The sequence below is a fragment of the Phyllostomus discolor genome, chromosome 5, assembly GCF_004126475.2.
Source record: "Phyllostomus discolor isolate MPI-MPIP mPhyDis1 chromosome 5, mPhyDis1.pri.v3, whole genome shotgun sequence".
In the NCBI taxonomy this organism is placed as follows: Eukaryota; Metazoa; Chordata; class Mammalia; order Chiroptera; family Phyllostomidae; genus Phyllostomus; species Phyllostomus discolor.
The window spans coordinates 15,761,455-15,832,611 of NC_040907.2; the positions used below are offsets into that span (position 1 = coordinate 15,761,455).

The window sequence follows — 71,157 nt, forward strand, 5'->3', positions numbered from 1 at the left end:
ACACAGGTAGGAGCCTGTTTCCACCCAAGGGGCTGATGGCGAGGGCGCAGCCCCGCACAGCCAGCCGGAGCTTTGGCCTTGAGGTCAGGCTGCTGGCCTCTCCCCCAACAACGGTCCATAAAGGAGACAGCCCCGTGAAACCTCCCAGTCCTCCTCCCGTGGTGTCTCCCCAGCCTCATCTCCCTCCTCTCTCACCTCCGCTTCTTGGAGTTCACTGCACTTCCCCTCCTCCTCCTCAGCCTCCACAGCGGTCGCTCCCTCTGCCTGGAACACCAGCCCCTCGCTCCTCTTTCCTCCACTGACCCTGGCTCATCAACCCTTCCTGGAGGTCTGGGCATGGTCATGGGAAGCCATCTACCCCCCAAAAGCATGGGGTCCTGCTGCCCAGCGCCTGGGAGCTAGCTCCCTGCCACCCCAGCGCAGGGCATGTCACTGCTGCCCCCCACAAAGCGAGAGGATCCCAGCATGCCAGGTTGTGGCCACAATGGCACAACTGCATCCCCCAGACTGAGCCCCGAGCAGTTGACACTTCACAAACACTTAGTGGGCACAAGAAGACGTGAACGCTAATTTCCAATAGCATGGACCACTGCTTCCATTTTTGAGGCTGAAAATAATGAGAAGTGGGCACCTTAAAGGTCTCTGAATAATAATAAAATATTTGTTAAACGCTTCCACGTGCTAAGCCCTACGCTAGGTGCTCTGCACGCGCCGCCTCAGTGAAGCGCAGATGACCCCGTGAGCCGGGGATTGCTGTCGTTACCCCATCCCCGGGGTGGACAAAGGACCATCAGAGGGGTTGGGTAACTTGCTGGGATCACAGAACCTTGACTTGACGACGGGCCTGGCTGGTCCTAAAACCCAAGCAGTTGCTAAGGTGCCAGCCTCTGCCTCTGAAACCCACCGCAGGGAAACCTGAACCGTGCCTGCAGCCGAGTCAGCCCATTTCCTCTCCTCACGTCTCCAGCCCAGATGGGGTCTCAGTCACACGTGTCTCATCCCGGTCACAGAGCCCTGGGAACTGGAACTCCGGGTAGACAAAGCACAGGAGGAAGTGACCGCTGGCCCAAAGGGGCCTGGTCCCCTGGGTCTGCAGGTGCTCTCTGGCCCCGGCCGCCACACACTTCATGTCAGCAAAGCAAAAGTCTCAGAGACAGGGAAGGAAGCAATGGCAAGGGGAGCGTCATCACAGTTTAGGTCTTCTCCTGTCCACGGACAAGAACTAGTCAAGGCTGCCTCCTCCAGGCAGCCTTTCCTGATTCCACACTTGTCAGTGAGTGTTGCTTGAGCCCCCATAGCCTCCTGCCAGCACCTGAGCTATGGCCCTGCCCTGACCTTGTGTGTACCTTGCAGCCCAGCTACGAGCAGCTCCGCCACCTACCTCACCTCTCAAGCGCTCACTTACCTCATCTGTAAAATGGGGGTGTCAACAGCATCTACCCCATGAGGCTGTGGGAAGGAGTATGTGTGTGTAAATACTCACAGGTGAGTATAGATGATCTGCGTGTGAGTGTGCAAATGCTTAGAACAATACTTAACATAGGGTAAGTGCTTAATAAACATCACCTGTTCTTATTATTATCCATATCAGAATGGTAATCTGCCGTGGAGGGACGTCACTGGTAGTGACAAGGGATGACGCATTTCATAAAATCAATCTGGAGCTCCCAAATAGCTTCAAGGGTTCTCTTCTCCCTGGGGCATTTGTTAGAGGCAAATTCCCGGGTCTCACCTCCGGACCTACTGACCAAGTCGCTGAGATGCAGCTCCGGAACTGATATTCTTACACCCTGTCCAGACAACTACAGTGACCGGCCAGGTTTGGGACCCCTGGGCCAGACCAGCTGTTTCTTGCACAAACGAAGGAATGGGCAGTGCTGTGATTCCAAAGTGGGGAGAGGTCTCTCCCTCCCTCCCTCTCTCCCTTTCTCATTGGTACCTTGAACTTCTCTCTGCAGCAGTTTCTCCAGAAGAACTCACGGCCAACTCCTCCTGACCACGTGAACCCTGAGCACACTAGGTCTTGCTTTCCACACACCAAGTGTTCATTTTCCATCCCTTGTGCAAATGAAGGTTTGCTACAAACTTATGTGCATTGCAGTGCAGGGCTGTGTCCGACCTACCAGAAAGATGCCTTGGAGCATGAGACCTCTCTCTTTACAGCTGAAAAAGCCGAGGCATCCATGGCCGGGGGAGTGTAAAATGGTACAGCCACTGTGGAAACCAGTTGGGCAGTTTCTTTAAAAGCTGCACATGCAATTAGCATGTGACCCAGCAATTGCACTCCTGGCTATTTACCCAAAGAGAAATGAAAAATCACAATCACACACACACAGAAAGTTGTACATGATGTTTAGTCATTTTGTAACAACCCACAAACTGGAAACAATCCAGATATCCTTTGATGAGTAAAAGGTTAAAAGACAGTATATCCATACCATGGAATACTATATAGCAATTAAAAGGGAGCTACTGAGATGCACAGCCTCCTGGATCAGATTCCAGATAATTATGCTGAATAAAACAAGTCGATCTCAAAAGGTTAAATACTGCATGATTTTATGTACATAATGTTCTTGAAATGACAAGGGTCACTGACAAGGATTAAGAAGGTCAGAGCGGGGACAAGAGGAAAGTGCCTGTGGCTTGAGAAGGGCAGGAGGAGGCGTCCTTGTGGCCATGGAGACATTCTGTGTCCTACCTGTGTCAGTGTCAGCGTCCCGGCCGTGACACTGCACCGTGGTTTTACAGGATGTTACCGGTGGGGGAAACTGGGTGAAGGGTGCAGGGATCTCCCTGTGTTATTTCCACATGTAAATCTGTGTTACAACTACATGTAAATCCACAACTCAAAATGAAAAGTCTAATTTGAAAAAAAACCAGCCATGAGCTCTTTGCAAAGCACCCACCTGAGTTAAAAGACTAATTTAAGGTCTAGGGAAGTCTCACAAGAGTTGAAAAACACACAATTAAATGATTTCTAAAGTCCCTTCACCTAAAACTTTAACGGGGGGGTCCAACCTTGTGGCATCTCTGGGCCACACTGGAAGAAGAAGAGTTTGCTCGGGCCACACATTAAACACACAAACACTAATGAAAACAAAACAAAAAAAATCTCCTGTTTTAAGTAAATTTACTCTTTTGTGTTAGGCCGCATTCATAGCCATCCTGGGCTTCGTGTGGCCCTTGGGACATAACATTGTCATATGAAAATGTATCATAATCTAAAGGTCTTTTGGATTCAGGCTGGAACTGCTCCCTCCAACACACATGCCACCCCCCCCCCCCCAGCCTCCCTGGCGAAAGGGGAGCTCGTGCCCAGAAGCACAGAGTCAGGACATGAGGGGGTGAGCGGAGAGGGGACTCTCTCCCTTTCACGGGCCCAGGATTCCCAGTCTGAGCCTCCCCGCAGGGCACAGCTAACAGCCCAGTGGCCTGGGCGGGATTAGAACCCGGCTTTCTGGCTCTGCCCTGGGCCACTCGCTGTGCTCTGGGCAGCCCCCTGCGCCTGTCAGATCAGCTGGAAATGGTTCTAATTATAACCAGGAAGTTTTTAAGCCTGTGGGTGGAAAGGAATGCCAATTCATGCAATGGCCATTACTACACACAAGCACCCCCCACCCAGTGTTCTCGGCCGGTTTTTGAGGGTGACAAATGGTGTCCACACCACCGCAGATGGGAGCCTTTATCACACCAGCAAGAAACCCCAAGTCTCTGGAGAAGAACAATAGCGGGAAAGGTCTCGGGGAGGACAGCAGTTCCCTGTGTCCCGGGGAGCCACTGGAGAGCTGGGGGAGCAGTGGGTGGGGGGGAGGGTCCTTCCCCCTTCGTAATTACTCAACTAATTGTTTTCTTCTCGGTGCTAATGAATTGCTGAAGACTCAGGGAGGGGAGTAATCGGAGGCATTTCACTGCTTGGGGCCCCACCGCCTCCCTGTCCTTTCCCCCCTCGCTGCCACCCGAGCGCAGAAGCACTGTGAGCTTGTGATCCCGTGCCAGCTGCCTTCACAGCTCCCTGTGGAGCAACAGCGGGGCGCGAGGCTCCAGAGTTCTTGGGCAGGAAGCTGAAGCACCACGCTGAGCGAGTTTCCAAGTCTCCCTCCCAGGGCAGCCCAACCGCAGGATACTGCTTCACGCGTTACTGGTCCCTTCTCCCCGAGGCCTGGACATGAGCATCTTCAACCACCCCTGGCCAGCTGTGTGACTCTCAGTAAGTCACTGCGCCTCTCTGAGACTTCCAGAGTTTCTGTCTCCGGAGAACCTGCCCCCCAGAGCTCCTGGGGAATTAGAAGAGGGGCTGCCCAGTGCCTGGGCAGAGAGGGGCTATTCCACGAATAGCAGCCACGAGGGGGTGGAGACGGTCTGTAGCCAACCTCCACAGGCCTCTCGGTAGGTAGGTCCTCTCTGCAGCTCAGCCCTTTGTACCCTGGACCTCTGTGGGTCTGAAACGTCCGACAGTCATTCCCTATCATGTTCTCAAAGAACATGTAAGGAGTATGGAGAAAGCCTCCCAAAGACCCCTGAGTGATCAGCAGAGCAGCAAACTACACGTGTAGCAGGATGCCTGTATTGTCACAGGTAGAAGACGGGCTGGAATAAAATCCACCCAAGCATCAGCAACGCTTCCCCTGGGTGAAGGGACGAGGGGGGTTGGAGGCGGATATGGGAAGAGGACCGCTGGTTGGTCCCATCGTTATACTTCTAACATTTATGAAATTTCTACCACGAACACTTAAAACCCTTAAAAATACTACTTTTGTTTATATGCTATAAAAATGTTTTTGTATTATGTATAATATAGAAAAGCTACCTAACTGTAAAATCTTTCAATAGAATGGTTTAGGAAAAAAAGAGATCCCCGTGATGCGTGCACGCCTCTGGAATTGCTCTGCAAACTAGGGCGGCGGGGGGGAGGAGGGGGGGCGGGGAAGGGGTGGGTGTGTGTGGCCGGGGGAGCACGTACAGGGTGCAAGAGACTTACCCTGGCCCCAAGGAAGCTGGAGCAAGGAAACACAGGCACTGTGGAAGGAGTCCAAGCAAGATGTTCTGGGACTCTCCCAGCAGGAAGGTCAAGGGCAGCCACTTAGAAGAGCTGCTCTCCAGGCTGGTCTGGGAAGGATGGCATTGTGGGGTTGGGACACGTGGTGCTAGTTCACCTGAGTGTACCCTAAACTGGGACCCTGGTCCGGGCAGGAAGATAGGCCTCCCGTTCCCTAACGTTCTACCACCGGCTCCTCCCCGGACACAGCGCTGAGAAGGGCCCCGCTCTGGGCGCCTCGCAGGACCGCACTGTGCTGGAGGTGGGGTCAGGGAATCGAGTGTCCTTGCTGTACACAGGAGGAGACTGAGGCCCAGGGAGGAGAAGGGTCTCCCCCCACACACGGGGTCTCCCGATTTCCCATCCAGGGAACCAGGTGGCCTCACCTCAAGGGAAGACCAGGCTTCTGACACCATGGTTATGCAGGGCGTATTTTCTGGAAGGAAGTGACAACAGCAGCACCCCAGCCCCACAACGTGGTCTGGATGCCACCAACTTGTCCTTCCTGGTCGTCTCCCACATCCAGCAACCGAAGTGACACTGTGAGACAAACGGCCGGCGGCGTCCTCGCAATGCACCTTCCCGCGCCTCCGCCCTGCGCCTCGGAACTCCAGTCTCTGGCTGTGGGTTGGCCTGACCTACTATCCAGATTCTTCCTGAGGAGACGAACAATGGCGTCTGCCTCTCTTCCTGGCACATCCAGCAATGCCCTCTCCGGGTGCACTAAGAGCATCACGGCTAACGACATTGGAGGTAAGGACATAATGGTTAAGGACTCTGTAGCCAGACAGATCTGGGCACAAGCCCCTGATCTACTTCTTAGTAGTTGTCTGACCTTGGGTGGATGGCATCATTTTTCTGTGCCTGCTTTCCCCAATGTGTAAAATGGTCGTACACAACCCACAGGCTGTTACGGGGATTAGATTAAATGGTGCACATAAGTCACTGGACCGTGGGCCTCAGGAGGGCGGGCAGGGCTGAGTGTGCCTGCTCGCCCTGCATCTCCGGGATCTAACAGAAAGCCCGGCCTTTCACAGAGGCTCAGTAAAATTTGATGAATAAATTCTGAGTGAGTGAATAAATGAATATGCTAGCCCAAATCAAAGATTCAGTGCTATGACGAGTACATCCGACAGTGTCCTCTGCTTGCACACCCCAAAACAGTGACATTGAGGAGGGGACTGCACGGCTTTCACTGAAGAGTGGCTAGCAGAGGGAAGCAGGGCCGTGCGATTCCAGCAGGATGCTGTGCCGACCACTCTTTACACCCTCCAACCAAAGAACAACCAAATACGCCAACTAGAAAAAATAGTAATTTAATTGCATTGATGACCTCTCGACAGGTAAGGCACACTTACACCAAAAACCAACCGGATACTCGTCAGTCGTGCTCTGAAGCCGCATGAGGTGCAGATCGAAGACAAAATCCAGGGCCCACCCGAGGTGAGGGTTCTAACAGAAAACCCCCTGCACATAAAGCCAAGACCCCAAAAAGTTATACATCGGTGTCAAGGTGAGCCAGAACAAAACTACCCCACGCCCTGCTCCCTGGGGACTCCAAGGCAAATGCTTGTCCTCAACGTTGACAATGAGTGGAAGGTGGAAAAAACCCTCTCTTAGAATCTGTAGCTATAAGCCAACCCTAATAAGAGGACACGCAGCCTGCATTCACTCTACTTGGGTGGTCCACAAATACCAAGCCAAGAATTTAGTGTAAAGTGGTCCCAAGCCAGTAATGACCGCAGGCTCCTGGCGGAAGCCGGTGCAAATCCCCTCTGCAGGAACGCACCTTCAACAGCCTCGGAGATTACCCAAAGGTAAAACTCTGATGTGTGGGTTCGCAGTCACAATCACGTAGCACACAGGGAAACCAGGCATCGTAAGAGTCGGCAGAAACAGCGGGGGTATGTTTAGACCCACAAAGACCCCAGACCCTTGAATGATCGGACTTAGAATTTTAAATAATTTAAACATAGTTAAATGACATTTTTAAAGGGTGTTGAAAATTATAAGAGTGAGCGCCTATAAAAGTGACTTCATGGGTCTAAAAAAGAACTCCTAGAAATGAATAATATAGTGACTGAAATTGAAAGCTCAGTAGATGAGTTTAACAGCAAATTAAACACAGTTGGAAAACAATGAAACAAATCAGAGAGGTGGAAAATAGCAGAGAGAGTTTGAGATACGTGGAGATTAGTGTGAAAAGTTGTAACATGCCCAACCATGGTTCCAGGAGGTGAAGGAAGAAAGGAGAAGGCAAAAGAATATCTGAAGAGACAGTGGTCATGGGGTCCGTCATTATAGCTGAGAAATTTCCATAAACAACGAAAATTACTAGCCACAGGCCTAAAAACCTAAAGTAGCCCAAGAGGGGTAAATAAAAAGAAATTAACACCTGCTGGTGTTACTAGATGTATCAAATAAAAATAGAAAACCCCTCCTACTTAAGTTTGAATTTCAGATAAGTGATGAAGAATTTTTTCTTTTTAGTGTATGTCCCATGAAATATTTGGATGATACTTATATCAAAAACGTATTTGTTATTTATCTCTAAATTTAACTGGGCATCTTGTTTTTTTTTTCTTTCTGGCAATCCTAACATCTAGATACATTTTGATGAAACTACAAAACACCAAAGGAAAAAGGAGACGCGTAAAAGCAGCCCGAGAGGAGAGAGGGCCGCGAGGTCGGCGGCGCTGGGCTGCAGCTGACTTCCCAGCAGCAGCAAGAGACGCAGAAATCCGTGGAGTAACGTCTTCCATGTGTCAGAAAAATATAACTATATGCAGAATCTACATATAAAGAAAATATCCTTTAAAATGAAAACAAAATAAAGACAGCTTCAAACAAAAAGTGAACACGTTTGCCATAAACAGATCCCCCTTTTCTTTTCTTTTTTTTTTTTATGCTAAAGGAGTCCTTCAGGCAGGAGAAAAGTCGTCCCAGATGGAGGGTCACTGAAGCAAGGAAGATGGTGAAGATGTGGTGAATCTAGCAACAGAGACTGGCCAGCCCATTGACACCAGATGGGGCTTAAACACCAGAGTAGGTGAAACACACGACCGCAGACAGAATGAGAGGGATGCTGGGGTCTGGGCCTGTGTTGGGGGAAGAGGAAAATGGCGATCAATTTTAAAATTTGGCTAAGTAAGTGGTATGTTGACATTTCTAATTAACGACTAAAATGATAGCAATAAAGTATATAACTTTCACACAGATGATAAAGAAAAAAAATGAGAAAAGTTACCAACCTCCAAAGTGAAAGCTAGAAAAAACGAGGAAAAAAACAGAAAAGGCAAAACAAATAGAAAGCAAAAACAAACCAACAAATCACTGGTTATCTAAAATCCCAGTTTTCAGGGAGGATATTTTTAAACGCAGGTAAGGAGCGTTTATGGGAGTTATGTAACATAAGTACCCAGGAGGGTTTAAAGCAAAAGAATGAAAAAAAGATATTCTAGGCAAACACTAACTAAATGAAAAAAGATAGGATAATTCTATTAACAACACAAAATGCAGAATTTATTATTAAAAATAAAAAAGCTTGCTAAATAATGACCATCTTATCTACCCCCGACTTGGCCAGTAAAGGTTCCCCACTTTTAGGGACCTGTGTGATTAGGTTGTCCCCCTGGACAGTCTAGGGTTCTCTCACCTTCTCAATGTCCCTTGATCACACCTCCAAAGTCTCTTTTGCCATGCAAGGTAATATGTTCCCAGGTCCCGAAAATTAGGGCACGGACATCTTTGGGAGACTGTTATTTGGCCTATATATAGAGGACATTGTATAATTGTTCTGAACCCTTCACAACTACCAATGTCACAAAAGATTTTTTAATGCTTTTATTTATTTTATGTTTTTAATATATTTTATTGATTATGCTATTACAGTTGTCCCATTTCCCCTCCTTTATTCCCCTCCACCGTACATGCCTCCTCTCACCCGCATTTCCCCCCTTTAGTTCACATCCATGGGTTATAAGTTCTTTGGCTTCTACATTTCCTATACTATTCCTAACCTCCCTCTGTCTATTTTCTACCTACCATCTATGCTACTCATTCTCTGTACCTACAAAGGGTTTTTTAAAGGCTGGTGAACTGTTGTAGATTAGAGAGCAGTAAAGAGACAGAACAACTAAGAACAATGTAGCTTAGCAATGCAATGCGTGGATTGCTCGATTGAATGCTGGATTTAAAAGAGATCAAAACAGCTATATAACTCATTATTACTGACAATGGGGAAATTTGAATATGGCCTATATATTGGATAACGATATTTTATCAATGTTAAATTTCCCAGGTGTGGTCAGTGTGCTGGGGTGATGTGGGAGAATGTCCTTGTTCTTAAGAAACAGGCGCTTAATGGTCTCAGGGTAAAGTGCCACGACATCTCTAACTTACACTAAAGTCGTTCTGAAGAGAAAACAGTGAGACAGAGGGAACGTACATGCGGTAAAATGCTACTATTCAGTGAACCGAGGTGAAGGATAAATAAGCATTGGCTGCCTTATTCTTGCAACTTTTGGCAGGCTTGAAATTTTTCAAAATAAAAAGTTGTGATCAAATAAATGCTAAGAGGGAAATAAGATGAACAAAGCAAAAACAATTCTGGCAAAACTTGATTTTAAGAAAATCAACAATAACAAATAACACTGAAAAATAGGGCATAACTAGAGATGCTGTGGAGATTTAAAAGGATAATAAGCAGGTATTATAAACTTATGTGCCAAGAAATTTGAAAGCTTAAATGAATAGGAAAAATTCCAAGAAAAAGTATAGATTACCAAAACTGACTCAGGAAGAAATAGAAACTCTGAATAATCTTAAAATTATTAAAGAATTTTGCTTCAGTAAAAACCTTCCCACATGCAAAAGATCAACAGAGATGGTTTTATCAGCAAAATGTTTGGAATAAATATTTTCAAATCTATGCATATTACTCCAGAGTAATGAAAGAGAAGGAACACTCCCCAACTCATTTTGTTATTCATAACTTTAATTCTGAAACCTATTAAGGACAGTACAAGAAAGAAAAATTACACTTGTGAACATAGATGAAAATTTCTAAATAAAACACTAACAAACCAAACTCAGCAACTGGTAATAAAAAGGGTAATAAATACATCAGAACCAAGTAGTATTTATTTCAGGAATCCAAGATTGGCTTAACATTTTAACAATCACTTCATATACTCCACTATATTAACAGACTTAAAGAGAAAAATAATCTGGCTATTTCAGGAATTCAGAAAAATCATTTAATACAATTCAACCTTCATTCATGACTTCTTTTCAAAAAACAGAAAACTGTAAGTAAAGCAAGTCTGTCAAGTTGTTAAAGGGAATCTGGGAGGGAGAGAAAATGAGAAAAAGAACACAGAAACCCCCCTCGCATCAGACACGATACTCAAGGGTAAAACACTGTAATCATCTTAAGACCACGAACTGGATGTGGTCTCTTTACACCCTTCTAATCATCCCTCTGCTAGAGTTCCTGGCCAATGCATGTATGCAGCAAGGACGAACAAAGCTATCCAAACTAGAAAGGAAGAAAAAGAATGCCATTATCATGTATAGAAATAAAAAATTAGTACACAAATTATTAGAATTAATAAAAGAATGCTAAGAATGGTTGTTGAATACATAGTTAATCTACAGGATCTACTTGTATTTCCAAACACCAGCAACAAAATTTAGAAATTTAAGTTTAATAATGCAATACAATCAAAATTTATAATTAAAATTTTTTATTTTTAATTATTTTAGTATCAAAAGAACCCAGGACTAAATTGAACAGAAATTGTGCAGAAAAAATTAAGAATATCTAAATAAATGGAGAATGTTACCATGGATAGAAAGACACAATTAGAAATACGAGGTCTGTCCAGAAGGTATCCAGCCATGTAATATGAAAAATAGAGACATTTATGGAAGAAGATACAAGATACAAGAAACACTGTACATAGGACAATGACAACTTAGTCCCCATCAAAGTAGGCACCTGGGAACTTCACACAGTTCTCCCAATTGCTGTCAGCAGCCCTGTTGTATTTTCCTGAATTTCATCAAGGGTCTGAAATCTCTCCCCCTTCAAAGGTGATTTTAGTCTTGGGAAAAACCAGATGTCACAGGGCACCAAATCTGGGCTGCAGTGGGGCTGAGTCACCTGGGTGATTTGATGTTTCACCAAAACACTCTGCATGAGATGTGGTGCTCAAGCAGGCACATTGTCGTGATGAAGCTGCCAATCACCAGTTGCCCATAGCTGTGGCCTTCTGAAGCATCCGAAGAGTTTCTGTGGAGGCATGTTCAAGCTTAACACAAAATCTGGTGCAGATTCATTGTGCTGCTCGCTCCGTCATTTTGAATGTGAGGGCCACACAGTGCACATGCTCATCAGTGGCATCTACCGCCCCCACTGACTAGTACAGTGAAGTCGTCATTGCTCAGGCACGCACATGCCAGTCCACCTCCCTGGCTGCCAGGTTACATCAATGTCATGAAAACCATTCTCATTATACTAACAATAGCTGGACTTTTTCTGGACAGACTTCATATAGGTGTCCCCTCAATTGGGTCCCCTCAAACCCACAGTAGAATTCTTTCTGTGGAACATAAAGGCTGATTCTAAAATACATGTGAAAATACAAAACACCAAGACACTTCAAAAGAAGAACAAGGAAGAGAGGGGGGTGTGAGGGGGATAAATGGTCATGGAAAAAAAAACAATAAAAAAGAACAAAATAGGGGCATGACTTTAAAAATATCAAAAATTATTTTAAAGCTATTCAGTAGTAAGATAATGAAGTATTGACATGAGAATAGACTAAACGACCAATGGAAAGAACAGAAAGCCTAGATACAGCCCCACACGCATATCAATGTGTCATGACCGACCTGGCATTGCGGGTCAGTGAGAGAAGGACGGGCTCCTCGACACCTGCTGCTGGAACACTTGGCCACACATATCGGAGGGAGGAAATGAACTTGAACCCTTTCCTCACACCGCACACTGAAATCAGTTCCAGGTAGATTAAAACCTTATAAAGCTTTTTAGTAGACAAAGGGAATAGGTTTTATGCCTTTGGGATAGGACGACTTCTTACACAAGTCATAAAAGAACTTACCATAAAGGAGAAGCATGGTAAGCTTAATTACATTAAAATAAGAACTTTTTTCATCAATGGACATCATGAAGAGAGCGAAAACAAGTCACGAACTAGGAAAAGGCATCTGCTACCCGTAGTCGGGATAACCTAAAGAACTCCTACAAGCCAAGACAAAGCAATCCCTTTCAAAAAATTTAAAGCAAGCCCTTCACAGAGAAGAAAATCAAATGACTAATAAACATGTAAAGACATCCAACTTCACTGGTATTCAAGAAACACAAATTAAAACTGTAATGCGTTGCCATTGCAAAACCAAAAAGTCTAATCACAAGTGTAATCAGAGATTGTGGGACAGCACCACATCGAACAGTGGTGGTCATAGGGGACTTTTTGCTGGATTCCTGATCTCGAAGAGAACACATTTGCTGCCAGCAGGAGCCCAGACTGGTGCAAGCACTCTGAAATCAATGTTGCCTCATAGAGAATAGTCAACGATGTGCATTCTCCACGAAGCGGACATCCTGTCCATCCCAGGTACCTACTCTACGCAACTCTTGTGTCTGCTCCACAGAAGACAGATGAATGGCTCATAGCAGCTCTGTTTGTAATAGCAAAATCTGGAAACAACCAGAAAGTCAATCAACTGTAGAATGCATAAATAAACTGTAGCACATCCATATGGCAGAGAAAATAAATGAATTACAACGGCATGCAGTGACACAGCTGTATCTCAGGAACAAAAGCTGAATACGAAGAGCAAGTCACAGAAGAGTATGAGGTTCCATTTTCACAAAGTTCAAAAACGTGAAAAGCAGGCACTAGTTATTTTTAGAAACATATCCATCTGGCTGAACTACCTCTGAGGAGTGAGGTTAGCAGATAAGATGGAGAGAGTGGTACCAAAGGACTTCAAAAACAGTGGTAAACTTATTGTTCTTAACCTAGATGACAGGAAGGAAGGGAGGAGGCGACATTAATTCATTGATGGGAATTCTGCACGTGAGCCCTCATTGAAAGGAGGGAAGAGAGGGCACGTGGCCGTTTCACTGAGAGTGCTGTGGGGTGGGGAGCAGGAAAACTGGGACAGGAATGCAAAAGGAGTAAGAGACATGGGAGAGGCCGGGACCATGGAAAGTGGGAAAGGCAAAATGGCAGGGATCAGGGAATGGGAAGGTCAACATTAATTACCCGGTAGGTCTTTAACTTGTATCAACTCAGTCCTTAACGGTCCCACCAGAGAGGTTTTACACCCGTTCTACAGACGAGGCAGCTGACATCTAGGCTGCTTAGTTGACTCGTCCTCCAAGTCTCAAATGCACCGAGGCTATGAGACCCCTCAGATCTCTTCCCCATCTGCGCTCATTTCTGGATGATCTCACCCAGCCCACAGCTCTGACCTTCACCTTGAGAGCTCCAGCCAGGCCTCTCCTGGACGCCACGGACTGGGAGCCCCAGCAGCTGCTCAGCTTCTACCCTTGGATGTCTCATCGGCATCTCAAAATTTAATGTGTCTGAACGGGAACGAGTGATTTCCCCCAGGATACGGGATAGCTTCTCTGAGTCTTCCCCATCTCAACGACAAAGGCAGCATCCATTCACCCAGGTCTCAGGGCAAAATCCTTGATTCCTCTCTTCCTTCAAACTCCGAGTTCAATCCAGGGGCGAATTCTGCGAGCTCCCCCCGCCACCACATAAACCTTGAATCCCGGCCCCTCGCAGCCCTCACCACGCCCTCCCTGCTCCGAGACCCCATGGCCTCTCTCCTGGACACGACCACTCTCCTACTCCCACTCTCTGTCCCTTCCCACATGCTCTCCGCCCTGCAGCCGAACGACCCCTCAGAACACAGTGCACTGGGTGGCGGGTACCAGGCTGTGTCCATTTCATAAAGACGCACTGAACTTCACTCAGGCTTATTGTTTGTGTGCTATTTTGTATGGATTTTATGCTTCAGTAAAGTAAAAAATGCACTTTAACTTCCTCCTCTTTTTTTTTGGCACTCCTCCCATATAACGATGAGTGGATGCCCTTGCTCAGGCGCTAGAAAGCCCGACCTTGGTGCTCCAGAAGTGATCATTCCCTCCTCTTCCTCTTCTTCCTCTTCTTCTTCTTCTCTTTCCTTCCCTTTCCTTTCTGAGCACTTTAGGCCGGAGCCTCTGGGTGGGGTGAGGCCACGCAAGCGCAGAGGTGGACGGCGGCAACAGGTGAGGAGTGGCCTGGAGTGGGTGTCGGAGCCTGAGAGGGGTGAGGAGGACATCCACGCAAGGAGGTGACCTGGACAGATGTTGAAGCCCCAGCAAAGGTAGGGAGCCTGTCCCACGGGGGCCGGGGTGGCCAGGGCCAGAGCGACACGGTGGGGCAGACCCCTGCGCAGCGCAGCAGGCCCGGCCAGGGTGATACAGACGGAGATGTAACGAGAGGCCTGGCAGCACCTGCCGCCACCCCACCCAAAGCGGCAGTGAGCACTCTGAGGGCCCAAACCCTGTTCCCACATCTGCCCCCACTGAAAGGAGCCAGAGCTCCTGGGGGAAGGGGCCGGTCCCAGGGCTGGGGCAGGGCAGGCACGAGGTGGCCTGGGACTCTGTGTCGTGCCAGCACGTGAGAAACACGCAAACACAGATGAGGACGTGTCGTGAGGACGGAAACAGCCCGAGAGGGCTCCCACTGGCTAAGTCAGGGACAAGCTGATTACCAAAATAAACAGTAACATTAACATCACATCAACAGGCTAAAGAAGAAAAGTCCCATGATCTTATCAACAGATGCAGAGAAAACATTTGATAAAATCCAACATCCAATCACGATTAAAACTCTCCACAAACTAGGCATAGAGGGGAACTTCTTCAACCTAATAAAGAACATCTACCAAAAAATAACAACCTACACAGCCAAGAACACACCTCATGGTAAGAAACTTGACCACTGGGATCAGGCGCAAGTGAGGGTGTCCCCCACAATAGTTTTCAGCATCGCACCGGAAGTCCTAATCAGCACAATCAGACAAGCAGAGGAGATGAGAGGCATGCGGGAAGAAATAAAACTGTCTTTCTTCCCAAGTGGCATGATTGTCTATGTAGAAAGTCCAAATGAATTTAAAAATTTTTTTGGAGCAGCAGCTTTATTCATAACGGCCGAGCCGCGGAAGCAGCCGCGGTGGATGCTGAGCGGGTGAGCGGACCTCGGCACCTGCAGACAGCGGGACGTCACTCCGCACTGACAGGACCTGAGCTCTCCAGCCACGACCCCCTCCCCACGCCTCGAGCATCTCACTCCTTGCAGAGGCCTCTGAGGTGCTCGGCTCCTAGAACATGCTTTCCAAGCTATTCTGTGCCTACAAGGCTGTAAGTGTATTACACACACACACACACACACACAATCGCATTAATATTTACTCTTCTGCCCCTTGCCTTTACAAAAACTTTTATTTTGGACAGTTTCACATCTACAGTAGAGTTGCAAGGACAGTACACCGAGTCCCTGAACACCCTTCTCCGGTCTCCCAGACGGTTAATGTCTCCCACGAGTACAGCCCACTTTTCATGACCACGGCATCGGCACTGGTACACGACTGCTCACTAGACTCCACAGTTTCCTCTGACTTCACTGGTTTTCCCTTAGCATCCGAGTTCTGTTCTGGCGCGCCCTCCTGGACGCCGCACGACATAGAGCTGTCCCGTCACCCTCACCTCCTCCAGTCGGTGGCATAGTCGCAGCCTTTCCTTGTTTCGGATGACCTTGGCAGACTTGAGGAGTGCCAGGTGGGTCCTCCTGGGAGGAACAAGGTGCTCGAAGGACAGGGAGGGGAGGACACTGCCTGGCCTGTTCCACCTTCCGAATTCTCAGTACAAACGGTGAACTATGATCGAGGGTTCGGTGCCAGTTGCGCAGCACACGCGCTGAAGCCAGAACACAGATTAGCACAGCTCCAGGGACAGGATGGCGTGCAAACTTGTAAGGCATTCTCCATCTGTCGTGTTGAACGGGTGCAGAGCTTCAGTTTTACAGGATGAAAATGTTCTAGAGATCTAGTGTACACATAGGTAAATAACTTAGCACTACTTAACGCTATGCGTAAAATGGTTGACAAAGTTAATGTTAAGGATTTTTTACCACAATAAAAGGGAGTTCTGAAGCAAGAGTAACAAAATGTTAGTATCTGCTCAGAGACCTTATCTGAATTATTATGTTCTGTAAGTGTCTGCATATTCGAAAAACTAAAATCGCAGGCAAAGGATTTTGCGTGTGCAAAGGCCCTGAGGCAGGATGAGGCACCGCCAGTACGGGCTGGGGGGCAGAAAGCAGAGGACAAGGTGGCACAGGATGAGAGAATTGGGTGGGGACCCGATCGTAAGGCCACAGAAGACAACACCCTTCCCACACATTCCACAGACTTCCACCCTGCCAGCCTACACACATTCCTCCCTCAGGCACTAACAGGGCTCCTGACTTGGCCTCCCAGCCCAGCAGTGCCAGCTTCCGCCCAGGCCCTGCTCTGTCCTGAGCATGACAAGCTCATTGTTCCCTTCCCCTGAAGGCTGCTTCCCCTCCCAGAGGCAGTTCTCAGCCAGCAGGTTTCTGTGGGCAGATGCCCCAGGGGAGGGTTCACATTCACAAAGACACACTGTCTGGGGCGGCTCCTGGCCCGGCTGAGCAGGATCCTCACCTGATCCTCCAGTCTCCACATCAAAGAGGAGAGTTCAAAGCTCCCAGCAGCCACCCACAGCACAGGGCCCAGCCCTGGTGTTGTGGCGCACTTCACCCCTCGGAGGTGAGGAGTGTGGCTGGGGCAGGACACTGGCAGTGGCTGGTAGACGCTAGCGGGATGGATGGTCATCAGGGAAGCGCCAAGCCACGGGGCACCAGCATCTCCGGTGTGCACAGCACACAGTGAGGAAGGCAGGGTCGGTACTGATGTGCTGGAGATAAGTCCAGTATGTCGAGGGCACACAGCTGGCCGAGGTCACACAGCAAGCCCAGACCCTCAGACTCCCTGTCCAGGCCCCTCCCAGAAGCGCAAGTGGCAGCCTCACTAATGCAGACACAGGGCCAGGCCTCCCGACTACACTGCGTAGTAGCTAGGCTCTTTGGGCAGACAATGGCCTCCTGACCTTGACCTCCCAAGGGTACAAAGTATAGTGTCGGGCACATTCAACAGATGGTAGCTGTTTTTACTGTGACACCCTAGAAAAAACCCTCCAGAGAGTAGTTACTTAACAAGCAACACCTCCACCAGGGAGCATTGCTCAGAATGACGCAGGAGGCGGGTGAGGGCAGCAGAGGGGCAGAGCGACCCCCGGGCAGGCCCAGCTGTGGTGGGCTGCCCTGGGCCTCCCAGAGAACCCTCGGGGGGAGACAGCCAGCCCCAGCCACAGGCTCACTGGTTTTGCTGTGATTCAATGCAATCAGGGCCACAGAAGAGCTGGTGGGAGCCAGAAGGGCTGAGTCCATTCCCCACCCTGATCATGATGCCCCATGTTATTCTGGGTGGGTCACGTTCTTTCTGAGGCTCGTGGGGTGTTTAGTTGTTGTTGTTGGTGGTGGTGGTGGCGGCAGGTTGTTTTTTTTTTATTCAGCAAAATGAAGAGTTTGGACTTCATGAAATTAAAGGTCCCTTCAAAACTCAGGTCCTATGAATATATTTTATCCCTCCTGAGTCCCTCCTAAAATAGATAGACAGGCAGATACAGGTGGACGGATGGGACCTGAGTAACAACGGGCATCTCAGACTTCTCTGAAATTTCCTTCCCATAGCCTTCCCACCTCCGGAGGCAGCTTCTCCCAGATGGCAGGGCTAACACCTAGGAAGCCTCTGTGGCCTTTTTTAATCCCCCCGATTAGTGAGTGTAGCGGTCAGTTTTGTGTGCCCTCTTGACCAGCCGCAGGGCGCTCTGATTAAACGTCACTTCTGGATGTTTCTGTGAAAGTGTCTCCTCCCCCTGTGGGTGAGCGTCCAGTGGATTGGGGGCCTGAAGAACAAAAGGCGGAGGAAGGAGGACTTTGCCCCTTTTTCCTGCCTCACTCTTGGAGCTGGGACATCTCCTGCCCGCAGACGGATCCACACCCCCACTCCCAGTTCTGGGCACCCAGACTTGGACTCGGTCACAGCACCGACAACTTCCCTGTGTGGGCAGCTTGCAGGCGGCGGACCGTGGGAATTCTCAGCCTGTTCCTCATAATAAATAAATCTGTGTGTGTGTGTGTGTGTGTGTGTGTGTGTCCTATTACTGCTTCTTCCCTGGAGAATCCCGACCAATACGGCAAGTCCGGCAGGCTTACCTTTGCACGACAGGTAACATGATTCAGACGTGCTGCCTGCCAGGCCCTGTCCTAAACAATTCCCATACGAGGGCATTTAATCCTCACGACGACTCTGTGAAGTGGGTACTCTCATCTCCATCCTACAGATGAGGTAACTAAGGCACGGGGAGGTTAAGTGACCCTGACAGGATGGCACTGAGGTTCAGAGGCGGCCACAAGGCCCCAGGGCTGAGCGTGGGCTTCAGGACTTCAGCACACTGCCTTCCAGGGCCTTCTTCCAGGGCCTCTCGGTCGCCTCGTCACCACTCGGCCCGAGGCACCACTCTCTCCCATCAACCCCCTACTTGGACACCCTGCTGCCCCCTCCCCCGACCCCTCACCAGCACCCCTTATAGTTATTCCCAACAGAGCAGCAGAGAGCCCTTTAAAAGGTAAGTCAGGTCCCATCACACCTTTGTTCAAAGCCTGCAGGGATCCCCACGCCATCACTCAGAGAGGAAGCCGACTCGCCATGACCGGAGAGCTCTCCGAGACCCGCCCTCCACTCCCCACATCTCTCCCCCACGTCAGCCACACTGCCCTCCTGCTCAGCACACCCAGAGGGCTCTGCACTTGCCTGTCCATTCCCTCTGCCTGGAACAGCCCTCCTCAGCTCCCACCCAGCTCAGGCCATCCCTTACTGATGAAGTCTTCCCTGAGAACCCTACTTAAAATGTCAGCCGGCCCCAGCACCCCCACCCTTCCTACCCCTTTCTATCCTATCGTCTCATCACAGCACACTCATCGCCTGTGACCTGTCTGCTCCCCACTAGACAAAACCCTCCATGAAGGCAGGACCTGCGCTGGTTTGTTTGCTGCTGCATCCCTTGGGCTCAGAATAGCCCCTTACAGTAGGTGCTTAATAAATACGTGCTGAATAAATGAACAAACACAGGACTAAATGAAGTTCCTCCAGGTACGACTGCAGTCCTGTGGGAGCTCAGAGGCGGCATCAGTCATGGCGGGGGATGGGAGCATCATGCGATCGGAGGGGAGGTCTGGAAGGGCCTTCCTGGAGAAGTTTCGGTCTGAGCTGGGCCAGCCGGCTTCGCTGAGAGAACTAAGCACAACTACACAAAATGCCTGCCCCCCCCCCTCAGCAGTTGGGGTCAAGCCCAGCTGGGTGGCCAAGGCGGGTGTCCCCGGGATGCTCCCCCTGGCTGACTGACGGACCCAGGCAGCTCAGCCCTGCAGAGTGGGTCCAGGTTTTCCTCCAGCCACGTTGCAAATGACCACGTGCGGGAGTCCTTCTCGGAAGCCCACGAATATTCAAACCAGAATGTGACATCTGCAAAGCCCCAGCTCTGTTGTTCTGGGTCCTGTGGGCAGTCCCGGCATTCTCTAGTGGGAACACCGGAAAACTGGGGCCGGAAGTGGGGCGGGCACCGCAAGAGAACACGTGATCAACGGCGAGCGTCCGGAACCGGAAGAGGAACCGGAAGAGGCCGAGGCGGAGGGAGAGGTGACTGGGCTGTGGCCCTGGAAGAAGGTGCCGCTCGGACCGGCGGAACTCAGACATGGAGTCTGGCTTCTCCATCGGTTTGGTTGCGCGTCGCAGAAAACCTGAGTAGAAGTGGCTGGGGCCACGAGGACACAGATGTCGGCTTACGTTGGATTCCAAGAAAGGCAGTCCCGGAGTTGGTTTAATGGCTCCAAAAGCACCTTTGCTCCTTTCCCCTTCCTTCCGTCACCCTCCGCTGACCGGCCATCAGCTTTTAACTGAATTCTAAGTGCTTCGCAGGGGTGATACGGCCGCCACCGCTCCGGCATCACCTCCTCCCACCACGCTGTCCAGGGCAGGAATGGAGGCCCACGTCCATCATGGGTAAAAAAATGATGATGCCCGCATAGCATGGAAATCCCACGGGAATGTATAAAACAAAAGAATGAACGATCGCCCCAAGTAACAGCCTGGATAAAAAGAAGCCCGACATGGGGGCACTAGAACTGGGAGGCCATTTGTGAGTTGGGTAGGGGGCACGTGAGGCACCTCTGCACCTTCCTCTCCATTTTGCTGTGAACTGGCAACTGGTCTTTAAAAACAGAAGCCAAACACGAACGAAGTGCCCTGGGTGACCCCGCTCACGCAAGCGGACAGAGCGGATCTGCGGCGATGGGCGTCCGGGCAGCGGCCGCCTCCGACCCACAGGAGCTGCTCCCCGGGAGGGGCGGTGGGAGCCTCCTGGGGCACTAGAGATGTCTCATAGTTTGATCTGAGTAGCCGTGATGCGGATCTATATGTGAAACCTCATCGAGATGTGTGTTCACATCTCGAGTTTTTAAAAATCAAAGCAGTGAAAAAGGGGGCCCTGGGGCGCCATCACCCGCTGAACGGGCCCACTCCTCAGGGGTAATTGTTCCAAAGGCTCTGGCAGCTTTCCCCGGTTCCGGCCTCTGGGGCCGGAACTGGGTCACGTGGACACCCTGTGGCTACCCATCGCCAGCCAAGGGCGGTGGAAGTGCCATGACTGGACAAGATCAGTCACGATCCAGTCCCTGGAGCTGGGCACTCTGTGGCCGGAACCCAGCCAGGGGTCCGTTACAAAAGAAGACGGGTGAGGGCTATTGGGTGGGCAGCCAATAGCGTCGGCCACGTGTGCCGGGTCAGCCCCAGGAAGCAGTGAAAGCGGATGACCCAGGCCGGGATCGGCAAAGGGAAACCAGCTGCTGCTCCCTGGGCACCCCTGCGGGGCACGTGCAAAGCTTCGAGAGGGGCTCTGCTGCCTCTGCGGCATGGCGGTGAGAGAGGGAGACGCACAGAAACAAAGAGGGGGGAAGGCCCGGGAATCATGGCCAGAAACCAGTTACGTTCAGGGCTATAGGGTGGACGGATGGGTGGATGAATTAATCTTAAAGACTTGGCTCACGCAACTATGGGGACAGGCAAATCCAAAATCTATAGGGCAACAGTCTAGAATCTTCAAACAGACTGGAAACTCAGGCAGGAGTGGATGCTACAGCCTGGGGAAAGAATTTCTCCTCACTTCTGCTGTTACGGCTTTCAATTGATTGAAGAGGCCTGCCCACACACGATCGAGGGTAACCTCCTTCACTTCAAGGCAGCGGATCGACCACATCTGTCAACCACATTTACAAACCCCTTCACAGCCAGACTGGTGCTTGATTAAATAATTGGGTAACAACTAGAGCCCAGCCACACCGACACCTAACACTGACCTTCAGGCTTACCTGTGCTTCCCTCAGCTCCCTCCCTGCTCCCCAGTCTGCCCCGCCCCAACCCCCATCCTTGTCTGAGTTCACAGGGCCCCGGAGTTACTCTCCAAACAGTGGCATTTCCATGGTCAAGATCTCCAGGGGCCTCACCCTGTAGGGTTCCACACTGGGGTAGCGGCAGGATGGAACTAGAAAGGTGTTTCTATCCGGAACCTGGAAGAAGAGACCCCCGACTGGGCCAAATCAGCCATGAAAACCTGAAAAGAAAAGTAAAACCTGGCCCCCAGATCAGCGGACCTTTCTCTGGGTTCTTGGTGTTTTCTGCTCCATGGATTCCTTGGTATTCGCTGTCTCTCATAAACGTATTTCTGTGATGCATACTGTAAATCTGCTTCATTTGAAATTCACAGTTAATGACCTATTCCCTCGTATTCAGGAAACGGAGTGAGGTTCCGGCTTTTAGAGCCAGGAGTTTACTAGCCAGAATATGACAAGTATTACAAAGTATAGGCCTGCTCTAAAAGCACTTAAGAAACAGTCTCTGTCAGAAATTTCAAGAATACCTTCAAATAACATCATTTATCTGTCAAGAGGCCGAGGTGGTGGGGAGTGAGGGTGGGTGGAGAGTAAATGCGTATTTGATCAAATCCATACTTTCAGCTCCCCAAGTGGGGGATATTTTCTAACCCTGCTCGCTCTGGAAAGGTTTGTGTGCACACTCGTGTGAGCCAGGGGGGTGTGCATGGGTGCAAGTGCGTGCAAGCACACATGGGCACCACAACCCTGTCCACTCCGTCCGCCAGCCCCCATGGCTGACACAAAACCAACTCCACCATAATCTGAACTCTGCCATCAAGGAGTAATTTAATAAAACGAGTATCGTCATTTCAGGTCGGCCCACTTAACTGAAATCCAAAGCCAGCTCTGGGGTAGATTGGGCTGTGGATGAATCGATTAGGCCCATCCACACTTTCTCATTTTCAATAGAGTCAGGGCTTAACCAGGTTAACTTCTGTTAAGCACATTACCCAGGTACTCTCCTCTTACCAGCCCAGTGATTTTGTGTCAGGCCTGAAGGATTGTAATTGCAATCCAGCGAGACGCCACACGAACAGGGTGATTTACCGAGGGCCGCGGAGCAGGCTGCCTCCTACCTGCTGCCGGCCGTGGGGGCAGGAGCCCTTCCCCATGGCTCTTGTCCTGACTTACAGTCCCAGAGTCCGGAACAAGGCCCCGGGCGAGAGGACGCTCTGGGGACAACAGGACACTGCTGCCCTTAGACCCCCATTCTGTGGTCCTGTCCAAGCCTGGGGTGGGGGAAGGAGGGCCTCTTTGTTCCCAGGAACAGACTGAGGCGGGCAGGGCTTCCGGGAACCAGCGTGGGTGCTGCTGGTCCTTCCGAGTCCTGCCCAGGCCTTCCTAACTGCTGTGCAGGGAACCTTCTGGCCCAACACTCCAGTGTCCTCTGGACCTCAAGACTCAAGGGCACAGGCCCAGCGCTCCCACCTCAGACCTCACCTCATTCCCCCAGCCTGCTCCCTGCTCTGCTCTCTTTGGGCCTGACCCCCACACACCCTGAGGCTGCCTCACCTGTGGCCTGAGCAGCTACCTCACCTGCACACAGCCCAGCGCCTCATCCGCTGGCTGAGTGTGACCAGGGCTCCTGCTCACATGGTTCTAAAGACCTGGGAGAGCTCACACGGCTCCCTCATGGGGAGCAGCCCACCCACCCAGTGCCCGGCATGTGGTGAGCCTTCTACGAATGTCAACTGTGGTCATTTTTCTTAAGAAGAGAAGCTGGAAAGGACAGACGGTAATTAATGCTGATGAGGATGGGGAGAAGTTAGAGCCCTCGTCCATTGCTGGTGGGCATGTAGGATGGCACAGCCACTTTGGAAACCAGTGTCTTAAAAGGGTTAAAGGTGCATTTGTCACATGACCCAGCAATTCTCACTGGTAGGCGATTGCCCAAGAGTAATGTCATGTCCACACAAAGACGTGTACACATTCACAGAAGCTTTGTTCATAATATCACAGAACTGGAAGCGATCCAGAAGTCGACAAGTAACTGGGTAAACCAAGTTTACTATGTGAGGAGGACCCCAGAAAAAGGCCCTGGAATTATCTTCTATAGGGTGGGTCCCTTGTAGTGCAGGCTTCCCTTGCTAAGTGAGTGTTCTAGGAAGCCATCTGTGTCAGTGCACCAGCTGGTGTTGTTGTGAGAGGCTGCGTTCAGCTTCAGCAAACTTTTTTGGAGATTTGACACCTTTGCCCATTTCATGACGGGTGATTTACAAGCGCACCTGCCCACACTGTGCTGAGTGTTCAGCAGTTTTTAACTAAAAATGGCATGATTCCCATGCCCCACCCCCCCCGTTCACCAGATCTCACCCCCAGCAGCTTTTTTTTTGTTTCCCTGGATGAAAGAAGTCCTCAAAGGGAAACGTACATTTTGCTGATGTGGAAGAGGTGAAACAAAAAACGGCAGAAGCACCAAAAGGCATCAAAGTCAATGAGTTCAAAAACTGTTTTGAGCCATAGGGAAAAAAGTCTTGATAGGTGTATTGCATCAACTGGAGAGTAATTTGAAGGTGACTGAAGTTTAAACATGTAAGAATAAATACACAACCTTTTATAAATAAATTCTGGGATTTTGGGGTCACCCCTCACATCCTTCTTATTTTGCAGTAAATAGGAATGAAGACCCAACCACCTGTGACGACATGGCTAATCCACAAAGCCGTCGTTCTGAGTGGAAGGAGCTGGACACCCGAGACCACAGAGGGCGTGACCCCACACACACGCCACGCCCAGAAAGGCCAGCGCGCAGAGACAGAAAGCAGAGGGGGAGCTGCTTTGGGCTCAGAACGGGAAAAAGTCAGCTATGAATGGGCATCAGGGGTCTTCCTGAGGTGACCAGAGTGCCCTGAAACTCAACAGTGGTGACGGCGGCACAGCTCAGTAAATTTGCTAAAAAGCACTGAACAGTCCACGTAAGATGGGTACATTTCATAGAACATGAATCGTGCCTCAAAAAAGTTGTTTCAAAAGGGAGAACGAGAGAGAGGGGCTGGAAACTGCCACTTACACAGAAGACTGCAGCCTTAGCTGGATTTGCGTTTCTTTGTTTGTTAGTTTGTTTGTTTGTTTTGCCAAAGCAGGGGAACAAGCTTTTGCTGGGAGGGAAGCAGGTGCCAACATTGGAGATACTGGTCTAAATCCCCCGGAGCAGGCCCAGCACGGTGCGGGGAGTGGCGGCGGGCATCCTCTGTGACGCGTTAGCGCTCTTTAATGGCAAGGCTCTCCTGGAAGAGGAAAGCTTAAAACTGACCTTTTACAGTCACTGCCTGCCCTCTGGATGTTCAACACGTGAAATGCCCATAAAAACCCGTTGTCAGTGGAAACCCAGTGGAAATTCAGCTCTGCATGCCCTGCTTATTGAGCCTCTTCTGTGAGCGCAAGTGACTGAATCCAGGCCTCAGTTTCTTCGCCTGTAAAATGGGATGATAGTATCAGCAACTTGATAGGCTTACTGTAAGGATCACCTGAGTTAATATACAGAAAGTGCTTAGAACAGGGCTGGCACACATCTTGGAACAGCCCTTCCAAGATGAATATTATTACCAAACAAACTTCTGTTCCTAAACCCAGGGTGTCTTCCAGTCCAGTGATGGGAAGCATAAGGGAGGGTAGAAGATTTAATTAGAATGGGGGGAATGACCCACACACTGGTACCACAGTGCTCTTTGTGTAGGCTTTCTGGGCTCCGGCAGCACTGGTGGTGCCGAGAGCACGGAGGCTGTGAGAGCCGACATGCACTACTCTGAGTGCCGCCAGGCCCTTACTCACAGCCCTCTGAGGCAGGTCTGTCACTGTTCCCATTTTATAAATGAGAGGACTGAGGCCTGGAGGGTTTCAATTACTTGCCCAAGGCCACACAGCTACCCAGCAGAGCCAGGTTTAGGCTCACACAGTTTTTTAAAGATTTTATTTGTTTATTTTTAGAGAGACTGGAAGGGAGGGAGAAAGAGAGGAGGGCTCACACAGTTTGATTCTGGAAACTGTGCCCTTAACAAATACACGATTCTTCCAGAAGGCAGGGCAACGTTTAGGGCATTAACGAGTAGCATTTCTTCTCTGACGCTATGGAGCTTGGGGACCCATCATAAGAAAACCCCAAACAGCCCACACTGGGGTGCAAAGGCTGGCAGGTCCCACGCAGGCACTGTCATTCACTCAGGAAGTGTCCGTGGGGTACCTGACCCTCTGTTTCCTCATCTGTAACATGGGAATAATAGCAATAGGGTAGGCCTGGTAGGATAAGGCCCTTGGAACAGGGCCGTGGACACAGCAGGGGCTCAAGAAGCGTTTGCTGCATTTTTGTGAACTTGAGGCAGTGTTGTGAACTTGAGGCAGACGCTGGCCAAGCCGTGGGAGCATAGCAGGCAGAAGACCGAGGCTTCCCCCAGAGGAGCCTGCTGACTGGTAGGGAAACGGACAAACACACCTCCAGAACCCAGTTACTCTTTAGAAAGTGGAAAAGCGCTCCTTTGACCAAAACCTTAGATCTTGGCATTATTTGTAATATAACATGCTAGTTGCATTAAATACATACACACACAAATGAATGCAAGTAAAACTAGTGACATGAGAGGAAAGTCGGTGAATCGCGTTCATGCTCCTTTCCATGTCAGTTTCCTGGCGGTGACACTGTGCTGCAGTTGAGCCAGATGGGACCCTGGGCAGACACTGAGTGACGGCCGTGTGGAATCTTTCTGTATTACTTCCTGCAAATGCATGTGAGTCTACAATCACGTCAAAATAGAAACTTTGAAGATAAAGCTCTTGGATCTTTCAAGGGAAGTTGATCTGTCATGCAGGAATTACTTAGGACTTCTAACTCCACTAATATCCACACATAGATGCTATTAGGAGTATCTCTATGAGTTGATGGATACTAACTAAACTTACTGTGGCAATCATTTTGCAATATACGTAAGTCAAGTCATTGCCCTGGACACCTCAGACTTGCATGGTGCTGTGTGTCGGTTCTAGTTCAATGAGGCTGAAAGGGAAACCACGCTGGCACGAAGGTCTGGTTTGCCTGGAGCCAGGAGCGACAAGAGCACCAGGATTGGGCGCCAGGCCTGCCCTGCGCACACGTCCCCAGTCCTCACCAGAGAGCTGCAAGACGGTGTTTTTCATCTCTAAATTCAGAGGGGAGCTAAACCTTGTTCCGGACTTGGGGGAAACTGTGGTCTGGCTTTGTGTCTGCTGAAAGGTTGCCGTCCAGCAGACACGGCAGCTGAGAGCCTGGGGAGCGCGACCTGCCACTCTGTGCCCCTGTCCCCACACTCTTCCAAAAAAAAACCCCACAAACCCACGGCTGTGATTGATAAGGAAGATGACAGGGCTGGGGGTGGGGGTAGTGCTGTCAAGATAACAGTGACTCTCAGAAAAAGTCTCCCAAAGGAAAAAGCAAAAGTTTGTCATGTTGGGGGTCAAAGAGCTGGGAAAAGCACGGCTTTCATGCGGTTTAACGGAGCGACCTGCCGAAAGGCTTCAATGTCCCTTACCTGAAGGTGACCCTGCCTTCTGATTCCTTAAGAAGGACGAGGGGACTGGTCACTTGCTTTATAAAAGCGACTCCCAGAGGCAGTCATTGGAACGCTAACGTCATGTGGCTCCACCCAGGTTGTGTGGTCCCCTTCAAACGCTCCATCCAAATCAGCATTCACAACCACAAGGAAGCCTCAGGCATAGACTGAGTCCCGTTCGGCCTGGGATACCCTTCCTGGCCTGGAAAGGGAATGTACACCTTTTAGAAATATTTGCAAACAATAGAAATAAATTTTAGAAATATTTAGAAACTCTAATTTCCTAAATTCTATTTAGAATATAATACCAAATAATTTGGGCCCCCACAACATCATGGTAGAAGACAAAGACTTCTTTACGTCACCGCCGTCCCTTAGCAACTGTGCAGGAAAGAGGTGGATGACGGAGACATCGCTAACGTCCACAGATGCCAGGAGCTCCCAAAAGCGTGACGCAAACTCAGTACAAAGTGGGAGCTTGGTTCCCAGGCGGGCGCTGAGTCCCCGGCAGGGACGTGAGCCCTCAGCTGTCCGGACCTGGACCCACCCCAGCATTGCTGTGGGGCAGCTCCCCGGCTGGCCCTCGGGAAGATTTCCCCACCCGGTCTGTGGCGTGAGAGCAGCACAAAGGTGAGTCATTTTTACGAACCGCAGTTCAGGACTATTGAAGGAACGCACCATGTGTGGGAAGGTCTGGATGGGAACATTATAAATTTTTAAGCACAAGTGAGATCAACCCATAATCTCTTGGCATAAAATATAGTCGGCTGCCCAGCCTTCCCCCTGCACGCCGAGCTCACTGGCAGAAGGAAGCAGGACCTCAGGCCCTCACCGCATTTCCGGAAGGCGGTAGAATACGCCGTGTAATGAGACCATGACATGAGGAAGATGTATGAACACGTTCGGAAGCCAAAGGACGAGTTCCAGCTGATTCTCCTTCTCTCACCTTCCTAAAAGCAAAGCAGTCATTGTTCTCATCCCTCACCACTTACAAGGGAGGCGGAGAAGGCGGGGGGCTGAGCACAGGGGTCAGGGGCACGTGCTGTGGCCTCACGTGACCCTGGGCGAGTCACCTGTGCCTCAGCTTCCTCACGTGTAAAACACAGAATCCTTCTTCCCGAGCTCCCTGGGGTGCTGTAAGGATTTAATGCAATGACCCAGGTTTGGGGTTCCTAGTGGGGGTGCTTGGTACATGTGACAGGGTCCGCAAGGATTTGTTTGTAGCATACGCACCGTCGTTCCAGGATGCACGCTCAGTCTTGCCTTCACTGCTTCCTTAAACCCTCCTAACACAGCATGAGGTAGTTCCCTCCCCTGCCCCGCCCATTTTACAGAAGAGAAAACTGAGGCCCAGGGACGTGAAGTGGCTTTGGCGTGGTCCCACAGCCTCGAAGCCTGGTGGGCCCCGCAGAGTCACCCTGCCTGCACAGTGCCTTCCCACAGTTCTCAGGCCCTCACCTACCAGCCTTCCCAATGCTCCCTCCCACTCCTCCACCTCTCTCCTGTCACAAATGGTACCTGTTCTCCTGAGACCCGGTTCCATTTATCATAACACAGACGCAGCGCTATTGGCTGCAGCTTCCAGGCCAGAGCACTGCACCGGGAGTCTTTGTGTGGGCAGGGCTCCCCCAGCCCCACAGCCCCGCAGCCTTGCAGCCCCGCAGCCCTGCCACCCTGCCCCCTGGCCCCCTGGCACCCTGACCCCCTGGGCTCCTGGCCCCCTGCTCTGGCCCGGGCCAGGCTCTGCATCTCTGCCCCCGGATGCAGCTCCTCTATACACTTTCTCTTCCATAACCCGGCTACTGACCACTGCCCCAGCGGACTTGCTGCCAGCGTGTGCAGAACTACCCAGCAAATAAAAAGCTCTCTCTCCACCGGCCTCTTTGGGCCTCTCAGCCGGGTGGGAGCGCTGTGCCCCCTCACCGGGCAGCTTCCCTTACACGGGCAGACCCGGGAGTGGAACCTCTCACCACCGACTGCCCTGTCGAAGATGCTTCAGGAAGACCAGGAAGGGGGGAAAGTGTTGGTGAGTGTGTGAGTGGGGGTATGAGTGTGTGAATGTGAGTATGTGCATGGGTGTGTGTAAGTAAATGTGAGCATATGTAGGTGTGTGAGCTCACTTTTGTGTACGAATGAGTGTGCAAGTGAACATGTGTGAGCATATGGGAGTGTGTGTGAGTGAATGTGTGTGGACGTGCATGAGTGTATGAATGGACGTGTGTGAGCAAGTGTGTGTGTGAGTGTGTGAGGGAATGCACGTGAGTACACAGGAGTGTGTGGTGTATCTGTGTGTCCCGGGGCCTCCTGGTGCCATGCCCAGAGGAATCTGAGCTGAGGGACACGGTGGGGACAGGCAAGGCGTTCTGCTGCTACCTCCTGGTCCTGGAAGGGTTCACCGGAGAGACTCCAAACCGGAAAGCATCTGCTCTCCCACCCGAGCGGGCAGAGGGGGCAGCAGACTGTGGTCTTCACTGGGCAAACGGAGAAACGAAGAAAGGCCCACACCCTGGCCTCTCTCCCCTCCACACACCCAGTGCCCCGAGCGCACCATGCGCTGCCCCACCCTGCAGCCTGCATGGTCGGGGCACTGTGAGTCAGCCCCCGCCCCAGGGAGGTGGCTGCCTTGCTCTGCGCCCTGGAGACAGTCACTCACGCCTCACTGGGAGGCAGTTTGCATGTAGTAACAGCCAACAGCTGCCTGGGCGCCAACTGGGTGCCACATGCTGTCACCCTGGCGACAGCCCTCTGGGATGGGGGGCTGAGAGAGGAGCACCCCTGTCTTACAGATGAAGAAGCTGAGGACCAGAGCTTGTCCATGCACCTGCGATTGTTTCCTTAATCACGGACACGCGGTGGCTGGGCCGAAGGGCAGACAGAGCGAAAGCTGCAAACCCGTCTCACCAAGGGTCCTCCGGAAACCCGGTGCCACTGTCCACTCTGACCCGCCAATTTCCCCTCTCGCTTGAAAATGTCAGTCCCACCTTTCTGAGGCCCTGACCTGCAGTCCCAAGGTCAGTCCCTTCACCAACTCTGCCAGAGGTCTCCCAGGCCCCAGAGACCTCCTGGCGACCAGCTGAGGCATGCCGAGGCTCTCCAGGTGGCAGGCAGGTCACCCCTCCCCGCTTGTACACACACACATGTGGGAGGTGTGTCCTGGCCCGTATGCACAGGCACATGCGTGATAAAACATTTCCATCGAGTCTGTTCAATAGGTTAGGGGCTGGGCTCTTTCCAGAGTGCTTCCAACCCAGTTCAGAAAGCCACAGTGAAACACAAGTCAGCGGGCGCTAACACAGACACCTACCCTCCTTGAGAGAGTGGGGGGCGGGGTGCCCAGGGATGGGATGGCCAGCGGGAGTTGATCCAGCGAGAGGAGGTTCGCCAGGTGGGAGGGGCTACTTTACAGAATAACTCATCACACTGGGAAATGGGAGCAGGATGCCGCCTCATTCCCACCCCAGCACCTGCCTGAGAGCCCCTCAGGCCGGAGCAGCTCTGCAAAACGTTCTCCAGACTCAGGAGCCCCGCAGAGTCTGGTTTTGCTTGTGCAAGTTCCCCTGGCCCTGTGCACACTCTCTAAAATTGCTCCCCCTTTCATTCCGCTCGTTTGCCAGGAGATCCCCAACCTCTTCCCACATCACCCGGCCAAAGAAAGGCTCAAACATTTGCCATGGACAGCAAAGAACCAGAACTCGGGTTTGAACTTGGTATGAGAGAGAACAAACAGGGCTTCATAGAGTCCTCAGCCCTCAGCCTCCACAGCCTCCACAGCCTCCACAGCCCCCAGTGTGGTTTTTATCAGCCAGCTTCTGTTTTCTCTTAGACTCCCTACCTGGGGCCGGCTTCACATCTGCGGCCCGGCTCTGCCTGGCCCCACACCCACCACGTCCCGGGCTCCAGGCTCCCAGGCTCCACCAGCTCCAGGCTCCAGAGCAAACACAGAGCCCACAGCCGGCGGAAGCACACACTCTGATTTACAGTCAAGCCTAAGAGCCACAAATTCTATTTTGTTTCTCCAGAAACACATGAAAAACTTGGCTCTTTCATTTGCTGACACAAATCTTTTTCTTTCTGTCCCATTACTCCTCCCGCCCCAGTGCTCTTCCTCACCTCCCACCTCCGCCCATCACCAGCCCGTAAATGAGGAGCTGCAGTTGCAGAGGCTGGGAGGCTGGACACCCTGACTCATCTTGCAAATCACTTCCCTTCTGAATGGGCACCTCTCCCCGAGCCCACATCTGTTATCAGGCGTCGAGGGCAGGAGGAGGCGTTCCCTGGACCTTGGCTTGCGTCTGCCAGGCACCCGAAGGGACCTCCCACTGTGAGGACCGGCAGACAGGAGAACCCGGGCCCCGCACCCACCCTGAGGTGACTGAGGGCCCCTCTGCAAGACCACGTCTAACACTGTCTGGTACGGACCCCGGCTCTGCTTGCACGTGGCAAGATGCTCTGTGTGGCCACGGTAGGGACACTCCAAAGTCTCCGTTTCTTTAGGTCCGAAAGCAGCAGCAACTCTACACCAACACCCGCATCCACAGATGGTTTCAGCTCGTGACTCTGGAGGCCTCTGGAGTCACGGCGCCGTCCCAGCTTCGGTGCCGGGGAAGGAGCAGCTGGTCTGCCACCCACACCCGCTCAGCCCCGGGGACAGCGCTTGTCTCCTCGCCCCGACACCCCAGCACCTCCCCGAAGACCCGAGTGAGGAACTGAGTCACCACGGAACTTATGTCCCCCGTGCCATTCGATCTGGGTGGCAGCCCCATGGGCACCCATTTTACAGATGAGGGAACTGAGCCTCGATGCGGTGGAGCCCAGAGTGGAAACCAGGCAGGCTGATGCCCAAGCCTGAGATTCCAAACATCGTGCCCGTGAGTGAAGTTTTAGACACTCAGTATTGATGCAGTGGACTTTTCTCACATTCTCTGGGTGATTCTGATGGGCAGCTGGGTCTGGAGATGCCCGTCTCAGACGGCAAATGCTGTCACTCGAGCTCCCAGCGGACACTGAACTTCCCCACAGAAGCTCTGCCCCTCCCGATTTCGGACAAATAGCCATCGCATGTGGAAAGCTGACCCCCAGCAGGCAGCATCCAGCACTTTACATGAATGGACTCACTGAATCCTCCCTTTCAGCCCTGTGGGGTAAAAATTGTCTGGTTAGACAGACAAGGAAACTGAGGCACAGAGCGATTAGGCGGCACAGCCAGTAGGAGGCCGGGCTGGGATTCAGAGCAGGGCAGGGCAGCCCCGCCCTCCGCCCCCGGCAGCAGCCTCAGCGCCGTCCCCTGGCACCTGCCTGGGCCATCGGTCCGGGGGGCGCTGGCGTTGTCAGGCAGGGTGATGTTTATCTTGACAAGTGGCCCTTTCACAATCGCCATTTCCCCTCCACAGCCCAAAGCGGAAATGAGAAAGGGAGAGAAAGAAAGAGCGCGTCAGCAGAGCCTGATGGATGTGCTGAGGTGGATCACACCTGAAACCGAAAATCCATTTTCCTTTGTCTCTGTGAACAATGTGTGCGAGAGGCTGGCAGGAAGCACGGGAGACCCACCCTGCCCAGCAGGAGAGCTTGGCATACCTCCAGCTATGGGGGCACCTCCAGCCGTGGGGGCACCTCCCACCGAGAGGGCACCGCCTGCTGGGGACAATTGGGGGCCCGGGAGGAGCAGGTACTCACAGGGTCCAGTTGGTGAACTCTCCAAGGTGGAAGCAGGCAGCATGGCACCCCTGCAGGATGAGCACCTGGGGGACCCCAGAATGCCCTGGACAGGCTGGAGAGATCCTCACACCCCCTAACCTGTCAAGGACCCTGAACGAATACCAGGAAAAACAGCTCCCAGGTGGCCTCAGATCCCCTGAGAAATTCAGGCCAGCACGTCTGGGAACCAGCCCAAACCACCCAGACACAAGACTCGGGGCCGCCTGGGCCCACAGTCTGCGTGAAACGTCTGGGGCTCCTTCTGCACTCGACAGCTGCCTGGGGGATGCTGGGGGCTCCCAGGAATGAGACACGCGTGTGATGTGTGACACCGGGCAGCTTGTCCCCCCAGGGCCTGGCAGGCGTGCGGCCAGTGAGTTGGCATGATGGTAATAATAATAGTATCAATGGAAAGCTAACATTTGTCCACCATTTACAGTGGGCCAGACACATACACGGATTAACTCGGGTGATTCCCCCAACAACCCTATGATACACATACTCTGTAAACACACCCACTTTACAGATGAGAAACTGAGGCCCAGAGTGGGTAGGTAACATGTCCAAGATCACACAGCTCGTAAGTGACCCAGCAGGGATTTGAACCCACAGCCTGGCTCCCTAAGGTGAGTACCAGCAAGGATGGGGATTTGGAGGGCTAAGACAGATGCCGGTCAGAGGAAGACACTGGTGTGAAGCACATGGAAGCTAGGCGGAGAAGAGGCAGCACCCCGCCCCCTGCCCTTGACCCACCCTTCAGGAACCCTAAGGACCCATGTCCCCATGGAGGTGCCCCAGGGAGTGAGGGGGACCAGGAGTCAGGCTGACCGGGGCCCTGGCTCAGCCCCTGGCCAGAGTGCCGAGGGCAGGAGAATAGGCGGCACGTGGACAGCCCAGCGTCTCCGTAAACAGCCGCTGCCCCCGGGCTCCTCACTGATCACACACCCTAACTTGCGGCCACAAAGCCTCCGTCTTTCTGAGCCACCATCCGTGGGGGCCCCTTTTGCTGCTTTGGCTGACTCCGTGTCCTCCAGTGCTCCACCAGTCACCGCGGCTCCCCGGGACTGGATAGTAAACCCTGGACCCCTCCACAACGGCAGCCGGCCCCTGGGAGATGCTGCTGGATTTACGAGCTCCAATGTCCACACTCACGAGCGAGGGAGGGGAGGGGTCCTGTTGCCCATCGGGACGTGCTCAGAAGCCATAAACCTTGCTGGTGACAGCTGTCTGACGGTTCGAGGGCCCTTGCCGGTCATTTGCACTCTGCTTAATGGCCACGATGATGAGGCAGCCGCTGTTGGAGAATCCCACGCCGGCCACTATCAGCGCTTTAAATCTGTCACGGAGGTCCAGGGAGCGGCGCCTCGTTTCACCTTTTCGGGGTGCCTGACCCCAGCCCTTTTCTGCCTTCTTGTTCCTTCTCGTTTGAGGCTCCGAACACACACGTCGAATTCTGACTTGGGGACTCGGGGGAGTGACGGCCCCTGCCTTTCCCAATCTTTCTTATTGTCTTTGGAACAATAGTTTGCTGTGTTCCAAAGACACAGGCCCATCTCAGCGGGGCCAAGCCTCAGGAAGGAGGGGGCTGGGGAGCCATCTGAGGTGGCCACAGAGAGCTGGCCGGGGGCAATGGTGCCCTGGGGACACCTGGGGGGGTCAGCATCCCTCCTCGTGTCCCCACCGCCCCGCCCTTGACTCCCCTCTCCCTGGACTCCAACCTCAAGGCCATTAAACGGCCATGGAAAGGAGCTGGGTCCAGTCCTTCCACTGCGGCAAAAAGTGCCAGGGAGTCAGCCCTGGCCGGCGGCTCAGCCAGTCAGAGCGCCACCCCGATGCGCCCCAGGCTGTGGGTTCGGTCTCCTGTTGGGGCACGTGCCAGAAGCAGCCGGAACATGCATGCGTCCATGGAGCAACAAATGGACGTTTCTCTCCCACTCTCCCTCTCTCTCTCTAAAAATTAGTAAACGTATAAAAAATGTTCAAGTGCCATGGTCTTAACCAGGGAAGACTCTAAAATTACCGAAAGCTGCCGGTTCTCTTCCTGGATCTAAGACTCTGCGTGCGTGGGTGGCAGAGGCACCGGAGACGGAGTGTGAAGGGCTGAAGGGAGCATGGTGTGAACCGCCCGCTGGCACAGGAAAGAAAGATCTAGCATCCCTTGGCAGCCTGCGAACACCCTTTAATTAGGTAATAAATCTGGAAGCAGGGAGATGAGCATCGGCAAAGAACACTCAGTTTAATGGCCCGTTCATCTGAGTGGCGCTGCCAGGACCCTTCTGCGCCACCGTCGCCGGGACGCCCCAGCACGTGGGCATGCGGGGCGCAGGCTGCCGGGGCGCAGGCTGCCGTAGCGCACGCTCCCGTCGGCTCCCGCCCTCTCTCCGTGTTGAAAGAGAGAGCAGCGGTGAGACGGTGACGGCAGAGCACCAGCTGTAACTCCGTCAAAGGGCTCTGGTGACATTGCAAACCACCAGACACGGCCAGAGCGGTTTGTCACCAGGGCCCCAGTGGAATTGACTCAGAAGGCGTCGTTGCAGATTTTTCCAGAATGCGGCCAAAATACAGAGGCTGTGTGTGTTCCTTCCTGAGCGTGGCCCTTCGCCTCGCAGGCCCCCTGCCACTGTTCAGGAGCACAGCCTGCATCGTCAATCCCAAGTTCGACTCCGAGCCCTTGCGGTTAGCGGAGCGGCCCAGCCACGCACTGTCTGCTCCCAAGAGCTGGGCAGGGTCCCCAGGGGCGGGCTGGAGACCGGGAGCAAAGGCTTTAGGACTCTATTCTGTGTCCTCGGCAGACCTGGAGCTCTGGGCCTAATTGCCAAGCTTGGGGCTACAGGATCAGCCCCACAAGAGGACCCTCCAAGGGCCAGGGCCAAAGAAGGTGGGAATTGCTGGGAGGGAGGGAGACCCTGATTCGTGTGAAACTGAGGCCAGGTGCTCTGGGCCGGACGGGCCTCTGGGAACCCGTGGTGTGGGTGCTGGATCGTTTCTAGGATCCAAGGAAAGAGCAGAGTGAGGAAGCGTGCGGGCAGCGGCAAGCGCCCTGTGTGTCAGTGGGTGCCTCAGGGGTGACGGAGGAGGCACCTCCCGCCTCCATCAGGGATCCCAAACTCAGTCACTGTTTCCGGAATGTTCTCTCTGTGGAGGAGTGTGTAGGAATATGTATTTCTGGAGGACTGTGTATTATGGAGGAATAGACATTTCTCTCTGTGTAGGGGGTGTGCAAAATCTGTCCTGCTGTGGCCTCCGCTTCCCAAGATCTGCTCTTATAAACAGCTCAGCAAACCACCCTGGGATGTGTCAAGAGTCAATGAACCTGAAACAGCAAAGGAGGCTGCCTTTGACATACTCTCGACTTCAAACATTAAGGCGAACGCAGCATTTGGCAAAGGACCGTTCCGTTTCAGCCAAATCCAGAGCTTTGGACAATGTCCTGAGACGTTTCACTAAACCCAGAGCGAAGCGGGCAGGGCCCGGCTCTGGTCATTATGGGTTATTTGCAGCTTGTTTCTTTCCAAAGCAATTATCTCCTACGCTCTTCTGACCCAGCCTGAGTTCTGCAGCTGCTGCATTTAAGTCCTTCACAATCTGACGGGCGTTGGGAGACAGCTCTGGCAGGCCGCAGGAATGTGAGGGCCACGGCTTCGGTCCGAGGCCCCGAGGACCCTGGCCGCTCTCTGCGTGTCCCAGAGACAGCCAGAACAGTGCCGCGGGGGCAGCAGGCATGCAAGACGCAGCAAGTCCGCGGTCTCCCACAGGGCCCAGCCAGGCTGGCCAAGTCCTGCCCCCTGGAAGGCCAAGCCCGTGTGGTCCCCAAGCTGCGACGGGCAGATGGGGCCTGGGCCTCGGAGGGGAGCCTCAGTGCACAGGCAACGCTGAGAAGACGAGAGGCGTGGTGGTGGGGCCCTTGGGCTTTTTGCAGCCAGCAAATCCCGGATCCCAGCCCGGGGCTCACAGGGGCGAGGTGGGGCCAGACTGTGAGCCTCTGAGTCTTTGCTCCCTAGTCCGAGGGGCGAGGGCACCTGCACTGCCCACACCGGGCTCTCGGGCCGGTTAATGAGCTCCTGTGTGCGAAGTTTCTTCTACGTACGCAATGGACTTCAAGGCGCTTTGTTATATCCTCTCTGGAGACTTTTTTTCTTTTTGTAATCCTCACCCGAGGATATGCTTATTATTTGAGAGAGAGAGAGGAAAGCAGAGAGAAAGAGGAGCATCAGTGTGAGAGAAAAACCTCCCCACTGAGGATCGAACCCACAACCTTTCAGTGTATGGGATGACGCTCCAACCAGCCCAGCCACCGGCCAGAGTTCCTCGTTGTGTTTAGGTTTTGTGAGCTTCCTGCCCACTCCATCCTCTGTCAAAACTGCATCGCTGCTCGCTGTTCCGTGTCCCGCCCCCCTTCCCCCCACGGACCTGCCACCCAGCAGACAACCAGCCACTGCAGCCCCCCAGCCACTCACAACCACCGGCTTTCCTGCTCGCCCTTCACCCTGCGGGCTGCGGGTCGCCTGTTTGAGACAGGTTCTCCGGAACCTTACAAGAGGTCAAGTCAACAAGTAAATAAACCCTCAGGAACAGGGAATGTAACCTCAGAAACGGCCTCTCCTTCTGGGAATGTGATTCTGAAGGCCGGGTCGCCCACAGGCATCCTCCAGTACCGTGGCCAGGTCAGGAAGGAAGGGGATGGGGGACGTGAGGCCACGGAAAGGCCACTTATCCATACCTATGCCACCAAAGCAGTGACCCTGCTCTGCCCTCAGCGCCTCGTGCAAAAGCGAGGGCGGGGGACCCCCTTCGGGGGAAGCGTGCCTCCAGGAGTTCCCCCACACTCTTTTCTTATTATCCCTGATCCGCACGCCCGTCAGCACCTCCCAGGATGAGAAACAAAACACCGAGGAACAAAGAGCAGTGTGCTCCCTGACACACTTATTTCCAGATGCCCCTGTACGGTTCTCTGCTCACCAACGGGACTTTTCCCACTGCCAAAGCCAATCTCGGGATGTCCCCACGAGCCCACTCCTGGGCTGGGGTGCCTTGTTCTGCCCCAGGCCAGCACTGGAAGTCAAGGCCGAGAACGGGCACGAACCAATCGTCCTGGCCCACGGAGCGCGTTTCCGCCTGATTCCCTTCCCAGTGCCCGACGACGGCCAGTTGGAGGTGCATCTGTTCTGAGTATCAGCCCCTTCCTCGCCTTTGATCCCCTGCCCCGTGTCCGCCCCACAGCCGGGGACAGCCACACCTCCGACACGGCTCTGGCTCCTCTCGCAGAAGACCTCGAGTTAACTTAATGGACTAAACAGGGGACCATTTCTATATGATTAATTAATTAGTCCTACTAGGAAGGATAATAATATAGCATCTTAAGTAAGACTGCAAGGTCTAGCTGCCAATTTATATAAAGAATACCAAGAATAGCACGGGTACAAAGACATCAAAGACGGAGGGAGCATGGAGTCACCAGCCCAGCGCTGACCTCGCCAGGTTTAGGTCGGGGGGTTCAAATCCAGGGTTCAACTGCTTGACCGAAGAGTTACCTGCCTTCTCTGAGCTTTTCCTCTCTGGGACAGATGGAAGGATGGAGGTGTGTTTTGTCAGGACTGTTTGGAAATCCAGTAGATGCGATGTATGAAAATTGCCCAGGACAAAATAGGCTCATAATACACTTGGAAAATATTGCTCAGGAAATTCCAGTACTGTAGCTAGCACTAAGGACAGAAATAAATAGAAAGAGGTCTGTCAGCTGTGGTCCATTCTGTTTTATCAGCAAATGTCTTATTTTTCAGTGCACTGTAAATCTGAACCCTCACCTCAAGACCTTCGAAAGTCCCAATAAAAATCATCTTAGGCTCTGATCGATGTGGCTCAGCGGGTTGGGTATCGTCCCACAAAGTAAAAGATCACCAGTTCAATTCCTGGTCAGGGCACATGGCTGGGTTGCAGGTTCGGTTCCCAGTCGGGGCGCTTATGAAAGGCAACAGATCGATGTTTCTCAAAAAAGAGTCATCTTTGTTGATTGCAGATGGACAAATCGTTTTTATCTACAGATAAGTAAATAACCTCTGTGTAAAGGTGATTCTGGTTAGTAGATTTGCCGGTTGGCATTTGCACATTTGACCATTAGCACATTGGTTAATGGTCCAGAGCATCTCAGTGCCCCTTGGTGCCTCACACAGACCTCTCACCTCCCCCACACTTCTCTTCTCCCCTCCGCCCCACCCCCACACTCTTGGCCAAGTCACTGCACAAGGTCTTCCACCTTGGACACTCAATTGTCCTGGGGCTGGTGACCCAGTCCCTCACGGCCTTGCTAGATAATGCTTCATCTAAACCTGAAACTTTTTCTGTAAAGGACCAGATAGTAAATATTTTATGCTTTGCAGGCCACACAATCTTTCAGCTCTGTCTTTGTAGCCCGAAAGCAGCCATAGATAATATGCCAATGAGTGTGGCCATGTTCCAATAAAACTTTATTTACAAAAACAGGTGATGGGCCAGATTTGGCCCAAGAATCTAAATAGTTCTTAGGTGTTGCCCTGACCAGCGTGGCTCAGTTGCTCAGGTGTCTTTACACAAAGTGAAAGGTCACAAGTTCAATTCCCGGTCAGGGCACATGCCTGGGTTGCATGTTCAGCCCCCAGTCGGGGCACATATGAGAGGCAACCAATGGATGTTTCTCTCCCTCCTTTCCCCTCTTTCTAAAAATAAGTAAATAAAATCTTTTAAAAATAAAAATAAAAAGCCCTGGCTGGGTAGCTCAATTGGTTAGAATATTGTCCTACTACACCAAGGTTTTGGGTTTGATTCCTGGTCAAGGCACATACAAGAATCAACTGATGAATGCATGGATGAGGGAATTACAAGCCAATGTTTTATTGTCGTAGGTTTGATTCCCATCAGGGTACATGCCTGGGTTGCAGGCCATGACCCCCAGCAACCGCACATTGATGTTTCTCTCTCTCTCTATCTCCCTCCCTTCCCTCTCTAAAAATAAATAAATAAAATCTTTTTAAAAAAAACAAGCCAATGTTTCTCTATCTCTGTAAAATCAATCAATCAATCAATCAATCAGTGCTTAGGTGTTAGGGAACTATAATGGTTCCTATAGTGGATCTAGAGGCTCACATCCTCACTTCCCAACTCAGGCTTTCCATGATTTAGCCCTGAGCCACGACCGATGGGGGACATTGCGGACACTTGGAAAGGTCCAGCATGAAATACACTTGCGACATGGGTGCTTTGTCACCCACTGGTGTGTCTGTCAGTCACACCACTGGTGCCTAAAGCCCACCACACCTCGTCGCCTGCAATGCTGGCATTTTCAGGCTGCAGAAAGTCTTCAGGCGTGACTGGATCAGTGGCTGTCAAGCTCGAGAGTGCAACAGAATCACCCAGAAGGCTTGTTAAAGCACAGGTTCCTGGGCCCCGCTCCCAGAGACTCTGACTCAGTGGGTCTGGGCTGTAGCCAGAGGAGTCGCATTGCTAACAAATTCCCAGGCAATGATGATGATGCTGGTTTGGGGACCAGCTTTGAAAGCCCATGGTGCAAGCTACATGTTGAAAACCTAAAAGCACACTGCCACCTAGTGGACTGTTCTTAGTAGTGCCCTATGCCAATCTCCTTTGATTTTGAAAGCGCACTAAAAATTACACATCTTTTGCCATGAAGAATCAAATTCATAAAGCCAATTTGTCATTTGTATACCTGGAATTTTGTAACCATATTCCAAGTTTCTTTAAAGAAGTGAGGGAGGTTCACAATATTTACAATAACTTGGCAACAATTTTATATCAGCTTAAACCAGAAACAGATTCTTTTCTACCAGGGGAAAGAAAAAACATTTTAAATATCTAAATAAAACAAAACAGGCTCTGGGTCTGTCGTCTGGCCACTCTCCTACTGCCAGATGCACATGCCTCTCCTGAAAGGCGAAACCCACACCCCAGCCCTTCAGCCTGCAGTCGGTGAGCCGCCGAGTCTACCAGGTGCAACCGATGGCGTTCAGGAAACGGGCCAAAATGCGCCCATTTCAGACCCTGCACGTTGTGCTCTTTGCACGCACAGGCAGAAGCAACGGTAAAGGACCCTGGTGACGGGCAACTGTGCAAATGTTTGCATTTCCACATACCCGAGTGCAAGTAAGTGCTCACTTCCAGCTACCCAATCCAGCAAGAGGCCAGGGTCTGTAAGTCCACCTGGCACAAAATAAAAGGGCACCACCGTCGCCAACAGCAGATGATTTGGGATTCCGTGCTTGGCAGGCTGCTGGGTTTTCGTCAGTGTGGAGAAACATATTAGGGCCCAGCTACAAAGGATGGCGTGGTACCAGGAGAACGGAAATGACAGGGACCGGAACAGTTTTTGATGCCAACAGTTTATATTTGATCTCCAGATGCGATGCAGCTGACAGCTAATTAGTTCAACTTAGATCTACACAGATTCCCCTGCTTTTTTCCACACATGCTGTGGGCATGCGAGTGTGAAAATATGTCTGCCTGGGGTTGTGCTTTGATTGAGAATTCTCTGGAATGAACGCCCTTGGAACCCCTGAGAACTCTGGAGCCCCGGCACGTGGAACATCTGGTGAGAGGGTCTTTGCCGCTCCCTCTTGGCGGGAGAGCAGGTAACACACTGGCTTTCTTTCCTCGAGTGGCCGACTCCAGCCTAGCAAAGCCGGAGCAAATTGTTCAGCTTCATGGATCAGTGTATGAGGCCACCGTTAACTGCAGACCTCAGTGGTCAAGAGCTACTGGATGTGAATCCTGCGGCTACTAATGAAAAAGCAATTGTGGTACATTAGCTGGTGAGCTGTCTGGGAGGAATGGGAAGGACACACCCCCGAGATGGGAGCCCTCGCCGGCACAAGAGGTAGCACAAGCTCCTCTCTCCCCTCTGTGGCTACACTCGAATCTTACAGCTTCTGGGGAGAGCAGGGATATCAACACCCTCCTCTGCTCTGGCCCCAGAGGATCACAGCTAACACTTAGGGAGCCCTACTGTGCGCTAGGCATTTGCAGAAGCACCGTACTGTTCACAACAACTCTCTGAGGCAGGGGCTGTTATTTCCCTCATTTTGCAGACGAGGAATCTGAGGCATGAAATTGATTGCTCCAGGTCAAAGAGTAGCAGGTGAAGAAGCTGGGGTTTGATCCTAAAAGTCCTTCTCCAGCAGGTCATGCTCTTAACCACCACGCCATAAGACGTCATGAGTTGGATTTGGTCTCTAAGCCATCCACGGCGAGCCAGACCCTGCCGATGGGTCTAAGGAAAGTCACGTGTGGCCTTCCCGCCCCTGAGGTAGAATTACACTTCAACCCTTACCATGAGGTCGTTGCAGACTAAATGGCTCTCCTGCCTCCTGACTTTGGGCTCAGCCCTGTGACTGGCTTTGGCCAACAGGATGTTTCACTGTGTGATTCAAACAGGGGCTGGACATGTGCGTGAGCCATTGGCATACCCCTTTCCTCACAGGCCCCAGAATGAGATGCATGGAAGCATGCATCTGGCCTGAGGCCCAGAGCCAGGCCCAAGAGAACCCAGCCTTAGCCAGCAAACCCCAGCCACCCCCCTGTTGGTTACTACACACCCTCATGTGCTGACTCAACACGTGATCCCCTTCCAATCCATGACACACCAGGAAAGCTTTCCAGAATCAGTAGAGGAAGAATACTTAGGACTTTTGTGCTTTAGACCTTGCTCCCCTCTTCCTCCTTGGACACTGGTGTGAGGACATTATGTCTGGTGCTGAGCAACATCTGGCGACCATGAGCAACAAGCACAACGGAAAAGAGCCAATGCCGAGGGTGCCCGAGCGACAGGAGGACTGATCCTAGGTCCCGGATGATCTTATCAAGCCACTGAGTGATCTCTCCCACCTCTGCATTTTTGTGCAAAAAAACAAACAAAAAAAAAAAAACAGTCTTTTCTTTGTCCAAGCCTGTTTGCTGAGATTTCTATTATTCACAGCCAAAGTCATTCCTAACTACTATTGACTTTCTTAAGTATGGGAACACTTTTGTAAATGCCACGTCTTCACATCTGCCCCTCTTTGCTTTAAATTGGCTTGTCTCCCCCGAACAGCAGGAGGGAAGCCGCAAACCCTTGTTAACATCAATCAGTCCGATGCCTGCCTGTCGCACTCGCCCTGCAGCGGCAAGTTCAGAGTCGCCCACGTGAGAAGCAGCTTAACTAAAATCCACCCTTGAATTTTGTTCCGTTGATATAGCCAGGCTTCTAGCACATCAGAGGTGCTCGATACAGCTTGTTACAATAATCACTTAATTGAGTTGCTATTTCTCCGGATGCAATCACGAGCATGTCTTTTGGGAATCTTCTCGAGGGACCTCCTGGAAATCACTCCCAAGTGAACCTTGTGAAGCCTGCGTGTCAAACAGGCCTCCCAAACGCAATGGAAGTCTTCTCGTGATATGGTTACAAACAAACCATAAGAGCTTTCTTGAGATATAATTCTCACGCCATACAAATTCACCTTTTCAAGTGAGTGCACAGTTCTGTGGCTTTTAGCGTATTCACAAGGTTGTGTAACCATCACCACAACTATAATTTAAGAACATGGTCATCACCCCAAAAGGAAAATCTCTACCCATTAACAGTCCTTCCCCATCACTCCCTCCCTCACCCCACGCAGCCCCTGGCAACCACTAGCCTCCTTTCTGTGTCTGGATTTGCCAGTTCAGGACATTTTATATAAATGGACTCATACAATGTGTAGTCTCTCGTGTTGGACTTCTGTCGTTCAGCAAAATGTCTTTGAGATCCCTCCATGTTGTGGCATGTATCAGCGTTTCCTTCCTTTTTATTGCTCAGTACCATCCCTTATGTGGATACGCCCCACTTATATTCATCGGTTGGTGGATATTCAAGCTCTTTCTCCTCTTTGGCTGTTATAATGAATGCTGCTGTGAACTTTTGCTTACAAGTTTTGCTTTTTTTTGGCAATATGTCTTTAATTCTCTTGGGTGCAGATGTAGGAGTGGAATTGTTGCGTCAGGCGGTGAACTGTGTCTTTCCTTTGCAGGGCCCGTCGCGGCAGCTGTCTCCCAAGGCAGCTGCGCACTTTCACAAGCCCGCCAGCCGCGTGTGGGAGGCTCCAGCTTCTGCACGCCCTCGTCAACACTTGTGATTATCTGTCTCTTTGATTATAGCTATTCTGGTGGGTATGAAGTGATACCTCATTGTACTTTGTAGTTCCCTGAGGGCGAATGGTATTAAGCACTTTTTGTGTATTTATTGGCCATTTGTGTCTTTTCTTTTAAAAAATGTGCAGGCCTGGCTGATGTGGCTCAGTGGGTTGAGCACTAGCCTGTGAACCAAAATGTCACTAGTTTGATTCCCAGTCAGGGCACATGCCTGGGTTGCAGGCCAGGTCCCCAGTTGGAGAAGCAACCAATCGATGATTCTCTCCCTCTCATTCTCCCTCCCCTCCCTTCTCTCTAAAAAATAAATAAAATCTTTTAAAAAGTAAAATAAAATGTGCACACATAAATTCAATCATATTTATAGGCTAATTTTGCTGAAAACTTTTGTGAGGCTGCATTATGAAACCAAAATTATTTCTCCCTAGTAATGAACAAAATGTTATTAAAACCTGATTGATTCACAGGCAACTGATTTAGAATGCTTGTAGCAGCAACAAAGGAAAAGATGATTCTGTCTTCCAGGCTACTAAAGTTCTATCATTTAGTATGTCTGGTGAAAAAATTCAGTATAGTTAGGCAAAAGTTTTTTTTAAATTAGTGAAGAGTTTTTAAAATTCTAAATGGCTTTTTAAATGGTTTTTAAAAACAAAACCGGCTTTGGAGCTATGCTCCTGGATTGCCACAAGGGGGCGCTAAACAGTTATCGTGATCACTTTTTCCTCCACCATCCTTTTTGCTTTCAGGCGCGGTCCCTAGCACACCGGCCTCTAAGCAATAGAAAGAAGATTAGACAGGTTCTTATTTGAGACCTTCTGTTTTATTAATAAAAATGAGAAGTGTTAATACAGGACTTTGTAAAAAAAAAGCGATAGTATATTTTAAATAGTTTACATTTATTTTACAAATATGTGATAAATATCTTCCATACACTCTAGGGTATGTTTCTGAGATTGTTGGGTATTTTTTTGCATCTCTCCCCAAAGGACCATTTCTAGCCAAAGAAACACACATCTGTCTCCAGTACAGACACACACACACACACACACACACACACACACGTTTTAGACAGGTGAGAGGCTGCCAACATCTCCCAGTTTCTCGTGGTCCCAAAGCCTGCAGAGCCCCAACCCCCTGCAAGCTTCCAGACAAAAACATGACAGCTCCATCCACAGGGACCAGAATGAATCCAAAGCTAAACTATTTACCCAAAATGTGAACCTTTTTATAGATAAGAGGGTTTCTTTCTTCTTTTTTTCTTTTCATTTATTTATGTATTTATTTATTTATTATTTGACTGCAAGTGCTGGTTCTATTACAGCAAAAAGCCAGGTGCAACCTCTGGTGACTCTGGTCCCTCTGGTCTCAGACCCCTGGGTTCTGCAAGTAGTTGCTGTTTGTCAGAAACTGGATTTTGACTCTAACTGGAGAAGTGGCCTCTGCAGAGCATGAACTGAATCCTGTAAACATTTCTGAAGGGAGCCCGGAGCAAGGCCAGCACTCAGAACAGCGATCAGCCGTTGCTACTGGCCATGCCCTGCACCACGTGCTGGAGGTGGCCAGGGGTCTGGGGAAGGGACGGGGGGGGGGGGGGGGGGGGGGGGGGGGGGGGGCGGGGTTGCTTCAAAGCTCCTGGTTTCCTACCTCTCCCAAGCTCCAGACTGGCAGAAAAAGGAGTCTTTGCTGGTCTTATTTAAAAAAAAAATAGCCAGCTGGTGTATCTCTCCACACCATGCCTCTCTCCTTTCTTGGAAAGTAAGTAAATAAGAACTTTACTCTCTAAAAAAATAATAAAATAAAAAAGCCAAGATGGAGGGGGTGGGCAGGGAGTAAATCATGTGAAAATCCTACCTCCCTCGGAGACTTTGGAGCTTTCTGAATGTTCAACAATGTGGCATTATCTTGCTTTGCAGGTGAGGAAGGAGAGCAGGTTGAGTAGCAGAAACGCCCGTGAGGATAACATTTGTGTTCCTATTGCTGCTCTAACTCACAGACCCACTACGAACCACGCACTGGTCTAAGCACATCACCCACTAACCCTCCCAACGACCCTGCGAGGTAGGTACTATTCACACTCTAGAACTGGTCAGACGGAAACACGAAGTGGGCAGGTGATGCTCTGGGCCAGATGGGGTCGTCCCCAAATTCGTACGTGGAGTCCCTAACCCCCAAGTGACTGCATTTTGGAGACAGGGCCTTTAAAGAAGTCATTGAGGTTAGGTGAGATCATAAGGGTAGGCCCTGATTCAATAGGACTGATGTCCTTATTTAAAAAAAAAAAAGGAGGCAACCCCACGATTGGGTGAACAGGGAGAAAAGGCCTTTGAAAACACAATAAGAAGGACACAGTGAGAGGACACAGTGGCCATCTGCAAGCCAAGGAGAGAGCTCTCACCATAAACAGCCCTGCTGGGCCCTTGACCTTGGACTTCCAGCCTTCAGGGCTGTGAAAGAATAAATTTCTGTCCTTTAAGCCACCCCATCTGTGGTATTTTGTTATGGCAGCCCCGGCAGACTAATACAGCTGACCTGCCCCAGATCTTTTGCAGGGCAAACAGAAGAACTGACATTCGAATCCAGGCTGTTTGGCACCTTAGCCCATGCTTTCACTGGCTTCTGCACAGTGCTTGGTGCCCCGAGAAAGGAGAGAACAAGAGTCTTATCGGGAAATGTGATAATGATACAGGAACTGCCAGCACACACGGGCATTTACTCGGCACAGCCCACCTCGCTAGGTGCTTCACACAGACGATCCATTTAACACAGACAACAATCCTGTGAGGTTAGTGCTGTTACTGCCCCCACTTTACTAGGGCCTTAAGAGGACTCCAGTGGGGACAAGCTCACTCCAGAGCCAGCTTGGAACACTGCCACACTGCAATCAATTACAACTATTAGAGATCATTTTGCTACAGTCAGTTCCTCCACCTGGCCAAAAACCATTCAGCTGGGCCTCCCAAGTGAGAGAACACAGTTGAGTCAGATAACAATTAAGCCCCACTTCTCTGCGATGGCCTTTGCAATAAATAAGCCAACGAGGTGGCTGTCCCCACTAAGATGTCACAGCTTTGGAGAAAAAGGCCCACGGAGAGGCAGCCCTGCCCTGATGGGCAGGGGCCGGAGCTTAACCCAGCCAGGACTGCCGCGTAGGCGGGCGAGCAGAGCCGCCGCCCCGCCAGGGTTAGCCCACCGGGGTGTTTTCACGTCCACCAGTTCAATGTGGGTCTTTCTTACATCTTCATGTCACCTCTTAACTTCTTGATCACGTGGAGTACAGTTACACTGTTTTGATTTCTTTGTCTCTTATTTTGAACAATCATGTCAGTTCTTGGTAAGTTATTAATTTTTCTTCTCATTCTGAGCCCTATTTTTTTTAAAGATTTTATTTATTTTGAGAGAGAGGGGGAGGGAGAAAGAGAGGAAGAGGAACACCAATGTGCGAGAGATACATGGATCAGTTGCCTCTCGTACACCCGCAACTGGGGACCTGGCTGGCAGCCCAGGCACATGCCGTGTGCCTGGGGATCGAACCGTAACCTTTGGGTTCACAGGCTGCCACTTGATGTACGAGGCACACAAGCCAGGGCGCGTATTTCTCTCTAATTAGACACTGACATTGTGAATTTAATGTTGCTGGGTACTGCATAGTTATAGGGTTTTTAAGTAACGATTCTTGATCTTTGTTCTAGGATGTAGTTAAATTACTTAGAAACAGTTTGATTCTTTCAAGTCTTCTGAGATTTTTAAGCAAGACCCAAAGTGTTTACTCTAAAGATAGTTGTTCTCTAATACTGAGGTTGGTGGAAAAACACTAGTCCTGGCCAAGTACCATCCCCCTAATCCTTTCAGGTGGTTCTGCCCTTGACCTCAGGTCGTCCCCTCACACATGCGCTCGTCAGGACTCTGCCTGATACTTGAAGAGACCCTCTGCTGACAGCTGCAGTTCCGTGTGCAGCTCTCTCCTCTCCAGCACTCTGCACCCCGAGCTCTTGCCACTGTGGTCCCCCCAGACTTGCAGTTCCATCTGCTCAACCAAGGGAACCACCTGGGTCCTCCCTCCGCGCGCGGCCTGGGAGCTGTCCGAAGGCGGTCAGCTGGGGCGATGGGGGCTCGGCTTGTCTGTTTCGTCTTCCGGATCACTGGCCTCCCTCGCCTGACTTCCGGCACCTTGAAAACTCATTTCATATACGCCGTCCTTTGTTACGGGTTTCAGTCGGCAAGGTAAGTCCATTCCTTGGCACTCCATCTTAGTTAGAAGTGGAAGATGCTGTTGACTCTTTTGATTCGTTTTTTAAAGATTTAATTTTTTTTTGAGAGAGAGGGAGGAAGAGAAACATCGACATGAGAAAGAAACATTGATCAGCTGCCTCTTGCACGCTCCCAACCAGGGACCTGGCTCACAACCCAGGCATGTGTCCTGGCCAGAAATCAAACAGGGGACCTTTTGGTTTGCAGGACGATGCCCAACCAACTGAGCTGCACCAGTCAGGGCTCAATATAGATCTTATAATTGTTTTTCACGTAGGTCTGGTGACTTTTCATTAAATTAGTGTCTAAATGTCATAATTTTTACTATTGTAACTGGACTATTTCCTGTATTTCTAGGAGTTTATATTTAGAGTGGAGAAAAGCTATTGATTTTTGTATATGTAACATTTAATTTGCTAACAGATGTCCTGAAATTGAATCATGCATTGGTCATAAATTTATTCGGTGTTCTAACACAGGAAGATGAGAGGCTGGCATCTCCGACTGGCGCAGCTGCTCAGCAAAGCCAACAGGGTCCCTGTCAGCACCACTCTCAGCAGTGACTTTCTGCCTCATGAGCTTGTTACTAGATGGCACAAAACAGCTGCTACAGCTCCAGGCTTCTCATGTGTGATCTAAACAGAAAGAAGGAAGGTAGAAGCAGGGACTGGCAACTAGCCTATCAGGAAAGCGAAAGATTTCTCAGAATAATTAGATGGTGTCTTATTAGCCAGAACTATCACATCTGACCACCTGTAATAGCACGAAGGTTTTGGGAAGCAAGTCTTTAGCCAGAAATTTTACAAGTTAACAGAAAAACTCAGGGTCTGATTGGTAGTGAAGAAAGAACTGACATTGGACAGGGAAGTAGCAGGTCTGCAGGTAGCTGCTCTTGCATTTTTAGAATAAACCCTGCTGAGCCCTGGCCAGGTAGCTCAGTTGGTAAGAGCATCATCCTGATACACCAAGTTTGTGGGTTTGATCCCCAGTCAGGGCACACACAAGAATCAACCAATGAATGCATAAGTAGAACAACAGATGTTCTCTCTTTCTCTCTCAAAAACCCATTAAAAAAATTCTGCTTGCTCGTTGTAAATTATTCTTTTATATGCACTGCCAGATTCTACTTGATAATCTTTTGAAGTTAATTTTTTAGGGCTACAGCAGTATTCAGGATCAAAGACTTTAAGGTGTTGGAAATGGAAACATATCCAATGTATTTTCAGAGGCAGTAGCAGGGCTCTATGTCCAGACCTGATTACATGTACACAGAATGCCAGGTAACAACTGAGAATAGATTCTGTAGACCTAAAAAGGAAACAGTCACCAATACTGTTGTTAAATTGCCCTTAAACACTAAAGCTGAAAAATATGTGAAATTTTCTGAGTTTCAGATATCTCTTAATTTGGCATATCCTTATATTTGGCATTTTAGTCAAGTAGGATAAATTATGCCAATCTCTCTGGACCTTCTTGATGTGACAATAGTATTGTGGGGTTTTTTTTAAAGCATGTATATTTTAGATAAATACTGGAATTTATAGATACAATTACACATCTAGTAATTGCTTCAAAATAACATGGGCGATGTGGAGGGGAAAGTAGATAAAGATGAAACAATATTGGCCATGAGATGATTATTGAAACTGGGTATTGGGTATATGGGGTTCATTGTATCATCCTGTTTTCTTTTGAGTATGTTTGGAATTTCCCATAGTAAAAAAAAAAGTAGAAGTTTATGAAATGGAAGCATGTATATTTGTGTATATATATATAAATTCTTTTAAAAAATAAGCAGAAAGCTTAGTAGGAATTTTATTCCACAGGATTATTTGCTCTATAAAAGGGGAACGGTCCATGGTCAATGTTCATGGCAGGAGAGTTCTGTTCCTTCCAGAACCGGGTCACGAGCAGCCCGGGCCCAGCCCGCACCGGCCCTCCAGTAGCCGCTGCCACCCTCCTCGTCACTGTCCTCAGCTTCCGAGTCTACAGCCCAAACAATTCCTGAGACGGGCTCGAGATCGTCAAATTCCTAACATTATTCAAAGCAACAAGACGGAGTTTATGTTTCCTACCAGCAATCTTAAGCCCAAAATGTTTCAAAGATTAAATAATCACACATTTAAAATACATAGAAAAATAATATAATTAGATTTTATACAAAGTAGATGATTACAAAACAAGCACACTACAAGAAATACAGCTTATATCCAAGCACAAAAATTTGGAAATATACATGGAAATATACGCTTAAGAAAAAACATTTATTTAAAATTCTGAGTGGGAAGACATAAAATGAGTTCTGGTTTACTGGTGTAACTTTGAAGAGAACTGCAATTTGCTAGCAGAAATTTTCACTCCATTCTCAAGCTTCTAAAAACAGTTCCTGGAGGATATTAGACAGCTGTTCCTCTTTCCAAATTCTGTTTAATCTCAGCTGTATATTTCCCATAGAATCTTTCTGCCTTCTTGTTGAATTTGGCATTCCTTTCATTAATGTAGTCGATATCTGCATCGTCGTTATAAGGTCGTCTCCGGCTATATTTGTCTCGTTTTTCAATTCTGAGGGAAAAAGAAAATAACTTATGAAATCTAGAATTTGCCTTCTTTCAGGGTCTTAATAGAACATGGACAAATAGTTAAGAATAGAACCAGTACGCTTGAGAGTAGAACAGACTTCCGGCTAAGATGAAGACATAGGTAAACACACTTCGCCTCCACACACACCCACAGAAAAAATCACAACTACACTACAAAACAAATATCACCCAGATCTGTCAGAAAATTGAGCTACATGGAAATATGACAACTGAGCATTTAAAGCCACATTCACCCAGACGGGTGGGAGGGGTGGAGGCACAGAGAAGCGTGGAGAGGTGGGGGAACAGACAGTCCCACATTCTCGTGTGGTAGACAAAAATCAGGGAAGATACCTTTGGGCACAAGCAATCCCAGCCCCAAACCAGACCACCCAGCCCAGGGTTCCAGCACCAGAAAGAAATCCCCATAGCTTCTGGCTACAAAAATCCACTGGGGGTTGGGGCAGCAGAAGAAACTGTGGGATTCTCAAGAGACTCCTCTTAAAAGGCCCTCAATAAACTCAGGACTCAAGCAGACCCAACCACTCTGGGAATCAGCACCAGGGCAACAGCTGGAAGGGCCCGAGTGGCACACAGGGAGAAGGAGAAAAGGTGCAGTGACAGGCAAGGGGGCGAGCGCCTGGGAGACGGCTTCCTCTCGGGCAATCTGCAGAGGCCAGGCAGCGGCACTGCCCCCTCTGTGAGCCCTTCCCCACACAGAGCCGCAGCAGGGAAACCTAAGGATCTACCCCACACCATTCACAGGTGCCTTTCCACAACAGACCATGCTACTGAGACAGCGACTCAAAGCAGCTCCACCTAATACACAGAAACAAACACAGGAAGGCTGCCAAACTGAGAAGACACAGACATAAAGAACAGAACAGAACTCCAGAGAAAGAACTAAATGAAATGGGCATAAGCAACCTATCAGATGCACAGTTCAAAACACTGGTTATCAGGATGCTCCAGGAACTCACTGGGTACTCAGCACCATAAAAGAGACCCAGGCAGAAATGAAGGTTGTACTAAGTGAAATAAAGAAAAATCTACAGGGAACCAACAAGTGGAGAGGATGAAGCTGAGATTCAAATCAACGATTTAGAACATAAGGAGGAAAAAACATTCGATCAGAACAGCAAGAAGAAACAAAAATTCAAAACAACAAGAACAGAATAAGGAGCCTCTGGGATATCTCCAAACACACCAACATCCAAATCATAGGGATGTGCCAGAGGGAGAAAAGGAAGAGCAAGAAATTGAAAACTTATTTGAGGAAATAATGAAAGAAAACTTCCTTAATTTGGTGAAGAAAATAGACATACAAGTCCAGGAAGCACAGAAAATCCCAAACAACTTGGACCCAAAGAGGACCATACCAAAACACATCATAATTAAAATGCCAAAGGTTAAAGATAAAGATAGAATCTTAAAAGAAAAAAGCAGCGAAGTTACCTACAAAGGATTTCCCATAAGACTGTCAGCTGATTTCTCAAAAGATACTTTGTAGGCCAGGATGGACTGGCAAGAAGTATTCAAAGTGATGAAAAGCCGGGACCTACAACCTAGATTACTCTACCCAGAAAACTATCATTTTGGATGGAAGGGTAGATAAAGTGCTTCCCAGATAAGGTAAAACTAAAGGAGTTCATTAACACCAAGCCCTTATTATATGAAATGTTAAAGGGAACTATATAAGAAAAAGATCAAAACTATGAACGTTAAAATGACAACAGATGTACAACTATCAAGAATTGAATCTAAAAAACTAAGCAAACAAGCAGAATAAGAACAGAATCACAGATATGGAGATCATCTGGAGGGTTATCAGCTGGGAGGGAAAGGGGAGAAGGGGGGAAAAGGTGCAGGGATTAAGTACAAATTGGTAGGTACAAACAGGCAAGGGGGTATTAAGAACAACACAGGAAATGGAATAGCCAAAGAATTTATAAGCACAACCCACAGACATGAACTAAGGGGAAGCGGGGGGAAGACTGCTAGAGGGAATGGGGGTACTGGGCAGGGGGTAAAAGGGGAAAAACTGGGACAACTGTTAAGAGCATAATTAATAAAATATATTTAAAAATAAAAGAATAGTATATTTTAGAGGAGGGGGAGCAGTTTTCATCAAGATCAAGTTGAAACTGCTAATTAACAGCACAACCCTAAGTACCATAAAATCCAGTACTAACTCATCTTCAGAATGCTTCTAAAAGAGCATGATAGCATTGTCAGAAACTGGACACATGAAGTTTTACTTAAAATAAAATGATTACAATAATTATGTTAGAATGCACAGTATGTGATAACACTATTCTTAACACTCCATGTGCATTAGCTCCTAAAATACAAATTCATTCTGCTCTACCTAATGTTCACCCCTATCAGTATTAAGAAACACAAGTGTGGCCCTGCTGGGTAGCTCAGTGAGTTAGAGCATCATCCTGATACGCCACGGTTGCAGGTTCGATCTCGCTCAGGGCACATACAAGAAACAGCCAATGATGCATAAATAAGTGGAACAACAAATCAATGTTCTTTCTCTCTCTCCCCACTTCCTTCTCTCTAGAGTCAATAAATAAAAATTTTTAAAAAGAAAAAAAATGTAATGGAGGTACATTTACTAAAACATTCTTACTTCTTCAAATCCAATAGCAGTGATTGTTACATAGAATTTCTTAAAGAAGAAGAATTTTCCCAGAGCATTTGAGACCTGGCTCCCCAGCATAGGCCATCAGTTTGGCTCAAATAAACTCTTATAAAAATTCAAATAAATGAATAAAAGAAGTTAAGCCAGAAATTAGCAAGTATCATATCTGTCTATTTAATTCATTCTAAGCTCATTTTTTCCGTTTCGCCATTAAGCATTTACAGTTTCACACTGCTGTACTGAGTGAGCACTTACTGTTTTTCCAGATCCGTCACCATCCTGTCCACTTCCTGTGAGGAAGGCACATGTGTCCCATGAAGAAGACTGTTGGATGTTGGGAAAAACTCTTCTCCACTGAAAAGACAGTAAAACGGACCTATAGTAACACTCCAAGTGCTCCATAGCTCCAAATTTCAAACTAAACAGCCATTCACAATGAGAGAGAAAATATACACACATATTTACTGTGGGATCCTACCTTAACTTAAAAAAATAACACAGAATTGGAAGAGACCGAATAAATCACTGACTCTGACACCTTCATCCTATAGGTGAAGAGCCAAGGGCCAGAGGTCAAAGGACTTGCTTCCAAGTTCAGGTTATTTCTCTTTTCACTGCAACAGGGTCAGCCGGCTACACCACCTGTTTTGAGAGCTTCGCTGGGACACAGCCACACACATCTGTTTCTATATGCTCCACGCTGCTGTCACATCACAGTGGACCTGAGTCGTTGTGACAGAGGTCATATAGTCAACAAAGCCTAAAATGCTTACCATCTGGTCCTTTGTAAGAAAGTTCAGACATGCTGGTATTAAAGCATTCTGCCTCCTAAAATAATACCTGAGTGACTATGATAATCTGGGTGTTAACCGCTCAATACCCAGTCTTAGAAAGCCCAGGTGGAAACACAGCCAGGTGGTAAGCTTAACTGCTGTGGAGTGAGCAACAGTGTTGTCCATTCTTGGACAGCTATTCGATAGCCTACACCTCAGCACTACCTAAGCATTATTTGTATCTATGTTTGTGTGTGTATGCATATGTACACACATACACACACACACAAATGTGTCTATATTACCTCAAATGGAAAAAAACCCCACCCATCAACTTACTGCTTTTCTCTCTGCCTCTCATATGCTTCCATGTCAGGTTTGATCTGTTTGGTCAACCGATGGTACTGGCGTAACTGGGCAGCAGCGTAATCTAAAAATAACATGAGAATCAGAGACAATATACTTCCCTGTCTGGTCATGACTACGCAGGAAAAAAAAATCAAAATTATTAGTAGCAATATATGTACAAGGCACCAATCTGCGCACAGTATCATCCTGAAGATGCCAGTAATACAAACCTTAACTCCACCATGAAGAGTAAAAGAACCCAGCTGATGAAGTGCAGCCTTTACTGCCACCCTGGGAGACAGGCTTGTGTTCTTCTCGGGTCTCTGTCTCTCAGAGAATATCCCTGAAGGCGCCTATCCTTTCATAAACCAGAAACACGGAAGGCGATGCTTATCTAACAGACCTGTTCAATAAAGTAAAAGCTAATTTTACCTGAAAATCCCAGGTCGGGGTTTTTTCTCTTCTTTTTCCTCTCCCACCGTTCTGCATCTTCTGCACTGATCGCCAGTAGCTTTACTTTCTCGTAGTCTTCCCCTCTTGCCGCACATTCCTAAAAAGAAAGAGAAGCTAAAACTTGCAGTTATGATACAAGCAATTATTTGATCTATTTTAAATCAAGAACGATTAAATAAAGGTATCTAGCAATACTTGCAAAATAATGATTAATATTCAAAGAAATTTCAAGAATCTGCTATGGTATTTAAGAAATAAGCACACCAAGTGAAAAATCATGCCCTGGCTGGTGTGGCTCAGTGGACTGAGCACCAGACTGCGAACCAAAGGGCTGCAGGTTCAATTCCCAGTCAGGGCACACACCTGGGTTGCCGGCCAGGTCCTCAGTATGGGTGTGCAAGAGAAAACCACACATAGACGTTTCTCTTCCTCTTTTTCTCCTTCCCTTCCCTTCTCTCCAAATAAATAAAATCTTAAAAATAATATTTATTCAACATTTATCAGGTGTCAGAACCTGTTTTAAATGTTTTACATGCATTAACTCATTGTAATGCATAACTGACTCAATTGTTATTACAGTGTAAATTTTACAGATGAAAAAACAGAGGCCAAGGAGGTTAAATAACACGCCCAAAGTGTTGCAGCTAGAACAGGCACAGCCAAGATCTGAACTCTGGCAGTCTGGCTCCAGAGCCAGTGTACAAAACCTCCACGCTCTACTGGGTCAGTACAACAGGAAAACTGAGTAACCCACTAAGGAAGACAGCAGAGGTGTTCCTAACCTTTTTCTTTTCTTCTTCCTGTAGTTCCCACTCCAAACGAGCTTTTCTGGCTTCCCAATTTGCAGGTAACTTAAGTCTTTTATCTTCTTCCACAACTTCCTGGTGATTTAATTTACGGGCTTCATTCTAAAACCACAACACAAAGTTTGTAGCTGAAACATGAAAGTCAATCCAGACAGATCTTGCCTTCTTTGAGGGTCAGGTAAGGCACACTGACAAGGGGACCTCATTTTATCCTAAAAGCAAGAGAGAGCCATCAAAGGGTTTCAAGCAAGGGAACCGTCTAACTAGGTCTGCATTTGTATCAAGTCAAGAGAAACGTGCTGGACTGCACTGGTTTGCTGCTCCAGGGGCCTGGGGTTTAGTGTCAGCCTTGCCTCCGTATAGCTGTGCGGCCCCTCTGAGCAGGCTGCTCAGGGTTAGATGGGACAAGGTATCACGAAGTGGGGAAGGAGTACTACAGTGGCACTACACTTTGGATGGCATGAAATAATATTAAATCCCACGGTGAGAAAGATGTTCTACTTTCAATTCTCTTTTAATCCTGATTAATTCGAGGAAAAGCTTCAATTTGGAGCTGGGGCTTTAATATCTATCTTAGTATCTCTAATATCTCCAAAGCCCCTGTCCTTTTAAAATATTTTAACAGTTTATATCATGGCAAATGAAATTTTCCATTTGGATTACTCCGTGAAGAGTCTGTTTTAGAACAAAATGAGCACATCATCTCAAAGACAAATGCAGTTAGGTGTCTCTTAGGTCACAGCTGGCGGCAGCCAGTGCAGGAAGCCAGGTCTCCTAATTTCCCACCAGGTGTTCTTCTCACAGACCATCCAGGTGAATATTTAAGCGTTTAATTCTGGATGAGACTAAGGTTTGGGAGCAGAATACTCCTCTCAACTAGCATCCCTCGGTCACTCTTACCTCTGGCTATGCCCCCCAGGCGAAAACCCCAAGAACGCACCTGAAGTCAAAGCTGAGTCTGCTGCACTGAAGGGGACAGCGAACTAGGGAACTGCAGGCACTTCAGTGAGAGGGTTTTAGGACGGGCTAGTTGCAGGGCTTGGGTCTGTATCGGGTGACTGGGGGGAAAATTCATGGAAGCAAGGCTGTGCTCTGCATTGGCACTGTCAGAAAACAGGGCATTTTATGATGGAGTATCTTAAGTTTTGACAGACAAGGCAGGATTAATGGTTTATTTGGTAATAATGGTCTATGAAATGATGTTAGTAGAAGAGCAGGGTGTGGTCATTTCTGTAGTTTGAATAATCTCTCATTTTTGTCTGACTCCAACAGACAAACACTGGGGTTTGGTGGAACCACAGCCAGGCTGTCTGTCAGGTCACTTCAAGTTGAAAGAATCAAGAGCTGCTTCCCCCCCCCCCCCCCCCCCCCCCCCCCGCCACCCCTTCTCAGCTCCAGCTGCAGCTGGTTTCTACTGGACTCTTTTCCCTACCATGAATTCTCCTCCTTTCCATTAGCTCCCTCTGCTTGGATATTTATTCCTCCAACTTCTTTGTCCATTAACACATTCCTCATCTTCTAGACAGTAGTTTAGGTGTCTTATACAAGGCACTCCCTGGAACCCCTCACACTGGATTAACCTCTCACCTGTACTTCCAGGGCACCCTGTTCCTAACTCCAGCGTGGCACTTACTACGACATAATTTCTAGCTATAAAATTCTCTCCTCTTAAGAGAAGAGGCCTTGTCTTCCTCAGCTGGTTCCCCACTAACTAGTTAAACCAGTGACACTATAGACTTTCAGAGACTTGCTGAATGAAGAGGCAACCAGCTCTCTTTTTAACGTTGGGCAAGTTTCTTCCAGTCTCAAGCTATACACATTTCCCTAGGTAAAATGAAGAGCTTGTTAGAGTACAGCAAGGAGGCTGTTAGCAACAGAGACTCCCAAACTTAGCCCGGATTAGTTAAATAAGATGTAGGTGAGACGGGTTGGAGCGAGTATGTGTGCAGTTGACCCTTGGACAATGCAGGTTTAAACTGCGAGGGTCCCCTTAAACCAGGTATTTTTCAGTACCTAAATACATTCTGCCCTTCCAGTCCGCAGGTATATTTTCACATTCCCAACCGCGGACCGAAAATACAGGGGACCCTGAGCAACACAAGGGTTATGGGTGCTGCCCCAGCACAGTCGAAAACCCGCGTGTTTTCATCCTGCGTGGTTGGTTCAACCTAAATATTGTCGAAGGGCCGACAGCAGAGTCCAAGTTGTATGTGGATTTTCGCCTGCGCGGGGGTCTGCGCCCCTAAACCAGGCGTTGTTCCAGGGTCAACTGTACTTTCAAAAGTGATCACAATGTGTTGCCAGGGTGAACATGGGGAGGTTATCCTTCACCCAGCTCTGCGGATCTGTTAAGCACGCTGATGCGACTTCCTCGTCCACCCACATTCACGCAAGAGGCCAGACCAATGACAGATCTCAGCTGGCGCTACTCACCCGCTTCAGATGCAACTCCCGGAATTTGCGCAGTCTCTGCTCGCGCTTCTGGGCGGCCAGCTCCTCCGCCGCCGCGAGGGGTTGTTCCTCCTCCGCGCTGTCCACCCTCATCTGCGACAAGGAGGACAGACTATTGGCTGGACCAGTACGGCTTCTCCCGGGGCTGCCCAGACCAATTCCCCGCCGGTCCCGAGAGGCCGCGCTGGGCCCTCACTGCCGACCTAGACCCCACAGTGTCTACTACTCCCTGGTCCGGCACCCAGGATCTCCTCCTCCCCTGCCGCCCCCTGGTAACTTCCCCCACAAAAACTCTTAGATAGAGCCAGCAAAACTTACCTTCTCGGTAAGAGCCGCAGCCGCCATCACAGCCTCCCTCTCCCAACTTCCGGCAACAACCCGGCACTTCCCTTGGCCTTCCGATAGATATTAATACCCTACAATAAGTCCCGCCCTTTCCTGGTAACATCAGAAGCTTAGGACCAATCCCTGCTCCTTCTAGCAGTGAGCTGCTTTCGATTGGGCAGGAGCTTGCGCAGCCGCAGAAGACCGTGGTGAGAGCGGTGAGGCGAGGAGAGCGCTGGGAGGTGCTGGGACGTGGGTAACGGAGAAGAAATGGCCGACCCTGAGTCTGGTACAAAGTTGCTTTAAGTACGTGCTGCTCCTGTGAGCACAAAGTGCTTATCCTAAGTGTCACCTTCTCCGAGGAAGTTCTTCCTTGACTACCATGTCTCACGTAGGCCCTTAACTATCATATGGCGCCATCTTAATTTCCTCAATAGCATAATTTCTTTGTTCATTTTCCATTTTCCGCATCAACGTTGTAAACTGGGGCAGCGCGGAAACGTACATCTTGTTTCCTCTTCTGAGTCCAACAGGGAAACTGTTCCAGAATGAGTAACAGTACTTGAGTTAATAGAGGAAGGTGCTGGATACAAAAGGAATAAATGAAAATTATTTTTTTTCTGCACTAGTAACCACTAAGTAGATGTAAAAATGGAAAAGCCCCCAAATAAAAAGCTATTTAGGTATAAAATTTAAACTAACGAAGAAAAACAGCTTGAGGTACAGCACTTACAAAATTAAATTCAAGAAAGCTCATTGAACATATTTTTTCGTAGGTGTTTTTCTAAAGATACTGCTTTCATTCTTTACTATTAAGACCAAAACAGAAAGCAGTTTTGATTTCTGCATGTTTCCATAGAATTCAAAAATGAGAAATATAGCTGGGGATAACCTTATAATGCCGTTTTTTATAACATTGATGAGATGCCATAGGAACTTAACTATACCAATTAGCCTCTAGTAAAATGTTTTCTTTATATGTTGTTTTGCTCAGTTACAGAAACTATCAATGATGTTAAGTGAGGACTTAGTAACATGTCACTGTACTGACATGAAAAAGATGTTTTTAATAGCCCTGGCTGGTGTTGCTCAGTGGATTGAGTATGAGCTTCCCAGTCAGGGCACATGCCTGGCTTGTGGGCCAGGTCACCAGTGCGGGGGTGTGAGAGGCAGCCACACATTGATGTTTCTCTCCCTCTCTTCCTCTCCCTTCCCCTATTTATTTATTATTAAATAGATAAAATCTTTTTTAAAAAAGATGTTCATAGTATATCCATATAAAAAGGTTTGTATAGACACAGAAAACAATCCAAAATGTACATACTAATTACAAGAATTGCCTCTGAGGAATGGAAATAGCTGTGGTATTTTGACTTTTTTAAAAAATAATTTGATATATACCCATTTATGCTGCCCAGTCTTAGCAAAAGAAAAATCAACTGCTAGTTTTGTCCTTCAGCATTTTTCCTTTTTTTCTTCTTTTCTAAGGTTTTATTTATTTACTCTTAGAGGCAGGGAAGGGAGGGAGGAAGAGGTAGGTAGAGAAACATCAGGTTTCCTCCTTAGTGTCCCCAGCTGGGGAACAGGCCCACAACCCAATATGCCCTTAATACCTTTGTACTGAGGCAGAAGCCTGCCATGCTTCCAAAACTGTGTAGCTTTTGTATCTTAAGGTATTTCATTTTGTAAACCCTACAGAAATAAGATAATTGAAAACTAACAGGGGGAATGATAGAACTCAGGTGTTAAAGAGTTTAACCTTCATTGATAGGCTTTAGTGACTAAAGTATGTGGAAAGCTGTCATTCCAAAATAGTCATTTGAAGACTCCATTCCTTTATTTTAAAAAAAGCCTTTGTACTAAGGGAAAAGGAGGAAAAGATTAATAGGGGTAGGGTCCCCTGGCTGGTGTGGCTCCGTGGATTGAGTACTGGCCTGTGAACCCAAAGTTGCTGGTTTGAATCCCAGTCAGAGCACATGCCTGGGTTTCCGGCCAGATGGCCAGCAGTGTGGGCACACAAGAGGCAACCACACATTGAAGTTTCTCTCCCTCTTTCTCCCTCTTCCCCTCTGTCTAAAAATAAATCTTAAAAAAAATAGGGGTAGGTTTCATAGTTCATACCTGGTTTTTTTAAAAAAAATAGGATTTCTCTAGAGGAGAATTGCACTCCCAACAGCCACTGCAACCTCAAAAAAAAAAAAAAACCCCACCCAAAAACAGGTTAGCAGTATCATTTGAGAACTACACTACTCTGAAGATGATGGCATGGGTAAATACTGGGTTTGCCAACTTGTTTGGTTTGTTACATAAGATGGATCTAGTAGAACTTGGTTGCCTTTACCTTCAAAATAATTTTGCTAGATTGTATTGTGACAACTGTCCTGTCAGTGTGCAGTAAGAAAAAACATCCAAGTTGGTGAATTTTTGTGTAGCCACTTTAATGTTGAATAAGAAGCAACATTTTCAACATATGCGCTATTTCAAGAAAGGTTAAAACGCAACTGAAACACACACAAAAAGATTTGTACAGTGTATGCAGAAGGTGGTGTGACTGACTGAACGTGTCAAAAGAGGTTTACCAAGTTTCATGCTGGGGATTTCTGGCCTTGGACGAAGCTCTACAGTCTGGTAAGTTAGTTGGAAGTTGATAGGGATCAGATGGAGACACTGAGAACAATCGCCATTATACCTCATGGGAGATAGCTGACACACTCAAAATATACAAATCAGTTACTGGTGAAAATGAAAAATGTATTTTACAGAAAAAAATAAACGTACTTTCTGACCAAGCCAATCAGGGTGCTCAGATTAACCATGTTTTCAGTTACAAATCTTAGAACCAATCAAATCTTGCGCATTTTGTTTTGAGAGGTAGGAGAGCATCAATGGGTTGCCTCTTGTATACCCCCAACCGAAAAATTCCTTGTTCGAATCCTGTGCTACTGGGCTTAAGGGATGAAAATGTTACCAAGGCTATGTAAATAATGACAGCAATTATATGTCCAGGACTGTATATATGCAAATCAGCGTGGATTTAAATGTTGTTTCAGCTGGACTGGTGTGGCTCAGCAGATTTAGCCAGGCCTGCAAATCAGAAAGGTTGCTGGTTGATTCTCAGTCAAGGAACATGCCTGGGTTGCCCCCAGCCCAACATAAAATCTTGAAAAAAAATAAATTTCATTGAGTCCGATTTAGAGCAGCTCTATTCAACATTGTATTCTTACAAAAATATCTGCACTAACCTCTAGCCATCTCTAGCCTGTCACTAATGAATACCAGTGGCTAGTACAACTGAGGAATTTCAAGTAATCAAGTATGGATAGTGGCTCTTATTGAAAAGGGCAGGTAAAATGGACATCTTTAGTTAACTAAATAAATCCCACCAGCAGGGGTATCCAATCTTTTGGCATCTGAGCCACACTGGAAGAATTGTCTTGGGCCACACATTAAATGCATTGCAACATCACAAAATGTTTTGAGTAAACTTCCAGTTTTGTATTGGGCCACATTCACAGCCATCCTGGGCTGCACATGGCCTGCAGGTTGGACACCCCTGCTCAAGAACCTTTTTTCCCCCCTAAATGTTTACTGATTTTAGAGTGTGAGAAAGTTTGTTGCTTCCCATACACACCTGGCCAGGGACTAAACGTGCAACTTTAAGTATGTGCTCTGCCCAGGAAATGAACCCCCAACACTTTCATGTACAGGACAATGCTCCAACCAACCAAGCCACACAGGCAATCGTCTTTAGACTGGAAAGTGGTACAGGAACATCAATGGGTTTTCCCTTGCTCCACCCCCAATGCCCAACCCCCACCCGGAACCCAGCCACAAGCCAGGAGTGTACCCCCACTAGCAGTCAACCCACCCACCTTCTGGTTCACAGGTTTGTACTCAATCCATTGGGCCACACCAGCCAAGGCTCATCTTTAAAAAAAACAAAAACAAAAACTACTTCTACTTAACTTCGGCCTGCTCATCTATTCACCTAGTATCTGTGGGTGTGTTTTGTTTGCTATGCCCTGGCATACAGGTAGAACAAATTAAGGTGGCTGGCATTTTACGTTCAATCCAAACATTTTATCTAGTAAGGCAACACTTGTAGTTTAAAAATGGCTTAAATCATTTTTGGTGTTCACTCATACATATTAATGTGCAAACACTACATGAATGTCGATAGTCTGTATCGACTTTCAGGATCTTTGTTAACCTTATTTTTAAACTGTGCCTAGTTCCTTCCCAGCTACAGTATTAAAAGAATTTCAACCTCATGCAATTAATATAACCTCAGATTTTCTACCTCAACGAGGGGTGGTTTCCATTTCAACCAGCTTCCTACCCTAAAATTAGCAGTGTTCAACTTCCAGGATAACACTATACCAGGAACTCAAATTCTGACTATCACATCAACTGGAAATAGTTAAGATTCAGATTCTAATTCACATCTCGGTGGGAACATGAGATTCGGCATTTCTCACAAACTCCCAGGTACCGTCAACCAAGCCCTGTGCTATCACAATGTACTGATTTGGATCTGGGAGTAGCAAGGCTTTAACCAAGAGATACCCCTCCTTTTCTTCATCATTAAATGAAGACCCATCACATAATACATGTGTAATAAAATGAGACAAATAGTAAAAACACAAACTTTATTAATATATACAACACAATTTAATTCCTGTTTCATATAAATTTAATTTCTGTGTAACCAATTGATATTACACAAAATATTTACAAGAATATACAAAGACTCCCACCTGTATGTAACCCTCTGGTCCATGTGTGCTCTTATCTGCAAGAGAAATCTAAAATGTTAACAATTACCTCTAAATTGTTCACAGGAATGATATAATGCTATACAAAACAAACTTGCAATAAAGTGCATTTCAGGCAACCTTAGCCATCAGTTCTTTTTTAAACAGGTTTCCACAATTCATATGGACTTTTTTTCTGGGTTTTTGGAGATCCTGAAGAGGTCTCTTCAGCAGTAGCTTTAGCTGATTTTTGAAGCATTGGCTTTGCTACAAAATTCTGTAAGAGAACAAATTTGAGTCAGCTTCCCAGACATACATATTGTACATACTTAAATATCTGCTTTTTACAATACAATTCCATTTAAGATTGAAAATAAAGAGACACCAACCAAATGCCATTTGTAACCTGACTCAAACTGCCAGGCCAAGAAATTGTGCCAGGTAAATTCAGACATATGCAGGGTATGTCACAATAGTGGTGTCAAAAAAGAATATGAAAATATTCAAACTGAGGATGTGGCGATTAGATATAAGAAGCCCATTATACTGATCACTTGTAGAAGTAGCACAAAAATATGTGAGAGAGTTCTATGAAGTGGTTTAGTAGGCCTGAATTATCACTACAAAGACAGAACAATGAATGAGCCTTCCAACAAAAATAAAAACCCACACAATGGATAGATGTCCTAAGTTCAACCCTGAGTGTCAGGGCTTAGATATATACGTACATTAAAGCTACTGCTTTTTTGTTGAGAGGACTTTTCACTGGCATTTGTAGTTCCATCTTCTTTTAGCTTTTCTGACAGCTAGACAGGAAAAGGCAATACATTAAAAAACAAAAAACAAACAAACAAAAAAAACCACCTTTGATTTACAGTGCAGTATACAAAACAGCCCAACCGTATTTAAATTTCGTTGTAAAGATAAAACAAGTGGGATCTAACCATACAGTACACAATCTAAACACTGTACTGTTGATTCCCCCATAACAAAATTGATGTATTAAATGGACCTGATGAAGACACATGTCCCCATAAAGCAGTCTTTTATTCCCAATACAAGTTCAAATAACTGAAGGGTAAAATCAGTAATAAGAAAATACCTAGTTTTAAAGAATTAATGTATTAGCCAGTTTGACACCTAATCATTTGAAGAAGCAACTAAGACCTTACTTGTCTAGCACTAACACAGGCATACCCATATCTGAGTATGAATGATAGATTCATCTAGGTAATGTTTCTCTTGTTTTAAACTGAGCGTATCAATTCCTAACTACCTTACATTTTTAAAGCTATGGATTTTATGCTTTGGGTTTCAACTAAAAAAGCACGGGGTAATTTGCCAATGCACATCCTGCACATTTATTTCTGGAGAATAATAAACTTATCTGCAAGTGAAGCAGGCCTCTTCTGTAATCTCTCAAAACATCTGGAATACATTGCATATATTACAAAAGGGACATCTATATCACAGATGCCCCAAAATTACAAAGTGTACTTTAGTTTAAAAATGGTCTTCTGTATCTTATCCAAACAGCACCTATCCCAAATTCTAGCATGCACATGGATCTATCAACAAAACTAAGCTTTCAGCATGTGAACATAAACTTCAAATTAGTTAAACCTCTGATGCTTATGCCCATGTATCAATTACCAACAGATTTTCTTCAGCAATGTCTGGAGACCACATTCATGATTTCTATAAGACAGAAATAAAGCAGATAAACTATACTGTATGTTGAGTACAGAATTTCTGGGAACATAATGCTGCAAATGAAAACTACAGATAAATACTCTAGAGACTAGTTAGAAAAATTCTTCAGTTAACTACATAGAGTCAAAATACCAGCTAAAATCATGACAGCAATACTCTGTCAACTAAAAATAAAGGTCGTTAATCTATTTTCATGGGAGAGACTAAGTATTGCCAGACCTGCTATTTTAACTTGAACAAATATTTAGCTAGCCTTTCTCAAAAGTAGTTCAAAGTAAGTCAAATAAAAATGCTAATCAGATCTTTCTGGAAGTAGCTTTCTGAAGATTGTCTGAATAAACCTAGAATACTTACCTCACACTTTGCCCCTTTGTTTGGTATGGCTGTTTCATGGTTTGTTTCCTTAAGCCCAGGAACAACTCGGAGGCTGGGGGGCAATTCAAAGTTGGTTGTTCCTAAAGCTTTTGCTGCATTGGCTTTTGCTATTTCTAACAGCTCCATTCGATCTACAAAAGGAACACAAGGTATTTCTTAATCTTGCAGCATTTCCCCAAGAGGACTTAGAATCACAAAATAAGTTTGCATTTATTTTGAACAGCAAAACTAAAATGTTTTAACATTTCATCTTCATGTGTAAAAACATATCCTTTTGGGGGGGGGGGGAGTCTCTGTTTTTGCTGAGAAAAATAAGCATCCCTAATGTAATCTTAAATTTTCCTTACCAGAGCCTGAATTTCATACTGTTTTTGCATTCTCTTCAAATATGTATTCTGAACATTTTTGGTCAAAAGTATTTTTATGCAGTACAACTGTCATAACTAATGAGCCAATATTGATAAATTACTAAATCCATTTTCAGACTTCAAGTTTTGGTCTTGACCTATCATGTTTTCTGTTCCATTATCCTATCCCAGAAGCCATTTCTTTTTAAAATACTGAAAAAAAATTCATTTTTTCAGTAATACAATATTAACTTTTCAAGAAGGAATTTACATTTTGTCATTTAACTTTTTAAATTGAATTTACCGGGGTGATGTTAGTTAATAAAATTACATCACTTTCAGGTGTACAATTCTATAATAAATCATCTGTATGCTGTATGCATATTCACTACCCACACAGCCGAAGTCTCCTTTCCAGGCCCAGGGTTTTTGAGCCCTGGACGCAAGCAGAGTCCTTCCTCCACATCCGTAAGACTGCTTGCTTCTTAGAGCCACAGGAATGTGAAGCACCCTTACACATACGTAAGAACCTGCTTTTCAGATGATATAAGTAAGGTTAAGTTAGGCTTTCTGATTAAAGTGACTAAGCTCGGGCCTCTTTAAAAAAAAAAAAAAAAGAATGCTTTTGTACTATTCTTCCTGTTCAATGATTAACTTATTAGCAGAAGCGTAGAGCAGGTGAACTAACATTTACAGGTCTCCACTAAGAAGTGCCAGCCGCCAGGATAAAAGATTATTTCCGTCCTGAGCCAATTAACACCTACAATTTAATCCCAAGAGGTGAGAACTGGTGTCCGTTTAAACACCGGGTGTCAACTGTAGTGTGGTTTTTAACTGTTAGCCTGCTAGTAATGTCCTTCTCTCCTCCTTCCTCCCAACGAAACTATTAAGATTCCAAGCAACGAAGGAAAAAAATACTAATATTACACATCAACCTTGGTTCCCAGCCTACTCGTACTGTCGCCGCACCGAGAAGGTGCCTAGGGAGAAGCGAGCCCGGCACCTCTGGACTCACCTTTCTCACTTAAGCGAAACGGCGTTGGACTCCGCGACCTCGTCCTGGATCTCGCCCGCCAACTCCTGCGCTCCTCTGGGTACACGGAGCGACCGAAGCCATAGTAGCGTCGCCCCCGCATGACCGCGTAGGCCCTTCGGTAATACGACCGTCCCCGAGAGCGGGACCGGCTGCGGGACCGGTCCGGCGAGGGAGACGGAGACCGGTAACACCTCCTGGAGGAGACGTAGTGCCTCTCCCGGTGGCGGCGGCGGCTGCGGGATCGCGAGCGGCTCCGCGAGTAGGACCGCGAATAGCGCCTGTACTTCCTCTGGTGGCGTCTCCGCGACCGGGACCGAGACCTGGACCTGCTCCCGCGCCGGGGCCGGCTCCGACTGCTGGACGACCACCGGCTGGAGGCGCTGGAACGGGACCGCGAGCTCCTGGGAGAGCGGCTCCCGGTCGCCGACGACAGCCGGCTGGACCGGCCCGAGGCCGACGGGGACTCCTCGGGCAGCGAGCCCGGCCACATCCCGCTCACGTAGTTGGACATCCGGGACGGCTGGAAGCTCCCCTGCCTTTCAGGATCCTTCTCGAAAACGGGTTCCTGAACCGGAGAGGGGAAAAGGGAAGGAAGTGAACTCCCGGAAGCAAGGCCTGCGGGCCGTGGGGGAGGGGAGCTCGGGGTAGGGGAGCTCGCGAAAGGAACCTGGGCTCGCCAACTCCGGGCCCTGCCGCCGCCAGACGCCGGCCCTGCCGCCAAGCCAGCAGCCCCCCCTTTCGGCGCCACGCACAGTCCCCCACTTTCTCTGCCACGCAGAACCCCCTGCTTCCTCTGCCAAGCACGCTGAGGTTCCCGGGAACCCGCCCCGCCACCAGAAAACTTACAAGGCACCGGCACTTCGCTCGGGACAGAGAGGAAGGCCCAACGGACGCCCTCCTTCCGCAGCGAAGGACGAAAAGGAAATTTTTGCAGCTACTCCCGAGAGAGAGGACACAACCTCCACCTACAACGACCAGGCGCGAACTGAGCAGGGCGTCCGCTGACGCGCCGAAAGTACTAGAAGCTGACGTACGGAGCATGCGCAGAGACGTTGATGCGTGGGCGTTGCTTCTTTGTTGCCCAACCGCCGTCCTGAGTTCCCGCTCTCCCCACCCCCAACCCTCCGCCGCTCCGCGCACTAGGCCCCAAGACGCGCGTGCGCGATCTAGCCGCGAGGGCGGTGGTGCTCTGTCTCCGTACGCGGTGTCCTGTGCTTGTTTTGTTTTCTTGGGTGATACTGAGGGTGGGGCGGCCCCGTCTGCAGCGCGACGCCGGGCTGCGGGACTCCCTACCCGGCTGCTGCTGTCTGAGTCGTTGCCTGCACCTCTGGGCAGCTCAGGCTGGGCCGTGCTCCCCTAGACCCTTCCGGCCCACCTTCTGCTGACCTGTGTCAGGCCTGCCATGGGAGAGGACAACCACGTCCTAACTCGCCAGGCTGCCTGACCGCGGCCTTCTCCAGGACTCACAGGATCCCTGAAAATTCAGTGTCAGCTTAGAAAAGTTGTATTTCCATGTTTTGTCTAGTAAATGTTAGAAAGGTGGAGACAGAATGTAAAGACACCCAGTTGACCTTTAACAAGAGGGTCAGATTGACTGAGATGTCATTCCAAGGACAGTGTGCTTGGTGTTGGGGATTAAACAACCGGGACTATTTTATTTCCAAAGATGTATAGATAGGCCCTGGCTGGCGTAGCTCAGTGGATTGAGCGGGGGCTGGGAACCAAAGTGTCCCAGGTTCAATTCCCAGCCAGGGTACATTCCTGGGTTTCAGGCCATAACCCCCAGCAACCGCACATTGATGTTTCTCTCTCTCTCTCTATCTCCCTCCCTTCCCTCTCTAAAAATAAATAAATAAATAAAATCTTTAAAAAAAAAGATGTATAGATAGGATACATTCTATCCATACTTGTTGGTATTAATAATGCATGACACTTGCCTTGAGGTAACTTTTCATTGAAATGAATTAATCACATCTGTAAGAAGAGACCATTACATGAGCTTCTTTGCAAGTCAAGGGTGGCATTTACGGAAGCCTCTTTCTTTGGAGGGAAATAAAAACTCAATTTTCTCTTGTTCACCTTCAACCCACATTCCCAAACTTACCGCGGAATCCTCACCCACCCCTGTGATCACCCTTGCTTGGCACTGTCCGCAGTATCATCCCCGTCTGAGGAAGTATCCTGATGGAAATACAGGCTGTTTCTTTAGAAACATTTCTCTAAGTGCTATAACAAATGGACAGAAAGCAGTGCTCATCTACCAGGAATTTTTGCTGAAAGTTCTAATAAGGCCATTTGAATAGACAGAAAAATAAAATGAGTTTGAAATGTGCAGTTTAGCCCTGGTTGGTGTGGCTCAGTGGATTGAGCACCCGCCTGCGAACCTCAAGGCTGCCAGTTGGCTTCTGGTCAGGCACATGCCTGGGCTGCTGCAGGCCAAGTCCCCACTCAGGGGCTTGCGAGAAGCAACAGATCTGTTTCTCTCGCACATCGATGTTTCTCTCCTTTTCTCTCTGCCTTTCTTCCTTGTCTAAGAATAAGTAAATGAAATAAATAAAATGTGAAGTTTAACCATGGCCTGGTAGCTCATTGTCCCTGATAACGTGCCCCAGGTCAGGGCACATACAAGAATCAACCAAAGAATGTGTAATATGTGGAACAACAAAACGATGTTTCTCTCTCTTTCTCACTTAAATCAATAAAAAGAATTAAAATGTAAAGTGTAGAAATGGTGTGTCAGGGGAAAATAATATGAAATTGTGTGTATAAGAATACAGTCTCGAGCTCTCGGTTATGAATAAGAAAAGAATGGTAGGAATCGCTGTAGGACACAACAGTCAAATACGTGCCTAAAATAAGATGACGAGGGAAATCTTGGATGCCAACAGTAAGAATATGGAATAGCCCCCGCTGGTGTGGCGCAACTGGTTGCGTGTCATCCTGCAGACCAAAAGCTCACAGGTTTGGTCCTCAGTCGGGGCCTGTGCAGAGGTGGCCAATCGATGTTTCTCCTGCCCTTCCCCTTTCTCTAAAAATCAAAATTAAAATAAGTTTTTGTTACAAGAGTACTCCTCGCCTGTTAAAAAATATATTGTACACACAACAGGAAACATTACTCTGCTCTTGTGTAGGATACTAGTGTGTTTGCTTCTAGAATACATGCAATCTACCCGAGTTAAACTCTGCAAGGGATTGTGTCAGTGTTCCTCTATTTTGCTAAACAATATAATCTCTGAGCATCTATCCACACATCTGATTCAAATCCAGTTTCAGTTATCATTAAAGCATCTTGCACAGAATTTGTAGGCTAATTTCGGCAAAAATAACATTTTTACCATAGTACATCTTCTCATCCAAGAATGCAACACTTTTTTCCACATACATTTTTAAAATAGATTTTATTTTTATTTATTTTTAGAGAGAAAGGAAGGCAGGGAGAAAGAGAGGGAGAGAAACATCAATGTGTGGTTGCCTCTCACACGTCCCTCCCCCTGGGGACCTAGCCCGCAACCCAGGCATGTGCCAACTGGGAATCCAACCAACCTGCGACCCTTCGGTTCGCAGGCCAGCACTCAATCTACTGAGCCACAGCAGCCAGGGCCACATACATTTTTTTAATGTCCTTCACTGTGGTAGGCAGATTAATAGCCCCCAAAGATGTCTACACCCTAACTCCCAGAACCTGTGAATATGTTACCTTAAAACGGAATTTTACAGAGTCATTAGAATCAAGGACCTTTTGAGATCATCCTGATTGAGTATGCCCAATCTAACCACAGGAGAGACTCCAAGCAAGAGAATTCCATGCCTGCTGCTGAGTCTGAAATGTTAGAAGCTGTCTAAAAAGACTGGAGAGAGGCCTCTAGGAGCTAAAGCTAGCTCTCCGCTGGCAGTCGCAAAGGATACATCTCAGTTCTTTGACCTCATGGGACAGAGGCCTCCAAGAGAGGTACAGTCCACCTTGACTTCAGTCCATTAGGACTTTTCATCCGAAGAACTGTAAAGGTATTAAACTTGGGTTCATTTCAGTCACTAAGTTTGTGGTAATTTTTTACTGAAGCAATAGGAATCTTACACATTCACTAAAATGTTATATCTTTTTTCATATACATCTTACACTTGTCTCACTAGATGTGTTCTTGAAACTGGAAAAGTTGGTGTTTGTGCTGCCTGTCACTAGCAGAACCAATTATTAGAGACGAGGGTTGAATCTTTATGGGCGCTTTATTCAGATGGTCTG

The 71,157-nt window shown here is 48.5% G+C and overlaps 2 protein-coding genes across 3 annotated transcripts; both read right to left on the reverse strand.

The window, feature by feature from the left end:
* Positions 1-50,436: 50,436 nt before the first annotated feature.
* Positions 50,437-58,791, reverse strand: SYF2 (SYF2 pre-mRNA splicing factor). Its single transcript, XM_028512241.2, has 7 exons — positions 58,687-58,791; positions 58,351-58,461; positions 55,894-56,019; positions 55,091-55,208; positions 54,650-54,740; positions 53,793-53,891; positions 50,437-50,870 (listed from the first exon to the last, which is right to left on the reverse strand). The coding sequence occupies exons 1-7, from the start codon at positions 58,711-58,713 to the stop codon at positions 50,705-50,707; spliced, it is 738 nt and encodes a 245-aa protein (XP_028368042.1). The 5' UTR covers positions 58,714-58,791; the 3' UTR covers positions 50,437-50,704.
* A 4,531-nt stretch (positions 58,792-63,322) lies between these two features.
* Positions 63,323-67,922, reverse strand: RSRP1 (arginine and serine rich protein 1). 2 transcript variants are annotated; one of them, XM_028513269.2, is made up of 5 exons: positions 67,764-67,922; positions 66,897-67,482; positions 65,514-65,665; positions 64,175-64,252; positions 63,323-63,723 (listed from the first exon to the last, which is right to left on the reverse strand). In XM_028513269.2, the coding sequence occupies exons 2-5, from the start codon at positions 67,426-67,428 to the stop codon at positions 63,607-63,609; spliced, it is 879 nt and encodes a 292-aa protein (XP_028369070.1). In that variant the 5' UTR covers positions 67,429-67,482; positions 67,764-67,922; the 3' UTR covers positions 63,323-63,606. The 2 variants fall into 2 exon arrangements, 1 of the variants encoding a protein (XP_028369070.1); XR_004903103.1 differs by lacking the exon at positions 63,323-63,723 and having other exon boundaries at positions 64,195-64,252; positions 65,100-65,665; positions 67,764-67,913.
* Between the last annotated feature and the right edge of the window lie 3,235 nt (positions 67,923-71,157).

Bases quoted from the DNA above. Each gene is read 5' to 3' on its own strand.
- SYF2 (XM_028512241.2), bottom strand. From the start codon at position 58,713: ATGGCGGCTGCGGCTCTTACCGAGAAG. The intron at 58,462-58,686 runs GTAAGTTTTGCT...TCCTTGTCGCAG, and splicing joins CTGCGGCTCTTACCGAGAAG to ATGAGGGTGGACAGCGCGGA. The intron at 56,020-58,350 runs GTGAGTAGCGCC...TTGTGGTTTTAG, and splicing joins GGGAGTTGCATCTGAAGCGG to AATGAAGCCCGTAAATTAAA.
- RSRP1 (XM_028513269.2), bottom strand. From the start codon at position 67,428: ATGTCCAACTACGTGAGCGGGATGTGGCCGGGCTCGCTGCCCGAGGAG. The intron at 64,253-65,513 runs GTAAGTATTCTA...TTTCCTGTCTAG, and splicing joins ACAAAGGGGCAAAGTGTGAG to CTGTCAGAAAAGCTAAAAGA. The intron at 63,724-64,174 runs GTACGTATATAT...GTTCTCTTACAG, and splicing joins AAAAAAGCAGTAGCTTTAAT to AATTTTGTAGCAAAGCCAAT.